Consider the following 72,089-nt stretch of genomic DNA (forward strand, 5'->3'; position numbering starts at 1 on the left):
ATGTTCTTCTGCCAAGCCTAGCGGACCTCACCTCCATTGTGGCCCAGCAGGGTCAACAGCTGGCCCAGTTGACTGCTATGATGCAACAGCTCCTGCCTTCTCAGCAACAGCCAGTCCCTCCGTCTGCACCTGCCGCTACACCTCCGCCTGCAGTTGCCTCCAGTTCCAGAATCCGTTTGTCCCTGCCAAACAAATATGGAGATCCGAAGCAGTGCCATAGGTTCCTGTCACAGTGCTCTCTCCACCTCGAGCTACTGTCGACCAGTTTCCTTCTGAGCGAGCCAAGGTAGCCTTCATCCTCAGTTTAATGTCTGGGAAGGCCCTGGCCTGGGCTACACCTCTATGGGACCGCGCAGATCCAGCCACCTCTTCCATCCAGAATTTCTGCCAAGAGTTCCGGAATGTTTTTGAAGAGCCTGCCCGGGTTACCTCTGCAGAGACTTCTCTACTTAACTTGACCCAAGGAGGTTCTTCCGTGGGTGACTATGCTATCCAGTTCCGCACCCTGGCCTCTGAACTGAACTGGAACAATGAAGCCCTCTGTGCCACTTTCAAGAAGGGTCGAGAAGATAAAGGATGTTCTGGCTGCACGTGAGCTACCTACCACCCTTAGTGACCTCATTTTTTTGGCCACTAGGATTGATAAACGTTTTGCCGAGAGACAAGAGGAACTCCTCCTTGAAAAGGGAAAAGCTCGTCCTAGACGCTACCCTCGTCTGGCTCCCGTTTTTCTGCATCCACCTCAACCCGCTATCGGGCCTCCTGCCATGGAAGCCATGCAGGTGGATCGGTCACGCCTGACTCCGCAAGAACGAAGCCGCCGCAGAGACGAGAACCTGTGTCTGTACTGTGCCAGTACCGAGCACTTCCTTAAGGATTGTCCGCTCCGTCCACTGCGTTCGGGAAACGCTCGCACCTAGTAAACGTGGGAGAGGCGTTGCTAGGTGCGGATTCATCCTCTCCACGTCTCATCATACCCGTGCAGTTGTTCATCTCTTCCAAGTCCTCTTTCTCCGCAACCGCCTTCTTGGATTCCGGTTCAGCTGGCAACTTCATTCACACCTCCTTGGTTGACAAGTACCGTATTCCTGTAACCCGTCTACCTAAGCCGTTTCTCATCTCTACAGTTAACGGTGAGAAACTCTCTACCACTGTGCAGTTCCGTACTCAACCTCTGCAGATGGACATTGGAATATTTCATATCGAAACTTTAGAGTTCTTTGTCCTCCCTTTCTGCTCCTCCGAACTCCTCCTGGGCCTGCCGTGGCTTCAACGTCATCGTCCTGTCCTGAATTGAACCACCAGTGAGATCCTGCGTTGGGGTCCCTCCTGTTCTGACTGCTGTCTCAAGCCTCCTCCTGTCAGACGGGTCCTTCAAGTTACTCCGCCTCCTGGTCTGCCCAAGCCGTACCATTCTTTTTCGGATGTCTTTTGCAAGAAACAGGCTGAGGTCCTTCCTCCTCACAGACCCTATGATTGTCCAATCAACCTGGTGCCCGGTTCGACCCCACCTCAGGGCAGGATTTATCCTCTCTCACCTCCTGAGACTCTGGCCATGTCCTCCTACATACGTGAGAACCTACAGAGAGGATTCATTAGAAAGTCTTCCCCAGCTGGAGCCGGATTTTTCTTTGTGACTAAGAAGGATGGTTCTCTCCGCCCCTGCATTGACTACAGAGGATTTAATAAAATTACCATCAAGAACCGTTACCCTCTGCCCCTAATCTCTGAGCTATTTGATCACCTTCGAGGGGCAAAAATCTTCACCAAATTGGACCTTCGAGGAGCCTATAATTTGATCTGCATCCGAGAGGGAGACGAGTGGAAGACCGCCTTTAACACAAGGGACGAGCACTGTGAATATCTAGTGATGCCCTTCGACCTTTGTAATGCACCTGCCGTCTTCCAGGAATTTCTCAACGACATCTTCAGGGACCTACTTTATACCTGCGTGGTCGTATACTTGGACGACATCCTCATCTTTTCCTCCAATTTAGTTCAACATCGGATCCATTTGTGACAAGTCCTCACTCGTCTTAGGAGTAATCGCTTATACGCTAAACTTGAAAAATTTATTTTTGAACGGTCCTCCCTGCCTTTCCTGGGATACATTATCTCAGCCCAAGGACTTCAAATGGATCCAGCCAAGCTCTCCATGGTACTGGATTGGCCACGCCCCTCTGGTCTCTGAGCCTTACAAAGATTTCTGGGCTTTGCTAATTACTACAGGCAATTTATCCCTCAGTATTCCACTCTGGTAGCTCCTATCGTGGCTTTAACAAGAAAAGGAGCTAACCCCAAATCTTGGCCTTCCCAAGCCGAAGAAGCCTTCCAGTAACTGAAAGCCGCCTTTGCCTCAGCACCTGTTCTCTCTAGACCAGATGCCACCAAGCTCTTCTCTCTCAAAGTGGATGCCTCCTTGGTGGGGGCCGGAGCTGTCCTCACCCAGAAGTCTTCCAGGGGCAAGACTGTCACTTGTGGCTTCTTTTCTAATACATTCTCCCCTGCAGAGAGAAACTATTCCATTGGAGACAGATAACTGTTGGCCATTAAGTTGGCACTGGAGAAATGGAGGCATTTACTCAAGGGCGCCACACATCCTGTGAACATCTTCAGGGACCACAAGAACTTGTCTTATTTCCAGTCTGCCCAGAGACTAAATCCCTGTCAGGCTCGTTGGTCTCTGTTCTTCGCCCGCTTTAATTTTGAAATCCATTTCCGTCCGGCTTGTAAGAACACTAGGACAGACGCTCTGTCTCACTCTTCAGATGTGGTGGGCGATGAGCTAACTCCTCAACATATCATCCCACCAGAACACCTTATTGCCGTCACTCCAGTGGACCTACGCCTTCTTACTCCTGGCAAATCCTACGTACCTCCACGCCAGCGGTTGCAAGTTCTCAAGTGGGGCCATGCTTCCCTTTTTGCCGGACTTCCAGGGGTACAGAAATCTCTTCAACTGGTCTCCCAAAGGTATTGGTGGCCTTCTCTGGAGAAGGATGTTTCGGACTTTGTCCAGGCCTGTATGATTTGCGCCCGGGATAAATCGCCTCGACAGAATCCAGCGGGTCTTCTCTTGCCTCTACCTGTTCCTGTAAGTCCCTGGTCTCACATCGCTATGGACTTTGTTACAGATCTTCCCTTCTCCCATGGCATGTCCATTATCTGGGTCGTGGTAGACCGCGTCTCCAAAATGGCTCACTTTATACCTCTGCCCAGCCTACCCTCTGCACCCATGTTAGCCAAACAATTCTTCCAACACATCTTCCATTTCCGTGGCCTCCCCAAACATATTGTCTCGGATCGTGGGGTACAATTTGTCTCCAAGTTCTGGAGGGCTCTTTGTGGTTAGTTAGGGATCAAATTGGACTTTTCTTCTTCATACGACCCTCAGTCCAACGGCCAGGTAGAACGGGTGAGCCAAATTTTGGGCGACTATCTGCACCACTTTGTATCCTCTCGCCATGACAATTGGGTGGATCTACTCCCCTAGGCGGAGTTCTCCTACAACTACAAACAATCCTCTGCTTCTAACAAGTCTCCTTTCTTTGTAGTTTTTGGCCGTCATCCTCTTCCACCTCTGCCGCAGTCTCCCACTCCCTCTTCTGTACCTGCTGTTGACAATCTTGTACTGGACTTTTTCACCATCTGGCATGATACTGCCCTCCTCAAGGCTTCTGCTCGTATGAAGGTCCAAGCCAACAAAAGACGCAGGCCTCCTCCGGAATTTCGCCCAGGTGACAAGGTTTGGCTCTCCTCTTAATAGATCCGATTCAGGGTCCCAAGTTACAAGTTGGGCCCTCGTTACTTGGAACCCTATAAAATAAAGAGTCGGATCAATCAGGTCTCTTACCAGCTCCATCTTTCTCCCTCCCTCCGAATCCATAACTCTTTCCACGTCCCCCTTCTTAAACCTGCTGTCTTTAACCGTTTTTCTCCCAAGCTTTTTTCTCCCACCCCGGTTGCCGGTACCTCCGATATTTTCTCTGTCAAGGAGATCTTGGCGTCCCGGATCTCTCGGGGGAGAAGATTTTTTCTGGTTGATTGGGAAGGCTGCGGTCCTGAGGAGAGGTCTTGGGAGCCGGAGGAGAACATCTAAGACCGCAGTCTCATCCACACTTTTCTGGACACCAAGAAGAGGGGGAGACCTAAGGGGGGGGGGGGGTACTGTCACAGCGTGCGCTCTCCTTCCCCGGGCAGGAGCGCCCGCTCCTCGGCCTCCCCCCTTGGGATCCCGGCGTCAGACGCGCTGACCGGGAGCACGGGTTCCCTTGTTTCGGGGACGCGGCAGCTGTGACGGCTGGTCCCCGTTCACGCGCCGTGTCCCTATCTCACTCACCTGCTTCCCCGCTCCCTACGTCGTCTGTCTCGGCCTCCCGGCGCTCGCAGCCCCGCTCTCTAGGACGCGCGCGCACCGCCTTCAGTAAATTTAAAGGGCCAGCGCGCCATTGATTGGTGCGCTGGTCCCTGACCTCTGGCCACCTCCATATAAATGTAACCTGCCCCTTCCTGCCCTTGCCGGATCTTTGTGCCCTAGTGCCTTTGAGAAAGTGTTCCCTATTGTGTATATTGCCTTGCCTGTTGCCGAACCCGTTGCTACCGTCTACTCGCCCGTGAAAATTTGCTGCCTGCCCTGACCTCTGCTACGTCCGACTACGCTCCTGCCTGCTCCCTGTGTACCACGCCATATCCGCTGCCAGAGAGGTCGAGTTACTACTGGAGGACACGACCTGGTAGTTACTGCCGCAGCAAGTCCATCCTGCCTTGCGGCAGGCTCTGGTGAAAACCAGTAACTACTTAGAACCAGTCCTCTAGTACAACCTGCGCCATCGCCTCTCTGGTCCAGAGAATCCACTACTAGTCCTGCCGGTTCGTGACAAGCCTGTTGGGATTATCCTTCCTTCATTAATATTGATCTTCACATCTAAAAATTCAAGTGTGTCATGACCAAAATGAGAGGTATATGCCATGTTGACAGTGTTAACCTGATGAAGATATTGCACAAATTGGTTGAATTGGTGTTCAGTGCAACTCCATATAACGAACACATCATCGACAAATCTCCAGATTGTCTTAATGTGCTCGATATATGGATTATGTGGGGTGAATATGTAGTTTCTCTCAAATATTGCTAAAAAAATATTAGTGAAACTGCATGAGATGGGAGTCCCCATTGCATTTCCGCTGATCTGCCTAAACCACTGGTCATTATATTGAAATACATTATTAGATAATATTAATATTATGGCGTCTGCCACAAAATCAATGAATTCAGTGGTTTTGTCTGTGCTGGAGAGAAATTCCCTAATGGCCTGAACCTCCGAATCCAATGGAATTCGGGTGAAGAAACTTTCCACATCTATTGATGCAAGTTTATATTCTGATTGCCACTCAAAATGTTGCAACGCCGTTATGAGATCTCCTGTATCTCGAAGGTAAGTTGGAATAGATTTCAGAAGGGGAGAAATCAACCACTCAATATAACTTGATAAATATTCGGTAGGGGCAGGGGGGCGTGGCTTGCCATGAGCCGTGACTAGACGCAGTTTGTTAGAACTCCGCCCCTTCGGCCCTGTTTGGAGGGGTAAAACTGCATCTTAATGAGACCAAAACGACAGGGAAGGAGCCGCCAGTCGAAAAGATGCCTCAGCCACCGGAGGTCTTAATCTCCAACTATTTCAACCCCCTACAGGACCTGGAAGACCAGGGGGACCAGATGCCTGGCCATTCCAAGATGGGGCCGGAATCCCCGGCCGTGAGAGCTCTCGCCATCTCACCTCCGACTACCAGAAGGAGCACTGCCACCACTGCCCACCAGACAAAACGCCTCCCTGCTCTGCTGGACTTACCGTCCCGGGCCCCGATCCCAGAAGCTGCCTCTCAGAAGCCGAGACTGCAGCGGAGTGCTGGGGAGTGGACCCCGGAGGTCCCGAAGCATCCCCACACTGCCGGGTCCTCTGCTGCTGCCGTGACCTCAATGCTCCGTCCCTGCAATGGTGGAAGGATGGATTGAGCTGGCCGACCACTTCCAGACAGACCACACGGTGGAGGCAGGTGAGCGGGGTAGTCTAGAAATGCCGGCCACCACATGTCCTCCTGCTGCAACCCCACCCTGCTCCCCTCCGGACTCTGGGGATATGGGCCCCTCGCCTTCCCACAGTATGCCCTCTATATTTAGGAGCCCTGCGAGCTCCCCGGGCCCCCCACCCTCTCCCTCTGGTGGTGGCACACAGGAGGGTGCTAGAGGGGAGATTTTGAAGAACAGGCCCCACTCATGCACCAGGGGGCCTGCGGCCTACTGCTGAGAATACCCACATGCCTGCACAGGCGCCCCACCGCAATGGCCACTCCATGCTGGAAGCCGCCCCTGAGGGGGGAGAATTTCTGCCACAGGTTGCTCCACCATCCGTACAGACCGTAGCCTTGGACAGCGGGCATAAGCTTGGAGAGGACCCCTTGACCTCCTCAATCCCTCCTCCGGCCCAGGCAGTGGCACTTCTCAAGGGTCATCCGGAGTTGCAGGGATTGCTGGCCCTTCTCCCTACTATGTCTGATTTGTCTGCCCTGTCTCTTGACCTGAAGCATGCCTGGAGGCAAGGTCTTCAGCCAGTTAAACAAGATGTGTCTGAACTGCAGCACAGGGTGTGCACCCTTGAGAGTTTCCAGACCACAGTATTGGACTCTTCATCAGGAATCATGAGTGAAATCACAGTCCTTAACTGCCCAGGCTATGGCGAATCACCTGGACGACATTGAAAACAGGAGCCACAGAAATAATATTCGCATATGCGGTCTTCCTGAGGCCACTCACACTAATGAATTACTTCCCACTGTGACCGGAGTGTTTAACATGCTACTGGGGCGACTACCAGAGACACATATCGAAATTGACCGTGTGCATAGAGCACTGCGAGCCCCGAGCACTGATCCTGCTAGACCCAGGGATGTTATTTGCAGAGTACACAGCTACACTCTGAAAGAGCAGATAATGTTAAAGGTCCGCCAGAGGGGTGAGGTAGACTTTGATGGTGCCACCCTTCAGCTCTACCCAGACCTTTCCAGACACATCCTGCGCCAGAGGGCACTGTTGAAACCACTACTTCAAAAGCTTCAGGAACACTCCATACCTTATCACTGGGGCTTCCCCTTCGCCCTCCAGGTCACCACTGGTAACTCTGTGGCCGCTCTACGGACCCCGGAGAACTTGCCACTCTTTCTTTCGACACTGGAACTGCCTCCTTTGTCTCTGCCTGACTGGGCTGACTTTCTGGCTAATCCCTATGCTGCCCCCCCCCCTCTCACTGGGAACTCGCAGCGACCTCCAGCTAGACGTCCCAACCCCGGCTGGCCGCAACCTCAACGCCAGCGGAGATCGCGTCACCGCTCCAGGGACTCTCGTCCAGAACTTTGAACTGTGGGAATTGGGGGCTCCGCTGCTACCCCGTATTGTTGATCTCTGCAAACAAAACCGTGACCAAGACGTCTGATTTAACATAGTATCCAGCTTGAATGATTGACTGTCTTCTGATGCACTGATCACTTAGCTAGATACCGGTCTCAGCTAACGGTCATATCTGATCATCTACACTCCCCTCTCCAGCGTGTCTGGCTCCTTAGGAACTAGACTACATATGCATGACAAGGCCATGGGCGGAAGCTAAAGTGCCGCTCTACTGTTTAGATAACATTTCATTAGTAAGAATTTTGCTCTCTATGTTCCTATGTATGTGGTAATTTCACCCCCCAATTAGGTTTGATGTGAGTTAGTTGCACCTTCTAGGCAAAAGTTGATACCTGCCATTAGTTTACCCGCGCAAGTACTCTTGCTTATTGATTTGTTCTGGTTAGCATTTTTTCACCCCCCTTCTTTCTTCCCCCTTCTCCCCTCTATTGTGTCCACGGTGCTCTCACCCCTACCCGTCCCTTCCCTTTTTCTTATTTTTCTCCTTCTGTTTCTATAGGATTTGTGATTCGTCGGCTGCTCCTCGCCTCCCCGTTCCTGCCGAACACTGCTCTGAGATGGCTGAGATAAAGTTTGCCATGCTAAACGTCCAGGGATTCAACGTCCCAGAAAAAAGGTCCCAGGTACTGTACCATTTACACAAACAGAGAGTCAAAATAGTCGGTCTTCAGGAGACCCACTTTAAGGCTGGCCACGTCCCGGACCGCTTGAGTCGCTACTTCACCACCTGGCTACATAGTCCGAATCCGGATGCCCGCACAAAGGGAGTCTCTAAAGGCTTCCATAAAAACTTGCCCTTCACTTTGCAGGCTGTGCGGACTGATCCTGCGGCCTGATACCTCTTTGTACAAGGCACGATCTTAGACCAGGTGGTGATGGTGGCTTCCATCTATGCCCCTAATAGTAATCAGGTCCCCTTTCTTTTGAAGACACTTGAGGCCCTCTCGGACTTCTCGCAGGGTATGCTTTTGTTAGGGGGGGACTTTAATCTCCCTCTCCAGCCCCTGCTGGACGTGTCCACACAGCACTCATCGATCTCATACCGGCAGCTTAGCCGACTTCGGCAGCTCCTTCACTCTCTCCAGCTATGTGATGTGTGGCGCCTCCAGCATCCGGGCGACAGGGACTACACCTACTATTCCAACCCGCATAGGACCTACAGCAGGATTGATTACATTCTTTTGCAACACCACTTCCTACCTAGGCTCTCCCCCTCGCAAATTGGCAACCTTTTCCTTTCTGACCACGCACCCATTTATTGCACAGTACAAGTCTTATCCCTCAGCACCCCCAAATCACATGGCGCCTCAATGAGTCGTTACTACTGGACACACTGTGTTTGTCAGACATACGGACCTCCATTAATAGTTTCCTCTCAACTCATGCCCAAGACCAGACTCCCCTCCCGACCCAATGGGAAGCGCTTAAGTGCGTCCTGAGGGGTACTCTTATTAGCCATGGTTCACGACTGAAAAAGGAAAGAGCGGCCAAGTTAAACTCTCTACTGTCGCAACTTGCAGTTTTGGAAGCTCGACATAAAGCACTCAGCAAGAGGAAATCTTACGGGACCTCCTTAAGCTGAGACATGACATCTGTGGGTTACTTAACTCCTCCTACAAGCAATACAGACAGCGCTGCTGTGCGGCGTTCTATGAGTGGGGCAATAAACCGGGGAGACTATTAGCTAGAGCCCTTAGAGAAAAGAAGGCTGCACTGTATGTCCCCTCTATTGGAAAGCCGCGGGGTGGGAAGTCATTTCTCACAGACGAGATACTGGAGGCATTTAGGGCGTACTACTCGGACCTCTACAACCTTCCCCCACAAGCCCTCACCTCCCTGTCCTCTACTCCTCCCATCTCCTTGTCAGATTACAACCAACACACTGCATTACCTAGACTTCAGACTGATGACATAGCGACCTTGGAGGCCCCATTCTCCAAAGAGGAAATTGCGGCTGCTATATCCAACCTACCATCGGGAAAGAGCCCAGGTCCGGATGGTTACACGGCCAGGTTCTCTAAAACGTTGCGTGATGAACTCACACCCATCCTAGCAAAGACCTTCAATGCTATCAGCCCTGACACCCATTTCCCACCTCAGGCGCTTAGTGCATACATAACAGTCATCTCCAAGGAGGGTAGGGACCCCAACCAATGTGCCAGCTACCGCCCTATATCGCACCTTAATACGGACACCAAGTTGTTCACCAAACTATTGACGGACCGCTTGGCGGCTGTCCTTAGGCCTCTGATCCACCCTGATCAAACTGGATTCATGAGCAATAGGAAAGCTCGGGACAATACCATACGTGCTTTCTCCCTTGTTCATTGTGCTACTAAACACAATAGACTTCTCATGCTGCTATCACTAGACGCTGAGAAAGCGTTTGATCGGGTGGGTTGGGGGTTCATGGAGGCCACATTGACACAAGTAGGGCTGGGCCCAAATATGATGGGCCGTGTGCTGGCCCTTTATACTGACCCCCAAGCTCGTAATCGTGTAAACGGCTCCCTATCTGCACCTGTTAGGATTCGTAATGGAACGCGACAGGGGTGCCCGCTGTCCCCCCTTCTCTGTACGCTATGTATGGAACATCTCTTAAATGCGCTCCGTGCTAATCCTGACATTCAAGGGTTTGCTCACGGGGGGGCGTGCATCTTTGTTCTGCATTTGCAAACGACCTTCTACTGTACATCTCCTCCCCCCACACCTCCCTGCCGGCAATAATGAGGGAATTGAGCCTCTATTCGTTCTTCAGCAATCACAAAGTTAATATGTCGAAAAGTGTAGCCTTAAATGTCTCCCTACCTCTGACTGACGTGAGGCGTTTGCAGGCAGATCATCCGTTTCAATGGGCTACAAGTTCAATTAAGTACCTTAGTGTCCAGGTCCCGGCCGACCCCCACGCTAGCTTTCACCTCAACTTTACTCCATTAATGCGAACCCTCCTACAAGACTTGACAAAATGGTCCAAGGGAACATTCTCTTGGGTGGGTAGGGCCAACATTCTAAAAATGAATGTCCTGCCCCGGTTGCTCCACCTTTTCCAAGCTGTACCCATTGCCCTTCCCCAGCCCTTTTTTAAATCCTTAGCCAATGCAATTAGGAATTTTGTTTGGGTTGGGCGTCCGTCAAGGATCTCCAGGACAGTCCTCACCAGGAGAAAACAAGCCGGAGGCTTGGCCGTTCCTGACTGCAAAGCATACCATCTTGCGGCCGCTCTCACCCGATTGCTGGATTTTGCTCTTCCAAACGTTGGGTGGCGATTGAACTAGGGACTGACCTTTTGAGGTCACTATCCTCCCCTGGTTGTTCCCTGCCTTATCTTTAAACAGACGCATGCCCACCTACCGTTGGTGGTAGGAGAACTCCTGACAACCCTCCGTAGATACCTCTCTAGCTCTAAGGTCCTCTCTCCCAATGGTCCACTGACTCCTTTGGCCTACAATCCCCTGTTCCCCCCGGTCTTCAAGGCCCCCCCCTTTTTGGGCATTGCAGAGCCTCCGTCTCTCCCGGTTAGGGGGTTCCCTCAGGGTACGACTCTGAGCACATACGAGGACCTGGTGCCGGGCCCTCTCCGCACGCCGGCCAGGTATATGCAGTACCTGCAGCTCCGTCATTTTGTTGACACAACGGGCCGCTCCCTACAATTGATCCGTCCTCTCCTACCTTTTGAGGAACTGTGCGTCTCCGCCTCCCCGCCTTCTAGGGTTTACACTATTCTCCTCGATGAGGTTGCTCTCACTCCTCCGCCATTCGTGGGGGCTTGGGAGGCGGAGCTGCATGCTAATTTTGCCTTATCTGATTGGTCCTCGGCCTTTCGCTTGTGTCACAGCATGTCAGTCTCTTGTAGGTCTCAGGAGACAAACTACAAAATTCTCTCTCATTGGTACCGTGTCCCTTTGGTACTCCATAAGATGTATCCTTAAGTCTCAGACCTGTGCTGGCATTGTGGGGATTCCCGGGGCACCATGTCCCACATCTGGTGGGCTTGCACCTTACTAGCCCCCTTCTGGTCTGTAGTGATCTCTCGCATCGCACACATCACTGGCATCACTTTTCCTAATGAGGCTAAAACACTATTGCTGTCCATACAACCGGCAACACGGAAGACATCCTCCAGAACCCTGGCCCACTTCTTACTGATGGCTGCTAGGGCAGTAATTCCCAGGAAATGGAAAGACGTCTCCCCTCCAACTGTTTCTGAATGGTACAAAGAGATCCTCTTTGTCTACCGTATGAAGGAATTGATGGCGGACTCGAACAGTAGAAATGAAAAGTTCATTTCTATATGGCAACCCTGGCTGAGCTTTGTAGATTCCCCTCTGTTTAGGGTGGACTAGCTGTACACTGCCCCCCCCCCCCCCCCGTACTTCCTTTGATAGATTAAGACTGCTCCCCCCACCACCACCACCACCAATTTTACTAACTGACTTATTGGCACAATCTTACAACCCTGGAGTGATGTGGACGTCCTGTGGCAGGCCGACGGGGGGATAGGGGCGGCGGGGAGTTGACTGATGGAGGCAAGGTTGGTACCGAAGGAATGCGTTTATTAACTGCTCCTCTCTTTCTTTCGAATACTTTTTCTTCTCCCTCTTATTCTCTCCACTTCACATGTCCCTCCCCCTTTTCTCTTCTCCCTTTCGGGAGATGCCCGTTACCCTTCCACTACCCCAATTTTCCCTCTTTCTGACCTGTTACTCCCGCCCCCTTGTTTTCCTGTTCTACTTTTCCCCACTTTGATTGACTTTACTACGATGTTTTACCCTTTTACTAGTATGATAAAATATAGTTTGACTGTTTGATCCTGCAGTGGTGTAATTTTCATAGCCAATATTCTGTGCTTGTTTGCAAATATATTGCACTACTTTCTCCACTGCGTTGGAGTTTATTTTCTTTAAGCACTGTATTATCAATTTTCCTAATAAAACTCGTTTGAATAATAAAAAAATATTCGGTAGGGGCACCAATGCCCGCTACTATATGTCGTCCTGGTGGTGGATTTCTCCCCTTGTGAAGCTTCGGCAGAATATACCTATGTGGTTTAACAGGACATTCCAAAAGAAGTTTTTCAGCTGTTTGTGTAGTGAGGATGCCTTTTTCTGTAGATCTGCGCAAAAATGATCTGATTTTGTCTGTAGTCTTAATGAGGGGATCTGAGGCTAATTTTTCATATATCGTAATGTCACTTAATTGAGTGATAGCTTCATGTTCATAGTCCGTCCTATTCCAGACGACTATTGCACCGCCCTTGTCTGCCTTCGAGACTACGATGTCTTTGTGTTCTCCGAGCCAGACAAGGGCTGTCTTTTCCTCATTAGTTAAATTCTGATGGGCTTTCGGGTATATTAAGGCTTTGATATCCCCACAAACCGCATGCTGGAATAAATCTAGACTGCTACCTGGAGCTATTTGATCGGTTGAATTTTGATGGGGTGCCCCCCTTAAATTTAGTGTTTCCGTTCTTAGCATCAGATATCAAGCTCTAATCTCCTGCCAATGACATTAAAGTCCTTATGTTTTCATAATCCGTGTCAGTGCAATCTTTGATGGGTCTAAAACCTAATGGATTTATGTTACACTGACGCTCCCCTTCTCTTACAACAGGTGAATTATTTTTATTTGATATTTTCATGACCGTGAAAAATGTTTTTACATTTATTTTGAGCAAGTCCTCTAAGAAATTCTTCTTTAAAAATGTGATATTGGAAATCCTCATTTAAGCCGTAATTCAGTCCTTTGTGCAAGGCAGATATACAAGCATCGTTTAAAGTCACTTGAGATAGATTGACAACCAACATGTCCTCTCCTATTTCCTCCATGTTACAGTTTTTCACGGTCATGAAAAAATATAATAAAAATAATTCACCTGTTGTAAGAGAAGGGGAGCGTCAGTGTAACATAAGTCCATTAGGTTTTAGACCCATCAAAGATTGCACTGACACGGATTATGAAAACATAAGGACTTTAATGTCATTGGCAGGAGATTAGAGCTTGATATCTGATGCTGAGAACGGAAACACTAAATTTAAGGGCGACACCCCATCAAAATTCAACCCACAAATAGCTCCAGGTAGCAGTCTAGATTTATTCCAGCATGCGGTTTGTGGGGATATCAAAGCCCTAATATACCCGAAAGCCCATCAGAATTGAACTAATGAGGAAAAGAAAGCCCTTGTCTGGCTCGGAGAACACAAAGACATCATGGTCTCGAAGGCAGACAAGGGCGGTGCAATAGTCGTCTGGAATAGGACGGACTATGAACATGAAGCTATCACTCAATTAAGTGACATTACGATATATGAAAAATTAGCCTCAGATCCCCTCATTAAGACTACAGACAAAATCAGATCTTTTTTGCGCAGATCTACAGTAAAAGGCATCCTCACTACACAAACAGCTGAAAAACTTCTTTTGGAATGTCCTGTTAAACCACATTAGTATATTCTGCCGAAGCTTCACAAGGGGAGAAATCCACCACCAGGACGACCTATAGTATCGGGCATTGGTGCTCCCTACCGAATATTTATCAAGTTATATTGAGTGGTTGATTTCTCCCCTTCTGAAATCTATTCCAACTTACCTTTGAGATACAGGAGATCTCATAACGGCGTTGCAGCATTTTGAGTGGCAATCAGAATATAAACTTGCATCAATAGATGTGGAAAGTCTCTTCACCCGAATTCCATGGGATGCGGGGTTCAGGCCATTTGGGAATTTCTCTCCAGCACAGACAAAACCACTGAATTCATTGATTTTGTCACCATAATGTTAATATTATCTAATAATGTATTTCAATATAATGACCAGTGGTTTAGGCAGATCAGCGGAACTGCAATGGGGACTCCCATCTCATGCAGTTTCGCTAATATTTTTTTAGCAATATTTGAGAGAAACTACATATTTACCCCACATAATCCATTTATCGAGCACATTGAGACAATCTGGAGATTTGTCGATGATGTGTTCGTTATATGGAGTGGCACTGAACACCAATTCAACCAATTTGTGCAATATCTTAATCAGGTTAACACTGTCAACATGGCATATACCTCTCATTTTGGTCATGACACACTTGAATTTTTAGATGTGAAGATCAATATTAATGAAGGAAGGATAATCACAACAAGCTATAGAAAACCCATCTCAAGAAACGCATTCCTTTATTATGAATCTTCACACCCTGTTCAGACCAGGAATAGCATACCATATAGCCAAATGATCAGATTAAAACGCATCAACAATGACCCTACAATTTACCAGCAACAAGTAGATGATTTGTGTCACAGATTCGAAAGACGAGTATACCCAAAAGAAATTCTGAAGAAAGTAAGAGGGTAGAATTAGTTCCTCGTTCAGAAATACTGAAACCGAAAAAAAGAAAACCGCAAACGGATGAAGCAAACAATCGCTTCATCTTTGCATTTAAAAACACACCAACGAATAATGCTGTTAGGAAAGCGATATACCAGAATTGGTACATGCTACAACAAGATACCGATTTAGAGGAACACACTAAACAAAAACCCATTGTGACATATAAAAGAACTATACATGATTTTCTGAGGTCAAAAGAGAATAATAAAAATGAACAAAAAAAGGATTGGTTATCCATTTCGAAACCAAATGGCAATTTCCCCTGTGGGAATTGTCCTTTATGTCCTCAAAATTCTAGATCAAAAGAAATGGTTTTAGGAGGAGAAAAAATTATGATTAATGATTTCCTGACGTGCAGATCTAAATTTGTAGAATATACCCTGTTTTGTGATTGCGGTGTTTTCTATACAGGGAAAACTATATCGCCCTATATCACCGCATTAGGGAAAATTTGAAATCAATAACGAGTGGCACAGGTGCAACGAAAATGATCTCACATGTCAGAGAAAAGCATCAGCATAACCCTAAAGCATTGAAATTTGCAGCCATAGAATGGGTTAATGTCTCCAGAAGGGGAGGAGACAGCCATCGGCAATTGCTGGTCAAAGAAGCTAGGTGGATATTTAAGTTGAATGCCACCGGGCCGATGGGGCTCAACGCTCGGGTAGAAGTAGTACTTTAAATTATGTAAAACATAAAACCCGATGATTGTCATTAATATTAACAACAGCATGTTATGCAACAAAGTTTGTTTTTATCTACCTTTCCCTGTTTTTGTATTTTGTTTACATTCACCATGGTGACGGGTCTTGAGTGATATAACCACGTTGCACATGGAAGTACGCTAGGGGCCTGATGAAGCGCATCATGTGCGATACAGTCCGTGGCCCAGTACTCCCCCCACGCCAGCACACCTCTCTCCCATCTAGCTCCTGTACCCCAGCAGATCTTTTATGAATAAAGACTGAACAGATTCTGCAAGATATTTGTGAGTGCTCCGTTTTTCTACATGATTTATGCAAAATTGAACACTTCCTATATCTGCAAGTGAAGCACCCCATACCTACCGACTTGGGGATACACATATGCCGCTTACTGATAGTGGTCTTGAATAGTAGTGGCTTCAGCAGTGCCGAAGTTGCTTTCCTCTTCAACATTATATGTTACTATGTTTAACCTAACCTGTATTCTGACCTTCCACTCCATGACCGGACCTTGCTTCTGTGCCGCCTGCCTGTTGACCTCCTGTTATGTTTCCTGACCACGCATCTGTGCCGCCTGCCCTGACCTTTTGCTAGTCCTGACTACGAGTTTGCCTCATCCTTCCAGTGATACGTTTGATCTCAGCAGCCTGTGTGGAGGAGTCGTACCAGGGGTAGCGACCTGGGTGCCGCCTGCTGCAGCAAGTCCATCCCGCTTTGTTGACGGCTCTGGTGAAAAACCAGCAGCGCCTTATAATGTGCCCCCTGGTACTTCCCACATCATCTTCCACACAGGTAAAGCGGATCCACTTCCTTCGTGAGTGTTACAAGTACCCTGCTGAAAGGAATGGGAAATCTAGGCAAGGCCGTCAAAAAGGGTGTAGGTCAAAAAGTATGGTTAAAGGATTGTGGAACTTAATTAAAGACGAAAATGGTCCTAAAGATGAGATCAAGAGGTCAGAAAGACAAATGTCCTGTGTCTTAAGACTATTTTACATGGGCTGATTTTTGGGAAATAAATATTCAAAGGACCACTCATTCCCAATAATTGTCTTGTGTAAAGGGACCAGTGATCAACAGACAAATGAGAAAAGGCTGAGCAATTGATCTTCTATGTGGCCAATAAAGTCATAGTTAGTTAGAGTTAGTGGCCACACATTTCCCTGTGGAAACATGGAATATGTAGCTTACAATTATGAAGTTAAAGGCATATCATTTAATTTCATTTCATTTAAAAGAAAGCATTTGAAATATCAGTGTGACATAAAAAGTTTTTGTTTTAGTTTTTTATAATCCCTGTAAAGCTTTAAGGGTGGCACAATTATTTAAATATGTGGAGGCTTAGTAACTATAATAAATGCTTGTTATTAGGCCCCCATAGTCTTTTCTAAAAGGGCTTTAAAGGTGTTAGCCACAATAAAGTGATTTTAGTACATACCTGCCAGACAGAAATTGACACGCTTAGGAAGGATATGTGCTTGTCTTGGGGCTAAATGGCTATGTTGTGAGATTACCATAATGCTGTGGCTATCTTTTTGTGAACTGGCTATTTCCTGTTGGAGTTCATTTTCTCCAAATACAAATCCCACAGTTCCTTGTTTGCAAGTTTGAGGTAATTATTCTTCCTCCCATACATCAGCCACCCACCCATTGAAACAAACTTGTGCTGCTGCATTGCAATATATGAGTGTTTTATGACCAGGGTGCCTCCAGCTGTTGCAAATTTTTGCAGAATGATATCCCACCCAGTGGTCTTTCCAATCACTAAAGCAAGGACAGGCTTCCTCTGAACACCTGACTAGTGATATAATATCTTGTCCCGCAGTGCAATCTAGGAAAACCTGAGACCACAGACATTTTGTTTGCTAATAAAAATAAATGTAGGGTCAAAAATCGCAGAAAAATTTCGAGACCACCATTGCCGTGCTTATTGTACACCCCAAAAATGGATCACTATGATGACAAGGCTATGACGTCGGACATCTTGTATGTGTCCGCCATTTTGTATATTCTGAGTATGCCTAAGTGGGTTTATGGAAAGACCACGGTTTATTCTAAGGTCTAACCTCTACAAATGTGCCAGTCTGAGAGAGGAATATACTAGTTGTCTCCTTAGTTCTGAGATATTTATGGCTGTTGAGATTAGACAGGAGAGAGGGCTAGTTACTAGGAACAATGGAGTTGTGTCTCCATATAGACAGGAGAAAAATATGTGTATGGCAGTCTAGATCTATATCTCTTTCCAATAAATTATAGTTGGGAATATGTTCAACTAGGCCCCAAGATGTCTGAGGGTCCACCATGGTTAATTACTAAAGTGTCAGAGTTAATCCCTATACTTCTAATTTAGTAGCCATACATCTGTGTGGAATGGGGGTTTGAAATTTGCTTTGGACAATTAATCCTTACTGGTAATGATGCTAATTGCCAATGCAATAGCACCCCCTAGCGTATGGGTAGTTGACATTACACCAACAGAATGTGATGTGCAGAAACGCATTCTGGGTATTATAGTGATGTCACAGTCATTACCGTATGTACACGCCCCACCTACATTCATTGGGGTATTCCAATTTTGGAGGGTGTGTCTAACTGATTAGAACATGATAATAAACCACATGTTTAAGAGACGAGAAAAGACTTAGAAAGACAAAGTCCTGCTCTGAAAGAGGTCCATCAAGATAGAAGCCATAAAAGCCATTTAAAGATCAGTGTAGGTTCCAGCAAGCCGCACTGATCACACGGTACAGACCTATGGCTGTCCATGATGATGCAATGATGAACCATCCAGCTTTCCTAGGAGCAGAAGCGAGATTCTTACATAGACTTGGTAAGAGACACAAAAATGACATTCCATTTAATTAAGACTAATTTGGATAATGTGGATGGAATAATACCATTTAGATTGGCGAATAAATAAATAAATAAATTAATTAATTAATTAATTAACTTTATATTATGGTCCACAAAGTGTTAGGAACCCTGATCCCTCTCAAGCCGATAACATACATCCTAAATGTTCCACCTCCAAAATTGCAGAAACATAAACTCAGACTATTCCACTGTATTTTGACTGCAGCAAAATGCCTGATTGCGCAAAACTGGAACCAGCTTCCCCTTCCATTCAATCATTGATTAACAGAATAATGACAGTCAGGAGATTGGAATATTTATCGGCGGTTTCTGATAATCGCCTTCCACATTTTCAAAAGGTTTGGTCAGACTGGGACAAATTTATAGAAAGAGAAGTCTCCTCATAAGGAGGTGGTTGTAGCCCATGAGCATGTTTACTTTCAACTCTACTAACACCTTTCATTTAACCCTGGCGTTATTACCCCTCATTCTTTATCTTTTCTATTTTAACTTTGTATTTCACTTCTTGTTTCTCATTCTTTTATTCTCTTTTGACAAATCTTTTTCTATGGTACAGATTTTATTTTTCTCCACATTAAGCCTCCTTCCTTTCTACGATTGTAGAATATTAGACATTTACTTGTTTTAATAGGTTTATTTTATGAAAACTATAAATAATCCATTTCATAGTTACATACTTGACACACAGAGTGTTTGGAATCCGGCTAAATAATATTTCTTTATTTCATTTCCTACTATTGCCATTTTTTATTAACCATATGATTACAACAGAAATCAACAAGAATAGTTAATTTTGATAAGAGATAGACGTATAATTGGTCACGACTGCATTTTTAACATTTTATATGCTTCATTACACATTACAATAGATATGCTTCCTATCCGACTAAGATACAACCATATTCATTTAGCTGGCTTTATATAACAGGTGATGTGACAATCATAATGTATAATGTGGACTTCATGCTCTCTCTTTTTCCTGTAATGTTATTTTCTCTTTGTTGGGAATTTTTTTTAAATGTTTATAAATAAACAGTTATATATATATATATATATATATATATATATATATATATATATATATATATATATATATATATAACAAACAACAAAAACGTGGTTTCAAATGGCTGGAAGTGCTCAACCCCAAATGCGGTTGTGCATTTATACTGGGGGAGCAGATCCTGCCCTTGTAGTCCGTTGCTAGGGGCGATCCCCAGCATAAAAATGCATACAATGGAGGATGCCTGCAGCGGACTACAAGTGCCACAATAGAATCCTACACCAGATAAACGGTGTGGATATGTAACAATTAGAATACAATACAAGAATATGGATAAACTACTGTGGTAGATGTAAACAATACATTGGCTATCCCTCAACACTGATGTTAAAATTGAGACATTCGCCAGTGTATCCTTATATGAAGGACACACCAGAGCCCGCACACCAACGCCAAGGTTTCTCATTTTGGTGCGAGACCTAACGCTAGTCCTACCTGTGCTTGATAAACAGAACAGGGGCCAGTGGGCAATTACGGCAGCATTCGGCTGGCTCACAACTTCCTTCCAGATACCCTCCAGTGTTACTACGCACACATGCAATGGGAGGAGGGAGGCAAGCTGCAAGCCCCACCTGAGTTGGCTATTATGGGTGCCTGGCCTCACAGGTGCTTCCTTAATGCTGCCTGGTAGATATTCAAGGCGCATTAATGTTGGAGTTTACACACCTCCAAATTTAAAATTTAAACAAACAACAAAAACGTGGTTTCAAATGGCTGGAAGTGCTCAACCCCAAATGCGGTTGTGCATTTATACTGGGGGAGCAGATCCTGCCCTTGTAGTCCATTGCTAGGGGCGATCCCCAGCATAAAAATGCATACAATGGAGGATGCCTGCAGCGGACTACAAGTGCCACAATAGAATCCTACACCAGATAAACGGTGTGGATATGTAACAATTAGAATACAATACAAGAATATGGATGCACTACTGTGGTAGATGTAAACAATACATTGGCTATCCCTCAACACTGATGTTAAAATTGAGACATTCGCCAGTGTATCCTTATATGAAGGACACACCAGAGCCCGCACACCAACGCCAAGGTTTCTCATTTTGGTGCGAGACCTAACGCTAGTCCTACCTGTGCTTGATAAACAGAACAGGGGCCAGTGGGCAATTACGGCAGCATTCGGCTGGCTCACAACTTCCTTCCAGATACCCTCCAGTGTTACTACGCACACATGCAATGGGAGGAGGGAGGCAAGCTGCAAGCCCCACCTGAGTTGGCTATTATGGGTGCCTGGCCTCACAGGTGCTTCCTTAATGCTGCCTGGTAGATATTCAAGGCGCATTAATGTTGGAGTTTACACACCTCCAAATTTAAAATTTAAACAAACAACAAAAACGTGGTTTCAAATGGCTGGAAGTGCTCAACCCCAAATGCGGTTGTGCATTTATACTGGGGGAGCAGATCCTGCCCTTGTAGTCCGTTGCTAGGGGCGATCCCCAGCATAAAAATGCATACAATGGAGGATGCCTGCAGCGGACTACAAGTGCCACAATAGAATCCTACACCAGATAAACGGTGTGGATATGTAACAATTAGAATGCAATACAAGAATATGGATGCACTACTGTGGTAGATGTAAACAATACATTGGCTATCCCTCAACACTGATGTTAAAATTGAGACATTCGCCAGTGTATCCTTATATGAAGGACACACCAGAGCCCGCACACCAACGCCAAGGTTTCTCATTTTGGTGCGAGACCTAACGCTAGTCCTACCTGTGCTTGATAAACAGAACAGGGGCCAGTGGGCAATTACGGCAGCATTCGGCTGGCTCACAACTTCCTTCCAGATACCCTCCAGTGTTACTACGCACACATGCAATGGGAGGAGGGAGGCAAGCTGCAAGCCCCACCTGAGTTGGCTATTATGGGTGCCTGGCCTCACAGGTGCTTCCTTAATGCTGCCTGGTAGATATTCAAGGCGCATTAATGTTGGAGTTTACACACCTCCAAATTTAAAATTTAAACAAACAACAAAAACGTGGTTTCAAATGGCTGGAAGTGCTCAACCCCAAATGCGGTTGTGCATTTATACTGGGGGAGCAGATCCTGCCCTTGTAGTCCGTTGCTAGGGGCGATCCCCAGCATAAAAATGCATACAATGGAGGATGCCTGCAGCGGACTACAAGTGCCACAATAGAATCCTACACCAGATAAACGGTGTGGATATGTAACAATTAGAATACAATACAAGAATATGGATGCACTACTGTGGTAGATGTAAACAATACATTGGCTATCCCTCAACACTGATGTTAAAATTGAGACATTCGCCAGTGTATCCTTATATGAAGGACACACCAGAGCCCGCACACCAACGCCAAGGTTTCTCATTTTGGTGCGAGACCTAACGCTAGTCCTACCTGTGCTTGATAAACAGAACAGGGGCCAGTGGGCAATTACGGCAGCATTCGGCTGGCTCACAACTTCCTTCCAGATACCCTCCAGTGTTACTACGCACACATGCAATAGGAGGAGGGAGGCAAGCTGCAAGCCCCACCTGAGTTGGCTATTATGGGTGCCTGGCCTCACAGGTGCTTCCTTAATGCTGCCTGGTAGATATTCAAGGCGCATTAATGTTGGAGTTTACACACCTCCAAATTTAAAATTTAAACAAACAACAAAAACGTGGTTTCAAATGGCTGGAAGTGCTCAACCCCAAATGCGGTTGTGCATTTATACTGGGGGAGCAGATCCTGCCCTTGTAGTCCGTTGCTAGGGGCGATCCCCAGCATAAAAATGCATACAATGGAGGATGCCTGCAGCGGACTACAAGTGCCACAATAGAATCCTACACCAGATAAACGGTGTGGATATGTAACAATTAGATTACAATACAAGAATATGGATGCACTACTGTGGTAGATGTAAACAATACATTGGCTATCCCTCAACACTGATGTTAAAATTGAGACATTCGCCAGTGTATCCTTATATGAAGGACACACCAGAGCCCGCACACCAACGCCAAGGTTTCTCATTTTGGTGCAAGACCTAACGCTAGTCCTACCTGTGCTTGATAAACAGAACAGGGGCCAGTGGGCAATTACGGCAGCATTCGGCTGGCTCACAACTTCCTTCCAGATACCCTCCAGTGTTACTACGCACACATGCAATGGGAGGAGGGAGGCAAGCTGCAAGCCCCACCTGAGTTGGCTATTATGGGTGCCTGGCCTCACAGGTGCTTCCTTAATGCTGCCTGGTAGATATTCAAGGCGCATTAATGTTGGAGTTTACACACCTCCCTCCTCCCATTGCATGTGTGCGTAGTAACACTGGAGGGTATCTGGAAGGAAGTTGTGAGCCAGCCGAATGCTGCCGTAATTGCCCACTGGCCCCTGTTCTGTTTATGAAGCACAGGTAGGACTAGCGTTAGGTCTCGCACCAAAATGAGAAACCTTGGCGTTGGTGTGCAGGCTCTGGTGTGTCCTTCATATAAGGATACACTGGCGAATGTCTCAATTTTAACATCAGTGTTGAGGGATAGCCAATGTATTGTTTACATCTACCACAGTAGTGCATCCATATTCTTGTATTGTATATATATATATATATATACATATATATATATATATATATATATATATATATATATATATATATATACATTATAGATTCTAATTGCAGAAGGGTCTATTATCAAGATCTATAAGAAAGCATTGAACAATTGCTCCACATTTAGAACTCTCATTTCACCAAGCTAAATGTTATAAGTAAATTTCCCACACAGCAAACTTGCTTCAAGTTCCTCCAAAAAATTAGTCTAGAAAAGGTCATATATCTTTGTGCTATTTGTCTTAAAGGGGTACTTCGGTGAAAACCTTTTTTTCTTTTAAATCAACTGGTGGCAGAAAGTTAAACATATTTGTAAATTACTTCTATTAAAAAATCTTAATCCTTCCTGTACTTATTAGCTGCTGAATACTACAGAGGAAATTCTTTTCTTTTTGGAATGCTCTCTGATGACATCACGAGCACAGTGCTCTCTACTGACGTTATTATAATAAGAATAACACTTTATTTATTGTTGTCCTTAGTGGGATTTGAACCCAAGTCCCCAGCACTGCAAGGCAGCAGTGCTAACCACTGAGCCACCATGCTGCCCTTAGCATACATCTGCTATGCATCTGCTATGCATGGTTGCTAAAATGGACAGAGATGTCAGCAGAGAGCACTGTGCTCGTGATGTCATCAGTGTTCCAAAAAGAAAGGAATTTCCTCTGTAGCATTCAGCAGCTAATAAGTATTGGAAGGATTAAGATTTTTTAATAGAAGTAATATACAAATATGTTTAACTTTCTGCCACCAGTTGATTTAAAAGAAAAAAGGTTTTCACCGGAGTACCCCTTTAATAGTCTTACCAAGATCATGTGTAGAAAATAGTCCAGAATGGGGCGGACGTCTATGAAATTCTTCCATGTTTATATCCTTAGATAAATTTGCTCATTCATGGAGCCATGTGATATGTAGTTGGTTAGAAGAGGGCGGAGTGTATTTAGCATTCCATATTGATATGTCTATGATTTGATATTGCCCATCTTGCTATCATGAGGTTTTCTCTGGACCGAGTGATGTATAACCTTTTTCTTATATGATATATTAACATAGTAGCTTTTGTGGTATCGTAACATAACTGCTCACTACTCACATGTGCTCTAGACCTTTAACCCCTTAAGGACCGGGGTTTTTTCCGTTTTTGCATTTTCGTTTTTTGCTCCTTGCCTTTAAAAAATCATAACTCTTTCAATTTTGCACCTAAAAATCCATATGATGGCTTATTTTTTGCGCCACCAATTCTAATTTGTAATGACGTCAGTCATTTTGCCCAAAAATCTACGGTGAAACGGAAAAAAAAATCATTGTGCGACAAAATTGAAAAAAAAAACGCAGTTTTGTAACTTTTGGGGGCTTCCGTTTCTACGTAGTACATTTTTCGGTAAAAATGACACCTTATCTTTATTCTGTAGGTCCATACGATTAAAATGATACCCTACTTTTATAGATTTGATTTTTTAAGACTTCTGGAAAAAATCATAACTACATGCAGGAAAATTAATACGTTTAAAATTGTCATCTTCTGACCCCTATAACTTTTTTATTTTTCCGTGTATGGGGCGGTATGAGGGCTCATTTTTTGCGCCGTGATCTGAAGTTTTTAACGGTACAATTTTTGCATTGATAGGACTTATTGATCGCTTTTTATTCATTTTTAAATGATATAAAAAGTGACCAAAAAAGCACTATTTTGGACTTTGGAATTTTTTTGCGCGCACGCCATTGACCGAGCGGTTTAATTAATGATATATTTTTATAATTCGGACATTTCCGCACGCGGTGATACCATATATGTTCATTTTTCTTTTTATTTACACTGTGTTTTTTTTTTTATTGGAAAAGGGGGGTGATTCAAACTTTTAATAGGGGAGGAGTTAAATGATATTTATTCACTTTTTTTTTTTACTTTTTTTTTGCAGTGTTATAGGTCCCATAGGGACCTATAACACTGCACACACTGATCTTCTATGCTGATCACTGGTTTCTCATAAGAAACCAGTGATCAACGATTCTGCCGCATGACTGCTCATGCCTGGATCTCAGGCACTGAGCAGTCATTCGGCGATCGGACAGCGAGGAGGCAGGTAGGGGCCCTCCCGCTGTCCTGTCAGCTGTTCGGGATGCCGCGATTAGCCGCGGCTATCCCGAACAGCCCGACTGAGCTAGCCGGCCACTTTCGGTTTCACTTTTAGCCGCGCGGCTCAGCTCTGAGCGCGCGGCTAAAGGGTTAATAGCGCGCGGTGCCGCGATCGGCACTGCGCGCTATTAGAGGCGGGTCCCGGCTTCACTATGACGCCGGGCCCGCCGCGATATGACGCGGGGTTACTGTGTAACCCCGCGTTATATCAGGAGAGCAGGACCAAGGGCGTACCTGTACGCCCTTGGTCCTTAAGGGGTTAAAGAGGCACTGTCATTATGAAAAACGTGTAATACTTTGTAGTACTACTGATAAGATATACATTTGTTTAAAAAAAATATATTTTACTAAAAAATTTAAAATGAAAATAGCCACCACTAGGGGTCATCCATCTTCATGCAGACAGACTACTCTGTATTTTGCAGCACACAGAATACCGGCCGTAAAGTGTGTTGGTATTCAGTTCAGCTGTTCCTATACTAAAACTCCCATTAGAGCTGTGTATTCTCCAGCTGTGTGCCTCAAGCTCACTTAGTGACAGCTATGCTGATTAGCATCCAGCTTTACAAGGGACAGATAGAAAATGTATGCATAAAAACTACTGTGCAGTGATTTGCAGACTGCTAGGCTGCTCCCAGACTCAGAGCAGATGAGTCATGCACAATGAAGGAGAGACGGACACACCCCTTCCATAAGGCAAGAAGACAAAGCAAGTGAACAACATATAAATGCTATTTGTTAGGTAAATATAGGTCCACAACACATAATTATATGTACATGATCAGGATTAGGTACTGAGTAACATATCACTTATTTTTTGGGGCACTATGACAGGTAGGCTTGAAGGTCTAGAGCAATTTTCAAAAGCATTGTTTGGAACTTAACAAAAGACAATAGGAGGAAGAGAGTTCTACTGTTGGATGACAGCACAACAGTAAGGGGCTTAAATCTAGACAGAAGGCTGAAAAGTTGGTGTAGAATATGAGAGAAACTTCTAGGACAGAAGTGTAGAATAATGGTCAAAAGGACTATTCATAACTCATTGAAATATAACAGGATGCAGAGAGGAATAGTGCATAGAATTGTTAATGTTCTTTGTGTTGTGAGATGGGAATTAAGGAGGGAACCAGTGCCTTGCATATAGGCTAGAAAGCTTTACATCTTCTTACCTGCTAAATGGAAAACACAGAATCTTTGAATCATTGTAAGTGCATCAATCTGCATTTTACTTTTTCTAAATGAGGCTCTTAGCGCACATTTTGCCATCCAGTAGCTAAGGGAATGGAAGTAGGTGTAATGCTGGCCGTTGTCTGTGTCGCAGATGTTGATGGCGTCAGGCATACCTCTTAGGTGCCACACACTACTATCTCTTCAAGGGTTCTCTCATACTTCTGATTCTGCTCCCCCTCCATTCTCTGTCAGGCACCACCTATATAAGGGGACTCCTTCCTTTCAGTGGTGTCTGAGCAATATTGTAGTTACTACAAACAAAGATGTTTCTACTGTTATCCTGTTTACCAGTTTCCTGACCTGTTCCTGATTTCACCTCTGCCTGAACTTCTCCTGTTTAGCCTCTCCTATGTTTGAATTGAGCTGTCTAACTATGCCTCTCTCTGCCTGCAAGCTTGTTTTACCCAGCTGCCCCTGATAGTTTCAGCTATGATGTTTTAATGGCACAGACTCAGCTAAGCACCTGACCTGCCCTGCTAGATCTGACTCGGCCTACTGTGATCTTCCACCTCCAGTGTCAGCTCGCTTTCACCTGCCTGTATCCCCAGTACTTGGCTCCAGGGTGTTCTGGCCTGCTCGGTCAGCTGCCACTTACTAAGACCACTCTTACAGAAGACACCTAGTGTCTCCCCTGCAGCTAAGACCAGCTTTCGCATCCTGGAGCGGAATGAAGGGTGAAACCCAAGGGAACACTTAGACTCTGCTCCAAAGTTTGGCCCTATGAGAAACCAGTGTGACACAGAGGGTCCACACCCGTTGGGGCGTTAGAGTCGGCAGAACTGAATCTCCTCTTTTCGAATCCTATGGATTATTTTTCTGCCTCTATGCCACTTGCTACCTTGGATGGTTTAACAGTCTCTTTTGATCTAGAAATGTGCAGTTTATGTGTTTGTTGAAAAGTTTGTTATGTGTTAAAAAATGAACCTTTAACGTGTGTGAGAAAAGATCTGGTGAACGTTCGAGTGTAATAACACATCTAATCAGTTTAAGGGCAAGAATGTCAAAGTAAGAAAGGAATGAAACCTCCAGAACCATTAGTTTATACTGGCAATTTAGATGTTATTTAAGCAATAATCCTTGAGGAATTAGTCCCTACAAGCAGTTAGCAACTAGTAACTTAATGACCGTAGGCAAACTAATTGAATGGTTCTTAAAAGAAATAGTCTCAACAACTGTATGCAAGGGCACGGATCAGTAACACATCAAAATGTAAGTAATTTGCTTGCACTTAACAATTGATTTTAAAGTGTATAACACACTGGGTTGGTCTAATGTAATTTCTAGCACAAGGCTCTAAACACATTCGTACCCTGGGAGGGGAGAGCGAGAAAAAAAAGAACATTATGTCCAGTCTTAATTAAGTTAAATAAAATGATGCTATTCATAATTAGAGGAGCTGTAACACCGTGCTTCATGCTGGGTCCTCTCATTTTAATTTGTTCTTCATACACTGTACCTGATGTGTCTGTTCTGCCTCTCTTGAGTTCAATGTAAAAAACACATCAAACATTATGGAGAATGAGGAGCAGGGGGCTCCCAGGAGTCAGGATGTGATGCCAAAAATGTTCATTCTCCAACAAGGGAAAAATTGAGCATTCGAAACAGACATATTAATCTAAAGTGCATTAAAAAGGGCCATATGTATTTAAAGTAGCTGCAATCAGATAACTATTCCTTGAGGAACAAGGCTTATAATGCAAATCCTTGGCACTATATGAGAAGTGCAGGCCCAACATATATCTTAACAGCAGGTATATTAGCTCATCTAAGGTTTAGTTTGTCCTTCTCAGCATGCTGCTGGATTGGAAGTGTTAAAGCAAAGTATCTTGAGCAGCACTGTTGGTACTGTAGGTGGTAAATACCATTATGTTTTATTACCCGCCACCATTCTGCATTTGTAACCTCCCTTCAGCACCTAGCAGAAGAAACACTGTACAACTAGGTCATTTAAACAGTTCAGCTGTGATAAGACATGGTACTGAATCTTAATGCATCACTATCTGAGACTTGATTATAAGGTGTACTTCCACTTAGCAAGATGATTGTAGAAATGTAATGAGATGAAAGCTCTCAAAGATGTTGGATTCTCAAAATAAAAAAAAAGAATATAGATACAACCATCACACTGTTACATAAAAAAGATAGGTTGACAGTTAGTCAGTATGTGATCAATCACATCTAGCCCTTAGCTATACATTATCCCATTAGAGAAGCCTTAAAGTGTACCTGTACTTTGCAAACAATTTTTATATAATACAGATAATAGAAATATGAGTATATTTCTAATATACATTGTTTATATTTTTGGGTAAAAAAAAAAGGCTACTTTGTCTTTGCAGATTTTGCCTGTGTGTCGATACTGAGACAAAATACAGCAAGTGTGGGTGAGGCAAGAATACACATATGATGTTATTATTTACATTATATAAAAAGTTTTTGCAAATGGCAGACATCAGTTATAGTGCTGTGTACGGACCAGAGCACTGATAGCTGTGTGCATCAACGGACAACAAAAGCGCCAATGAAAGCGCTTTGCTGCCCGTAAGCATACCAAGGCCCGCCCCTTTTGCCCTCCGTGACGGCTATGTCACTCTCTGTGTAAAACATGCCACCACCGCTAATTACAGTGCTGGCAGCAAGTAAAAATAGCCCATTCTAGTGCCCAACATTACAATAAACCTAGATTTTGTGTGAAAGCACTCTACATACGGTATATTCTTTATGCATTCACCGGAAGTGGCTGTTCCGTAAGCGATTCTACCAAAAACATGAGGAAACATGCTCATATAATATAGAATTCTCCTTTTTAATCAATAAAAGTATATTATAATTTTTAATTAACACTATACATAGGGCACAACTACAGCTTTTTAACTGTATATATGATTTTAATACACGTTATAGTAAATTCATGCATTTAAAATTTCAACACTGTTACGTCATTTACCTATTGCTGTTTGTGAATACCTAAATCCTTGATTGGAGAAAAACCCTGTGTAAAAGCCCATCTCTGTGTGTATAAAATGTCAGTGTCTTACAACCTTTGTACCAGCACTTTGTCCTGATGAAGGGCCCACTCTGGGCCAGAAACGCGTAGATGTGCTTCAAATAAATGCTATCTGGTAATATTCTTATGAGCTTGGTCTCTTTAAATTCTACTTGGTCCAGCGCTGCAGAAAAAAACAGTTTTTTTATCCACTTGCATCTGTTACCACGGACGACTCCAGGGAGTGTTCGGAAGGATTGTGAGCTGCAGGACCCACAAAGACTCACTACATGTGATTTGAGGTGTTCTGCTCTTAGCACAACACTATTTGGTGAGTGAGATTCAATCTTCTTTCTGATGTTGTTTAACTGTATTTGCCTAGGGGCGCATTCCCTTCTTTTTTCCCTTTTTTTTATCTCCTACATGATCTCCACTTAGACCACCAGTCCAGTTTATGCTTGCCTTTGTAGAAAGGAATGGAGTTTCTCATGTGAGGTTGACTTCCTGTAAACCATATCAACACCATCCCCACCTCCTGGTAGATCTTACACACCTCTCTCCCCACCACTGCCCTCCTTGTTAATCTGGATGATCTCATCTAATAGGTGAGTCCCTATAATGATTAACTGAAAAGTTTTACACCTTCCCTGACACACAATATATTTCTCTGCTATGTGATGTGTGCAGACTCTCCTGTGTATCCTGTGAAAGGCATTCTGTTGGGCTTTATTAATAGTGGCATGGTGGCTTCTCCCCCCTCCCCTCATCCTCCACCATCATCCCCTCATTGGGTAAAGATTCTAATAAAAAGAAAGAAGGGCAGCTTTACACTTCTCACATCCTGCTTGAAAACCATGTTTTCATGTTGTTTATGCCAAATTCTGATAATACCATCTGAATTTTGCAGCTGGAATTGAGACTCAGCAGACCAGGAAATGTTCTTCAAATCTTCTATTGTCCAATTTTGGTAAGCCTGTTCGAATTGTAGCCTCAGTTTCCTGTTAACCAACAGACGTGGCCACCTGTGTGGTCTTTGCTGTTATAGCCAATCTGCTTCATGGTTCAGCGTGTTATGTATTCAGAGATAATATTCTGCTTACCTTGGTTGTAATGAGTTGGTATTTGAGATACTGTTGCTTTTCTGTCATCTCAAACCAGTCTGCCGATTCTCCTCTGACATCAACAAGGCATTTTTGTACACAAAACTGCTGCTCACTGGATATCTTCTCTTTTTTGGATAATCCTAGTGCCTCAGCAGTTTTTGAAATACTCAGATCAGCCTGTCTTGCACCAACATGCTATGTTAAAAGTAACTGAAATCCCCTTTCTTCCCAATACTGATGCTCAGGTTGAACTTCAACAAATTGTGTCTACATGCCTAAATACATTAAAAGGGTACTCCACTGGAAAACATTTTTTTTTTTATCAACTGGTGCCAGAAAGTTAAACAGATTTGTAAATTACAAATCATCATCCTTCCAGTACTTATCAGCTGCTGTATGATCCACAGGAAGTTCTTTTCTTTTTGAATTTCATTTCTGTCTGACCACAGTGCTCTCTGCAAACACCATTTTAGGAACTGTCCAGAGTAGGATTAAATCCCCATAGAAAACATATCCTGCTCTGGACAGTTCCTGACATGAACAGAGGTGTCTACAGAGAGCACTGTGGTCAGACAGAATAATACAGCAGCTAATAAGTACTGGAAGCATTACGATTTTTGAATAGAAGTAATTTACAAATCTAATATGTAATATATAATCACTGGCGCAGAGATGGTTCCCTTTTAGGCAGCCAAGATACAACAATAAGGGTCCTGGCTGGGGCCCAAATAAAAGGAATAAGCTCAAGAATAAATTGTATTTGTGTATCGGCGCACATAAAAGGAACACACATATGGGAACAAACTTACTAATGCAGTTGGTTTATTAGTATCTGGATGAAATAAGAAGATATTGAGGAGTGAGCTGGTGTTGGTTTCGTTCACTAGGCAGAAAAAATAAATAAAGGAACGGTTTTTAAGTAAATACTCCAGATACTATATCTATGTCATAGGATTGTGTCGATTTGGTAAATACCGTAGCAGGTAGACTTACTTCTATCTTTAGAGTTGAGCTATGATGCAGATAGATGTCGACCCCCGCCTCGATGACCGTAATTGGCGGAAAACTTCTGTCTCACTCACTACATATATTTGTAAGATAATCGTGGTTGAGTGATTCGAGTATAATACAATCTGCTTACATATGCACTGTAATAGTAAAGTATAAATCTATATAAGGTACCATGTAATAGGCACAATGAGTGGTTGAAGGTACCTGTGATCTGAAAGCTGGTTTGCATAGATAGATCCACGGAGCGTTGTTTGTCCTGAGTTGCGGTGAAAGATACCAGTGTGCACGATACAATCCACGGGGCATTATTCGTCCAAAGGTATAGTGTGGGTACTGAAGCACAGTCCTTCCAGGAGCCCCCAGAGGGACAGTATGACAGGCAGTCCAGATAGACAGCGGGTGAAGGCGCCGGGAGATCTGCTCCGGCCGTGAGCGTCTCACCGGTGCGACCACGCTGTGATAGTTTGTAAGGAGATCTGATTACTGAACGTGACGTCACGATTGCAGCTACAGCAAGGCGCAGGAGCCAAAGAATCATCTAACGCGTTTCGGGCAGTATGCTGACCTTCCTCAGAGAGTCACGAAGGTCAGCGTATCTTTCACCGCAACTCAGGACAAACAACGCTCCGTGGATCTATCTATGCAAACCAGCTTTCAGATCACAGCTACCTTCAACCACTCATAGTGCCTATTACATGGTACCATATATAGATTTATACTTTACTATTACAGTGCATATGTAAGCAGATTGTATTATACTCGAATCACCCAACTCTATCTGCATCATAGCTCAACTCTAAAGATAGAAGTAAATCTACCTGCTACAGTATTTACCAAATCGACACAATCCTATGACATAGATCTGGAGTATTTACTTAAAAAACGTTCCTTTATTTTTTCTGCCTAGTGAACGAAACCAACACCAGCTCACTCCTCAATATCTTCTTATTTCATCCAGATACTAATAAACCAACTGCATTAGTAAGTTTGTTCCCATATGTGTGTTCCTTTTATGTGCGCCGATACACAAATACAATTTATTCTTAATTTACAAATCTGTTTAACTTTCTGGCACCAGTTGATTAAAAAAAAAAAAATTCTTTCCAGTGGAGTACCGCTTTAAATTGTTGGCATGAGATTGGCGGATTAGCTATTTGTGTTAACAAGCGATTGTAGAGGTGTACCTAATAAAGTGTTAATTGAACATATAATGATATGCTACTCATAAACATAGAATGTATAGAAAATGTAGAACAATTTAATAAATGGTAAGAACCTAAATTTTTCCACCATTTCATTATTTAGATTTTGAGATTTTACATTTTCTTTTTCCCCAAGGGCCAGGTTACAAAAATGTGTCACTTTTCTCTGCTGCCCATGGTAAGAGGTCTTTGTCATTTTCAATACTTTCTTTTCTTTTTTCTTTTTTTTTTTTAAATAGTAAATGTTTATTCAGTTTTGCAATAGAAAAAACATTAAGTCAAGAAGGCAAGGTAAACAAGCAAATTAATTTGCTGTAAACAAATGGCAGAGAATGGTCAATAGATATAGGTTGCCTGATTACCAAAGTAAAGGGCTATGTGCACCAACCTACAGTGTAGTCATCATATACCAGGGAATAACAGGCAAGTGAATGAGGTCAGGAAGTTATAGCTATAACAAAATATTGTAGGTGATTGTGTGTAAATATACAACCATATATAGAAAACACGTAACAGCCAAAGAGAATCAGAGGGTGCAGATAAGTAATCTATAAAATAATTATATGTCACAAGGCAAGGTGGACAAAGGAATGAGCAGAAGGGGAAAAAGTGAGGAGGAGAAGGGGGAGAGCAGAAAGAGGAGAGAAGGGGAAAAGATGGGAAGGAAAGATAAATCAGGGGGAGTACATACCTCGGGAGACAACAAACCCAGGCAAGGCCCCGAAAAAGCAGGCAGGCTTACAATGCTGAGCGGGGAACACACTCCAGAGAGACACAGCGGGGTAGGGAGGGAGTTATGGCGGTAAGTATGAAGACCTATAGTCATTTAGTCATTGAAATGTGATCCAGACTCCAGATCAAATGGTGTTTTGTCGCTTGACGTCTGGAGTCTGCAATAAGTTCCTCCATCCTATGAACATGTGAAAATTCAGGCAGAGAAGGACAGGGGGGGGGGGGTAGATTTCCAAAGCTGCGGAATCACTGACCTGGCTGCCAAGAGCATGAATCTAATCAGACGGGCACTCGACTTTGGAACAGAGCGGGGCAGAATAGAAAGAAGGAGATTAGCTGGAGCGAGATCAAGTTGTACTGAGGTCAATTTGTAGATGACCTCCCGAATATGTGTCCAGAATGGAAACAGTATGGGACAGTGTAGCCATAAATGGGACATTGTGGCCCCTGCCTCGCCACATCGCCAGCAGACATCCTGTACGCCAGGATAGAAGCAAGCCAATAGGGTCAGGACTCTGTACCATCTTGTCAGAACTTTATAGCTCGTTTCTTGGGCCTTACATGATATGGTCGATTAGTGGCACATGAGGACCGCACTGCCCCATTCCTCGTCTGTGAACTTGCGTTGTAATTCCCTTTCCCAGCCCATTCAGAATGGTAGAGGATCAATACTAAGAGAGTCAACAAAAAGTGTCCAGATAGCACTAATCGAGTGATGTGGCCCTCTCGTGGAGGTGCAGAGTTTCTCAAATGAGGAAAGGGGGTGATGTAAATTGAGGGAAACTCCTTGTGAGGAATGAAAATGTCTAAGCTGAACATACTGGGCTGGGTAGGAGTAGCAGAGGAGTCAAGCACAAGGTCAAACAATGGTTTTCGTCCGGATTGGTCTAAAAAGTCAGAGAAAGAGACTCCCTCAGACCTAGAGCGGCCAAGAAACGACGACAAGGAGAGAGCAGACAGAAAGACAGGGTTACAAAATACTGGAGTCAGAGGCCCATCTGGGGAAAAGAGAGGAGCGTTAGCCAGGTAGGAGCACCGAGCATTTACAATGGAGGAAATGACTGGAGGTAAGTCTGAGTAGAGGTCAGACATCAGGGAGTTTGCAGGAATCCCTAATAGCATCTTAGGATCTAAGCAAGAAGCAGTAGTATTTTCGCTCCCATCTGGTCAAGCCTGTTTTAATGGAGTTTAGCATGGGGGGGAGGAATTAAGGCAAAAAGTGTCTTTAAGGTCACTTGGGACCTGGATACCTAAATATGCAAGGGGTCTAGAGCACCATTTAAAAGGGGAATTTTCCTGCAATTGGCAAACAATCTCAGGGGGAGGGATATGTTGAGCACCTCACTTTCAGAGGAATTTAATTTATAGTTTGAGTAATGTGCAAAGGTACGTCTGGTAGAGAGCAATGAGGGGAGGAAGGTGAGGAGTGAGGAAAGAAAGAGTAAAAGGTCATCCACAAAAGCAGAACATTTGTGATGGTGCGAGGACACCTGGAGTCCCCTAATGTCTGGGTTCTGTCGGATCGCCACAAGGAGGTGTTCCATGCCCAAAACAATCAAGAGAGGGGATAAGGGATACCACTGCCTTGTGCCATTACAAATATTGAAGGGGGAAGATAGTTGACCATTGACTTTAATTTGGGCTTTGGGGTTAGCGTAAAGTACCATTATATGCTCCGTCATCTGTAAACCTAGTCCAATCTGGGATAAGGTGGCTCATAGGAAGCCCCATTCCACGTGATCAAAGGCCTTCTCCGCATCTAATGAAAGAAGGCAAAGAGGTATATGGAATTTGCGAGCATGGTGAATAACAGAGAAGGTCCGGAGGGTATTATCTCTGGCCTCCATACCACGGATGAAGCCCACTTGATCGAAATGAACCAGGGCCGACATGTGAGACGCCAGCCTGTTCGCAAATAATTTTGCAAAGTGTTTAGCATCCGTGTTGAGCTGAGAGATGGGGCGGTAATTTTGGCACAGGGAATGGTCCTTGCCCTCTTTCAGTATCACTATGATGACAGCACGTAGAAAGGACTGCGGGGGAGTGCAGAAGTCGGAGATAGCATTCAAGGCAGAGAGAAGAGGAGAAGACAGTTCTAACCAGAGGAGTTTATGACATTTCGCTGTATTACAATCAAATCCCGGACTCTTACCCGCAGGCAGGAACATTATGGTTGAATATAGTTCATGCACTAAGAATGGTGTCTCCAGCGAGGAGATAGTATCTTCTGAAAGGATGGGGAGGGGAGAAGAGGCAATGTAGGATTGGAGTGAAGTAAGGGAAACGATAGTCGGGGGACTAGTATCAGGGGCTGGCAGATGATAAAGAGCTGCATAGTACGAGCGAAAGGCCTCGAGAATGTGAGGTGTGAGGTGGGAAAATGCTAGCGGGGGCTCTCAGGGAAAATAAATCTTCCCTCTTTGTCCTGGCTGTCCGAGACCCAGCAGGTTGCTGGGTCTCGGACAGCCAGGACAAAGAGGGAAGATTTATTTTCCCTGAGAGCCCTCGCTAGCATTCTACCCGATTTGCTCCACCATTTATAGAAGAGTTTTCCAGTGAGTTGCCTGTAGAATCAATATTGCATATTTAACAAGGCCAAGAGTTCTTGGCAGACGGAGATAATATCATGGAGGACCTGTTCTTGCTGGGATTGCTTGTGCAGGGATTATATAGAGTGCAATTCACGGTAAAGGGAGGAAAGTTTGGCCGTTGCTTCCTTCTTTAGCCTCGCCCCATGCTTCACCAGGACTCCATGAAGCACACACTTCAGCGCTTCCCACTTAATAAGTGGGGAGGAAGTGTCTGAGCTAAGATCAGCTTGGAAGTGTGAAATTGTCTCCTGCAGCTCTTGAAAACATAGAGCATCTAGGAGGGGGGATTCATTTAGTTTCAAAGTGGAGTGGGGCTTGGAGACAGAGGGAAGGGTGAAGGTGAGCAGGACAGGTGTATGATCTGAGAGGGGGATTGAGCCAATGGAGGAGCATGTCACCGAAAGTAAGAGATGGTGTGGGCAAAATATGTAATCTATCCTACTGTAAGAGTTACGGGGGTGTGAATAGAAAGTGTAATCGCTGGTATGGGGATGCAGAATTCGCCATGTGTCACTGAGCTGTAAGGCGTGTAAGCGAATGCGGAGGGCACGCAACTTATGGTAAGAGAGGAGAGAGTGAGCCGAGGAGGTATCTATCAAGTGAGAAATTGGAAAGTTGAAGTCTCCACAAAGCAGTATTTGACCTGTCAGAAAGGAAGACAGGGTCTCTAAGGTTTTGATAAGGAAGGCTATGATGACTTGATTATGGTTAGGGGCGTAAATGGAGGCAATCGTAAGTTGGTGACCGGAGAGTTCACAATTTGTGAAGAGAAAATGGGCGTTTGGGTCAATTGCCGTGTCTAAAACTGAGATAGGGAGGGATTTATGGAAGGCTAGGGACACCACTTTAGTTCTTATTTCAGAATTACTGCTGTGGAGCCAAGTATTTAAAAGAATAAAAACTACCACAAGAGGACATAGTTTTAAATTAGAGGGGCAAAGGTTTAAAAGTAATATCAGGAAGTATTACTTTACTGAGAGAGTAGTGGATGCATTGAATAGCCTTCCTGCAGAAGTGGTCGCTGCAAATACATTGAAGGAGTTTAACCCCTTAAGGACCGGGGGTTTTTCCGTTTTTGCATTTTCGTTTTTTGCTCCTTGCCTTTAAAAAAATCATTACTCTTTCGATTTTGCACCTAAAAATCCATATGATGGCTTATTTTTTGCGCCACCAATTCTACTTTGTAATGACGTCAGTCATTTTGACCAAAAATCTACGGGGAAATGGGAAAAAAATCATTGTGCAACAAAATTGAAAAAAAAAAACGCCGTTTTGTAGCTTTTGGGGGCTTCCGTTTCTACGTAGTACATTTTTCGGTAAAAATGACAACTTATCTTTATTCTGTAGGTCCATACGATTAAAATTATACCCTACTTATATAGGTTTGATTTTGTCGGACTTGCATTGATAGGACTTATTGATCACTTTTTATTCATTTTTAAATGATATAAAAAGTGACCAAAAATTCACTATTTTGGACTTTGGAATTTTTTTGCGCGCACGCCATTGAACGAGCGGTTTAATTAATGATATATTTTTATAATTTGGACATTTACGCACACGGTGATACCATATATGTTTATTTTTATTTTTATTTACACTGTGTTTTTTTTTTTTATTGGAAAAGGGGGGTGATTAAAACTTTTAATAGGGGAGGAGTTAAATGATCTTTATTCACTTTTTTTTTTCACTTTTTTTTTGCAGTGTTATAGGTCCCATAGGGACCTATAACACTGCACACACTGATCTTCATCATTGATCACTGGTTTCTCATAAGAAACCAGTGATCAACGATTCTGCAGCATGACTGCTCATGCCTGGATCTCAGGCACTGAGCAGTCATTCCGCGATCGGACAGCGAGGAGGCAGGTAGGGGCCCTCCCGCTGTCCTGTCAGCTGTTAGGGATGCCGCAATTAGCCGCAGCTATCCCGAACAGCCCGACTGAGCTAGCTGGCAACTTTCCCTTTCGGTTTTAGCCGCGCGGCTCAGCTCTGAGCGCGTGGCTACAGGGTTAATAGCGTGCAGCGCCGCGATCAGTGCTGCGCGCTATTAGAGGCGGGTCCCGGCTTCACTATGACGCTGGGCCCGCCGTGATATGACGCGTGGTTACTGTGTAACCCCGCGTTATATCAGGAGAGCAGGACCAAGGACGTACCGGTACGTCCTTGGTCCTTAAGGGGTTAAACATGCATGGGATAAGCATAAGGCTATCCTTCATATAAGATAGGGCCAGGGATTCATTGTATTCAGATTATTGGGCAGACTAGATGGGCCAAATGGTTCTTATCTGCCGACACATTCTATGTTTCTATAAGTTGAGTAGTATCTGGTGGGGAGAGTAGGTGGGTGGCTCTCTTTGAAATGTGTCTCCTGCAAAGCTAAGATGTGCGTTCTCTTTTGTGGAAAGAGTATAGGATTTGAGCACCTTTCTCAGGAGTGTTAAACCCTTTGACATTCAGGGTAGCTATATTAATGTCAGCTGCCATGGCCACGATAGTAGTAGTGACGATGATAAGACTCACCACCTTTCCATTGCCGTGACCACGCTATCATCCACCGAGGTTGTCTGAGAAGATGAAACCTTCATCTGTAGGGAGGGGAAAGAAAAAAAGAGGGAAAAGGTGAGGAACACAGGTCAGGGTCAGATACAGAAAAAGCAGCCGTAAGAGAACGGGTACACAGGGTCTAAAGAAGTGGGCCATAAGAGCCACAATAAGGCACAATCAGAACCAGCCTGAGTGCCAAGCTAGTAAGGCATTTTCACTACTTTCTAACATAAAAATACATCTCACTTTTGACCTTCGCAGAAGCACAGAATGATGGGTCATGGATAGGAATTAATAATTCAAGCTGTATCAAACAATATTGGCTCTTTTACTCTCATAGAGGTTGAGTCGCCAGCTAGAAGAGTAATTTTCTTGGTCTAAAGGTTTTTTTCTTGCTCAGAAGTCAACGCTATACACCAGAGTGAATAATTCTCTTTGGACTGTTTAGTAGACTTTTGTGATGCACTGTCAATCATATCTCAAAGCAACTGAATCTTTTTACCTCATGCTATGTCAAAAAGCTTTTAGCAGCTGTACCAGAGATGAAGCAGACACAAATAATACAGTGAAAAGCTTAAATATACAGTATTTCTTCTAATCTCCCTATGGTTATTGAGTAACTTATAAAGTATGACCTATAACAGTGTTTCTCAACTCAGCTGTCAAGAAGACCCAACATGTTTGATATCAAGGATTAACGAATGTTGCAGAGGAGATTTATTTGGCTTCACTCCATCAATAATTACTATGTTTTCTTTATAGTTAATTCTCAATATGGTTTTCTTCTGGCTAATATAAAAAATACTGGCCTGTAATATGTCTGTATTCTACAGTTGTACACAGATGCTTTTGAAGGACCTATGGTAACATTACCTGCCTGTAGAGTTCCTCAGGTCAAAGGGGAAGAGAACTGTCTCTGTTGAAGCACGTGTGCAGAGTGGATCCTGGGGAGATTTGTGCTTGTGGAGTGTGGTACAGCAGTCAAGACAGTGACTCACTAGACAAGCTAAGACTCACTACAATAGCTTATTTGTAGAGAAAGGGACAGCCTTCTACAAGAAAAATTTGCAGAGAGGGGGAGAAAGCCTGCTAGAAGAGTAAGTTTCCACCTAAAAAGACATCCAACTGCAAGAGATTGGTTTACACAGAGGGAAACAGCCTGTTACAAGAGCTGCTTTGCATAGACAGAAACAGCCTGCTGCAAGACCTGCTTTTGCAAAGAGGAGACAATGGCACTCATTTACTAAAGTCCAACTGACACTTTTTCTTGGTTCTAGCACCTAAATGTTAGTTGCAACAACTGTGCGACTATTTATATGAACACATTTTACGCCGCACAACCGACACTTTAGAAAACACTTGGAGTGTTTTTTTTTTCCTCTCTGAAATGGGTGTGTTTTATGCAAAAATTTACGTTTTACCGACAAAAACAAAAAAATACTCGGAGTACTTCAAAATCTATGAGTTTGCCTCACACAATAACCGACAGCCAAGAGGCCAAGTGACATTCCATAAATGGAGTGATTTCTAACAAGGGACTGTTTGCCATTGTGTTTTGTGTGAAAGTAACTTGTTTTATAACCTGAAAACATTTTGTACAGTTAAACACTTTTATGAATAAAATTTTTAATGCTTTTGTTATAGTTAATGTTTAATTATTTTTTTTAACACATTTGCAATATTAGGTTTAAATCAATTTAACACCCAAGCTGATAAACAAGGATAATTGTTGTAACGTTTGAAAAATTATAACACATGAATACTTTTTATTCATGAAAACATTTTTAAACAAACAAGTCTAAACCATTTTGACTCACAACTAATTTCTTTAGCTCGGAGTTTGTGCGACACAATTGACTAGTGCAACACAAAAAAAAATGTGCGACACAAAAACAAAAACAAATGTGCAACAGAATAGTAAATAAGCTTGAAAAAATATGAGTGATATTGAAATCACTCCAGAATAAACACTCCACTCTTAGTAAATCAGGGCCAATCTGCTACAAGAGCTGCCTGAAAGTTTGTCAAAAGAGCTGCTTTGCACAGAGAGTGAGACAGTCTGCTACAAGAGCTCATCTGAAGAGAGAAAGAATGCCTGCTACAAAAGCTGCTTTGCTGAAAGAGACGGACAGCTATAAGCCTTGCTTTGTACAGAAGAAGACAACATGCTACTAGAGTTGCTTTGCATAGAGAGCCTGCTCTGAGAGGTGCCTTGCAGAGTGTGAGACAGCCTGCTGCAAAAGCTGTTTTGCAGAGAGGAAGACAGTCTGCTATTAGCAATGTTTTGCAGAGACTGCCAGCCTGCTACAAGGGCTGCTCTGTTAAAAAGGAGCCGACCTCCCACATTTGCTGCTTTAAATAGAAGAAAATAGCTCATTATAATAGATGTGTTGCAGAGTGTGGCAGCATGCTACAAGAGCTGGTGTGCAGAGAAATAGCCAGCCTGCTACGAGAAGTGCCTTGCAGAGAGACAAAGAGAAACAGCCTGCTACAAGAGCCGGTTTGCAGAGAGGGAGAAAGCCTACTAAATGGGGAGCTTTGCAGAGAATGTCTGCTACAAGAGCTGTTTCACATAATGTGAGTCTGTCTGCTACTAGAGCTACTTTGCAGAGACAGGATCACCTCTGAGAATAGCTGTTCTTCAGAGAGGGAGACAGCCTGCTAGAGGTGCTGGTCTGCAAAGGTCTCTGATCAAAGTTGGACCTTTGAGGGGCGTTCTTCACCACAAAGTAATTTTAAGGACAATTTCACTTTTAAACAAATTTGTATGTAAGCTATGAGTTTCAAGCTTGAAGTAAATTCTTCATCAGGTATTTACATAAACTGACACAACTCAGCCAACAGTCAATGAATACAAAGGATATATTTACCAAATAAAAAAAAATGTTAAGAAAGATTATACATGCATTGCATAGCAAATCATTAAAACATGTCCATTATGTGTGTATGGAGTGCGTAAAATGCAAAAAGTAGCATGTTTGAAAAAGGCTCCATGAGGAGCTGAAACATTGCATGAATGTGAGGATATAGACTACATCTACTTTTTGCCATGTTGGAGTACTGCATCAATTTTGCTTTTTGTATTTGGGGTCTGTGATCAGGTCTAAAATGCTGGCATGGTTTTATTAATTTTCCCTAGATAAGTAGTGCTGTAAAATCTTTGTGACTGTATATGTTACACAGAATCTTCCCTTTGGTGGCTTACTACCTGCCATCCAGCAACAGTGAACAAAAAAGTGTAAGTCACATTTTTGAGGCTGCCATACCTAAGGACTCCAACTCTCATAATAATTCCTCAAAGCCTCCGAGTGAAGACTTGGTTACACTTTTTGTAAGTCCAGTATTAATTGGCCTTAGCATCTGTGCTGACTTGGGAGCCAACCTCTTTGGACTTACAGAGAGAGAATGCAAGTGATTGGAAAGATGTAAATGACAGATAAGTAAATAAGTTATAGGACATCATGTGTAGATTTTTCTGAAGCAGAAAGATCACTTTCATATTACTCAATGTAGGAAAATCGGTAATCAGGGCAAATAGTGACTAATCAAAAATATCATATATATATATATATATATATATATATATATATATATATATATATAATAATAATTATTATTATTATTATTATTATTATTATTTTTCTATCTAAATAATAGCCATAATCATACTTTGAATTTGCTCATAATTATACGCTAAAACTTTTTGAATTACTTGCACGTATCGGGGGAGATTCATCAAAACTTGTGCAAGGGAAAAATGGAAAAACATCTATCAGATTGTTTCTTTAATTTTTTAAAAAGCCTCTGAAAAATAAAATAAGCAATCTGATTGCTTGCTATGGGCAACTGGTCAACTTTTCCTGAGCACAGGTTTTGATGAATCTCCCCCATCATGTCTACAAATCTTATTACTCCTAACTACATCGACAAGTTTTAACTTGTTAATAAGCTTTTTTGACACCTCATGTGTGGCACCTCATTTAACAGTTGTACGCAATGACTTTGAAACTCCTGCAACTAATTTCCTACACTTATACATTGTTGCTTGAAAAAGATGCACAGCTATAAGGAGGTGTAGAAGTATCAGTCTTACCTGTATCCCTCATAAAGAGATAATATAAATAGCACAGAATAGTTGGGGTTACTGATTTTACACTGGTGTTTAGGAGCTTCAAGTTACCCCTGGATATCATCTGTGTTTTCCATAAATGCCCCTTCTGGTGTTATTTTTGTTTCTCAGCTCTCCTCACAGGAAATCTCACAGGGAATCCCTTACACTTAGCACCTGAAGCTAAATAGAGCCAATCCAACAGAGGTCTTGTTGGTCCACATCTCTGTATACCGTTAGTTTGTATGAACAATGGAGATAGGCGAATCAAAGCTGTCGAAGTTGAATTTGTTCAGAATTTCATGGTAACAAATCACTTTTTTCACCATTTTGTGCGGGCCAGGGGGCAAAAATGGTGGCTACACGTGTGAGGACATAGGGTAAGGAAGTCTGGGAAGGTGGGTAGGTGGGATTAACCTGAATCACATGGCAGCATGCAGTCTAACAGCAGCCAGCCAGCCCTGTGATGTCACAGCCTTTTATATTCAGCAGCCATTGCCAAAGATGGGCCTTCCCATTTTGCTGAGAGAGCAGAGACTGTGTGTGTGCACTAATCAGCGTTACTGACAATACAGATCTTTACAATGGCGAATCCATTCACCTTAAGCCTGCATTTGTTCTGGCCAGAGAGAGAGCAGGCACTGTGTGGTCACTAATCAGCGTTACTGACAATACAGATCAGCCAATTGAGTTAAGAACTAGGAGCAATCCCCGTTTAAAGACTGCAAGCAACCATAGTCCATAACTAAAAGACTTACACACTAGATTATTACACTTATTTCTGGTGCAATCGTACTGTGGCGTATTACTAAAAAAAAAGTGAAATTTATACGCACTCTGCAGTTCTTTGTTTTTTCTGGTTAAAGGTAATAGGAGCAGTAGGTGTAAAAGCACTAAAAGACATGCACTTAATTGTTACGCTTATTTCTGGTGCAACCATACTGGGGCATATTACTATTTAAAAAAGTAAAATATATACGCACTCCTCTGTTGCATGGGTTTCAAGCGCATAGTGACCTGTTAGTGTAAAAGCAGGAATCTATATACACACATTGAGTGTTCCGCAAGTTTCTGTTGAAGCATCAAGAGGTTTATTGACCTATAAAAAGTGAAATATATGCACATCACTGTTCAACAAGTATGTCAGGCAGAGAAATACTAGGCCGTGCACATAGGGGTGGCAGAGGCCTAAATTTATTAGGCACAGGCAGAGGTCGCAGCAGAGTAGGGGCAAGTGGCAGCATGATTCGCAGCAAGAGGTCTGAGCTCCCAGTGTCAGCTAGCGGTCGTGTCTCAACCAGCAACGCAGCAGTCGTCGATTGGTTAACACGGTCATCCACTTTTCCCAAGTGACATTCAACACCCCCAGTCAACAGTCAGTGGGTTCCTCAGACTCAACCCTCAGTTGGCATTGCCCGGAAGCAGTCCCTGTCCTACAACTGCCTCTGTCCTATGCTGTTCCCTTACAGAGAGATATATTGTATGATGTGGGCTCAGCTCCACTATACAGTGAGTGCAATCAACTAGAGTATAGTCAGCAGCTACTGCCCAGCCAAGATGCGTAGGAGACATCCACCACTTCCTCCGCTAGGCGGGCAAGGAGAGTGACGTGGGAAATGGTGTTGCGAGCGTTCAGGCACCTAAAACAGACACCGTTGATGAATTTAAGGATGACATCAGTGACGTGCAGACACAACTCAATGATGATGAAGCCGATCACATTTTGGAGCCGGGTGCAAAACAGGCTTCATCATCATCAGGAGAAGAGGGTGGCAGGTTGCCCGTAAGGCAGCAGCTAAGCCAGCAAGGTGGTAGCATGCTAGGGAGTCAGTATGGTGGCAGCAGTGGGAAGTCTGGGGCCAAACGTGCCCGGGGTAGACCACCTGCTTCGCGGCAGCCTTTCTGCCCAGGAGGTAGTGGAGCAGGGGTTCCTGGAGTCCGCGGCAGTAGCTGTCAGTGCGGACTGTTGGGTGGAAAATCAGCTACTCGGCGGTGTGGCAGTTTTTTGTCAAGCATCCGGAGGAGGTTAACATGGCCAGATGTAAGATACGTCGGCAGAAGATGAAGTGTGGCCAGGGTCCCAATGTTTGCACCACGGCCCTGCATCAACATATGCAGCGTCACCATAAAGCGGCCTGAGAGAACCGTAGCTCCGATGGGGTGGTCCAGCCTGCCGAAGGGAGCTTTGTGGTATACCCATATTCTGTCGGCCCAGATGCTCCTGCTCTTCCTACTTCTTGTCAATCATTCTGGCAGCAATCCATCACCGAAGAGATTTCCAAAAGACAGCAGTATGCGCCCACTCATCCAACGGCATAGAAGCTGAATGTGATCCTTTACGAGTTGATGGTGCTGCAGTTCCTACCTTTTTAAGTGGTGTACTCTGCAGTTTTCAGAGAACTGATGGCTTGTGCCGAGCCGAAGTGGAGAGTGCCAAGCCGTAATTTATTTTTGAAAAAGGCAGTACCAGTCTTGCACAAATATGTAGAACAGAAGGTGGGCCAGTCCTTGAGACTGTCGATCTGTACCAAAGGGCATGGCGGCGACATGTGGAACTGTAACTAGGGTCAGGGACAATACATGTCCTTTACGACCCACTGGGTGAATGTGGTTCAAGCACAGCCACACCAACAGCTTGGCCAGGTCATTCCGCTACCGCCTCCACACTCTCACGTCATTGGTCCTGCGACAATGTCCGATTCTGCATCCTTATCCTCCACCATGTCCTCAGCCTCCACTGCACGGACAAGTCACAGTGCCCCTCCAGCATACCAAGTGTGCAGGGCACGGCAGTGTCACGCTGTTCTTCACCTGGTTTGCCTTGGCAAACGGAGTCACAAAGGGGAGGAACTGCTCAAAGTGATTCGTCAAGAAATCAAATCATGGCTTTCTCCGCGACAACTGAAAATGGGAACCAGGAAGAACATCTTGGAAGAACATCTTGGAAGAGCATCTTGTCTGTGCTGCGTCAAGGAAGCCTGAGCCATGCATGGCACACGTGTTCAATCTGGTTGTCAAGCAGTTCCTTAAGTCTTCCAACCATCTGAAAGACATCCTAAAAATGGCCAGGAATTTTTGCATGCACTTCAGCCACTCGTACACCTCAAAGCACATCTTTCTTGAGCAGCAGCGTCAGAATGGTATCCCCCAACATAGTCTGATATGCGACACTTCCACATGTTGGAATGCCACCCTCCATATGTTGGACCTATAAGCACAGAGAAAGGCCATCAACAATTACTTGATTATCCAAGCGGATAGGGGTACTCCCCTGTGTAACTTTGATGTCAACCAGTGGCAGCTCATATGTTCATCCTCTCGCAGGTATGACTGGGGGGGCCCTCTACGCTCACGTTCCACTGCTATGACTGCTGGGGAGGGGTGGGGTGGCAGGAGCAGTACCAGCTCCATCAGCAGCAGCTTGAGTCTACAGTTGCTGATGAGTACCTTTCTTCACTCGCATAGTGAAGCAACTAATCAGCAGCAGCAGATAGACTTTGAAAAGGACCTGAACTAGCAGGTGGTGACATACTCGGACATGATCCTGCCACCCACATATAAGATCCGCTGGACTTCTGGGAAGCCAAACTGCATTTGTTGCTGCAAATAGCAGAGTTTGCCATGGAAAAGCTGTCCTGCCCAGCCAGTAGTGTGGCTTCAAAGTGGGTGTTTAGTGCGGTGGGGGGCATAGTAACCCCAAGGAGAACTCGCCTGTCCACCAAAAATGTGGAGAGACTGACCTTTGTCAAGATGAATCAGGCTTGGATCAGCCATAATTTTCAACCACCAATGCCTGATGCATCAGACTAGATTATCCATGGTGCCACACCAACACTTTGACAAAAGAGACTGATTTCTTCTGCCTACCTGTTCTGCCACCTGCCTGATGCCACACATCTGATTATAAGTGATCCTTTTTTTCACCCACCTTCATCAGCAGGTACTGGTATTGCCACCCACCGCCCCACTCGGTCACCGGGTCATTTTCAGGACTCCTGATGCTACTGCTGCCACCTCCAGGCTCTGTCATTGTGCCGCCCTATGGTCTTGTCATGCTGCTGCCACTTCCAGGCTCTGTCATTGTGCCGCCCTATGTCTCATCATGCTGCTGCCACCTCCAGGCTCTGTCATTGTGCCGCCCTTTGGTCATGTCATGCTTCTGCCACCTTCAGGCTCTGTCATTGTGCCACTCTATAGCCTAGATAGGCTGCCACCACCTCCAGGCTCTGTCATAATGCCGCCATATGGTCTTGTCATGCTGATGCCACCTCTATGATTTGTCATTGTGCCGCTCTGTGGCCTACATAGGCTGCCATCACCTCAAGGCTGTCATTGTGCCACCCTATGGTCTCCTCATGCTGTTGCCTCCTCCAGGCTCTGTCATTGTGCCGTCCTATGGTCTTGTCATGCTGCTGCCACCTTCAGGCTTTGTTATTTTTCCTCTCTGCGGCCTACATAGGCTGCCACCACCTCCAGGCTGTCATTGTGCCGTCATATGGTCTCATCATGCTGCTGCCACCTCCAGGCTCTGGCATTGTGCTGCTCTGCAGCCTACATAGACTGCCACCACCTCCAGGCTCTGTCATTCTGGCGCCATATGGTCTCTTCATGCTGCTGTCACCTCCAGGCTCTGTCATTGTGCCGCTCTACGGCATACATAAGCTGCCGCCACCTCCAGGCTCTGGCATTGTGCTGCCATATGGTCTCCTCATGCTGCTGCCACCTCCAGGCTCTGTCATTGTGCTGCCCTATGGTCTTGTCATATTGCTTCTACCTCCAGGATCTGTCATTGTGCCACTCTGCGGCATACATAGGCTGCCACCACCTCCAGGCTTTGTCTTTGTGCTGCCATATTTCTCCCCATGTGGCTGCCACCTCCAGGCTCTGTCTTTGCGCCGCTCTGCAGCCTACATAGGCTGCCGCCACCTTCAGGCTCTGTCATTGTGATGCCATATGGTTTCCTCATGCTGTTGCCACCTCTGGGCTCTGTCATTGTGCCACCCCATGGTCTCATTATGCTGCTGCCAGTTCCAGGCTCTGTCATTGTGCCACCCTATGGTCTCGTCATACTGCTTCCACCTCCAGGCTCTGTCATTGTGCCGCAATATGGTCTTGTCATGCTGCTGCCACCTACAGGCTCTGTCATTGTGCTGCCCTATGGTCTTGTCATGCTGCTGCCACCTCCAGGCTCAGTCATTGTGCTGCCCTATGGTCTTGTCATGCTGCTGCCACATCCAGTCATTGTGCCGCTCTGCAGCAATGTTTCTAATAGCAACGCCTGTAATCTGCATGACATACTAAATAACAGTATTATTTCGCAAAGTGTTCTACACCCCTATTGATGCTCTCTGTAGCCTGGAATTTTCTGTTTTTTATAGAAAATTGCTGCAAATAAATTCATATCAAGCAAAAAATGTTAAGGAAAATTTGACAAATTGTCCGAATCAATTTTAAAAAAAATTGCTAATCTCTAATGAACACCAATACAGATCTAAAGAAGTCTATCAAAATAATAGCTTCTTATCAAGATAACTTTCCACTAACTGAGTTTAAGTGGCTCCTGGCACATGAAACCTATTTATTGATTTGGATTCAGTTAGGTCCCAGTTCTCTCATTGTTTGCTCCATATTTGTCTACTGTTTACAGTATTCTCTCTTTTGAATGTAATACATAAATGTGCAGGGTAGTTAGAACTAGCATTGTACAACCGATCATTCAAAAATTAGTCTACCCCCCTAAACTTAAAAAAGAAAATTAGCGTAGTAATTTTGTCAAGGCACAGCATTGACAAAATTACTACGGTATTATTTACTGAATACAATGTTCCCCACTACAACCACTATATTCAACATATATCAAATTATTTCTCTTATTCTTTATTTATTATTCAACCAACAGTTCCCAAAGTGCTGAAACAGAGTGAAAAATGCATAAAAGATTTGTGGCCAGAAATATTTATATGCACTGAGCTGAGTTTTTCACGCTCGAGAACTTAAATTTATTTTTTTTATTATACATACAGTATCCATAAAACACAAGTTTTCAAAAGCCATTAAGTAAGTGCGCAAGTTGGAAAGTTCATGAAATCAACGAGTATATTTCGTTTGATCGTCCCCCCAGAATAGTGTGTACTAAGCACTGAGCAGAAATATGATCTCTTTATATAGGGAGTATTTTAGATTTACTGCAGATAATGTCAGCTTTGAAAATGCTTATTAGAAGCTAGGTTTGAGTAAGCCAAATAATATATTAATATTGTTCCAGCCAAACAACTGTCTGATCAACTTAATTTCAATGGGGGGATGTTTAACTCTGCTCAGTCCCAAATCTAAAATAAATAATAAAATAAATAAATAAAGCTCTGGTAAAATGGTGTCCTAAATTGTAACAGACGTGTAAGTAATTGCTACTTCAATGAGTATTACAAAGCGCATGGTTACTTTATTTTAAAACAAAAGTAGTTGTATGTAAAAGGAAAGAAGGGTCTGTATTTTGTCATGCTGGGTAAAAGACTCAATGTACTATACACCTTTGCAGATGATGATTTGGTTATGATGTCTAACCCTGAAGTAGCGCACCTTCTTTCTTGGTTCAAAATCTTATTAACGCCTTAAGGACTCAGCCCATTTGGACCTTAAGGACTCAGACAATTTTATTTTTACGCTTTCGTTTTTTCCTCCTCCCCTTCAAAAAATCATAACTCTTTTATATTTTCATCCACAGACTAGTATGAGGGCTTTTTTTGTCCGTTGTAATGCCATCACTCACTATACCATAAAATGTATGGCACAACCAAAAAATACTATTTGTTTGGGGAAATTTAAAAGAAAACCGCAATTTTGCAAATTTTGGAAGGTTTTGTTTTCACGCCATACAGTTTATGGTAAAAATGACATGTGTTTTTTATTCTCTGGGTGAATACGATTAAAATGATACCCATGATTATACACTTTTATATTACTGTTGCGCTTAAAAACAAATCACAAACTTTTTAACCAAATTAGTACGTTTAAAATCCCCCTATTTTGAAGACCTATAACTTTTTCATTTTTCCGTATAAGCGGTGGTATGAGGGCTCATTTTTTGCATCGTGATCTGTACTTTTATTAGTACCATATTTGCTCATACAAAACTTTTATTACATTTTTTATAAAAAATTTTTTTAAATAAAATGTTATAAAAAAAAACAGCTATTTTGGACGTTTTTTTTTTTACGTTCACACCGTTCACTGTATGGGATCATTTACATTTTATTTTAATAGTACGGATATTTACACACGTGGCGATACCAAATATGTATATAAAATAATTTTTTTACACTTTTTGGGGGTAAAATAGGGAAAATGGGACAATTTACGTTTTTATTGGGGGAAGGGGTTTTTCAATTTTTTTTTACTTTATTTTTTTTACTTTTTTTACTTTTACTTTTACACTCTTATAGTCCCCATAGGGAGTTTTTTTTATAGTCCCCATTGGGACTTTTTATAGCAACCATTCGATTGCTAATCCTGTTCAGTGCTATGTATAGGACACAGCACTGATCAGGGTTATCGGTCATCTTCTGCTCTGGTCTGCGGGAAGGCAGATCAGAGCAGAAGACTCCCGGAAGACAGTGGAGGCAGGTGAGGGGACCTCCGTCTGCCGTGCAGGATGATCGGATCGCCGCGGCAGCGCTGCGGGCGATCCGATCATTCTGTTAAGTGATCGCGATGCTGCAGATGCCGTGATCTGTATTGATCACGGCATCTGAGGGGTCAATGGCGGACATCTGCGGGATCGCAGGTGTCCGCCATTACCGGCAGGTCCCTGGCTGCGATCCACAGCCGGGACCTGCTGCGCATGATGCTGGCATCGCTCCGATGCCCGCGGTTATGCTCAGGATGTAAATGTACGTCCTGGTGTGTTAAGTACCACATCACCAGGACGTACATTTATGTCCTGCGTCGTTAAGGGGTTAAAAGGGTACTCCACTGGAAAACATTTTTTTTTAAAATCAACTGATAACAGAAAGTTAAACAGGTTTGTAAATTACCAATAAATGAATAAAATAATACTAGCACTGGAGTGGTTCCCTTAACGACGCAGGACTTATATTTACGTCCTGCACCGGCTCCCGCGATATGAAGCGGGATCGCGGAGCGATCCCGCTTCATATCGCGGGAGCCGGCGCAGGACGTAATATCACGTCGGTCCCGGCGCTCATCAACGTCCGGGACCCGCGGCGATGTGTGGTATTAACCCTTTAGAAGCGGCGGTCAAAGCTGACCGCCGCTTCTAAAGTGAAAGTGAAAGTGACCCGGCTTCAGTCGGGCTGTTCGGACCGCCGCGGTGAAATTGCGGCGCCCCGAACAGCTTACAGGACAGCGGGAGGGCCCTTACCTGCCTCCTCGGTGTCCAATCAGCGAATGACTGCTCCGTGCCTGAGATCCAGGCAGGAGCAGTCAAGCGCCGATAACACTGACCACAGGCGTGTTATTACACACCTGTGATCTGTGTAAAAGTTAAAAAAAAGTGTTAATAAAGGTCATTTAACCCCTTCCCCAATAAAAGTTTGAATCACCCCCCTTTTCCCATAAAAAAAATAAAACAGTGTAAAAAAAATTAAAATAAACATGTGGTATCGCCGTGTGCATAAATGTCCAAACTATAAAAATATATCATTAATTAAACCGCACTGTCACGATGCCGGCTGGCAGGTAGTGGATCCTCTGTGCCAGAGAGGGATTGGCGTGGACCGTGCTAGTGGACCGGTTCTAAGCCACTACTGGTTTTCACCAGAGCCCGCCGCAAAGCGGGATGGTCTTGCTGCGGCGGTAGTGACCAGGTCGTATCCACTAGCAACGGCTCACCTCTCTGGCTGCTGAAGATAGGCGCGGTACAAGGGAGTAGGCAAAAGCAAGGTCGGACGTAGCAGAAGGTCGGGGCAGGCAGCAAGGATCGTAGTCAGGGGCAACGGCAGAAGGTCTGGAAACACAGGCAAGGAACACACAAGGAACGCTTTCACTGGCACTAAGGCAACAAGATCCGGCAAGGGAGTGCAGGGGAAGTGAGGTGATATAGGGAAGTGCACAGGTGAACACACTGATTGGAACCACTGCGCCAATCAGCGGCGCAGTGGCCCTTTAAATCGCAGAGACCCGGCGCGCGCGCGCCCTAGGGAGCGGGGCCGCGCGCGCCGGAACAGAACAGACGGAGAGCGAGTCAGGTAGGGGAGCCGGGGTGCGCATCGCGAGCGGGCGCTACCCGCATCGCGAATCGCATCCCGGCTGGCAGCGGAATCGCAGCGCCCCGGGTCAGAGGACGTGACCGGAGCGCTGCCGCGGGGAGAGTGAAGCGAGCGCTCCGGGGAGGAGCGGGGACCCGGAGCGCTCGGCGTAACAGTACCCCCCCCTTGGGTCTCCCCCTCTTCTTAGAGCCTGAGAACCTGAGGAGCAGACTTTTGTCTAGGATGTTGTCCTCAGGTTCCCAGGATCTCTCTTCAGGACCACAACCCTCCCAGTCCACTAAAAAAAAATTTTTCCCTCTGACCTTTTTGGCAGCTAAAATTTCTTTGACCGAGAAGATGTCCGAGGAGCCGGAAACAGGAGTGGGAGGAACAGATTTGGGAGAAAAACGGTTGAGGATGAGTGGTTTGAGAAGAGAGACGTGAAAGGCATTAGGGATACGAAGAGAGGGAGGAAGAAGAAGTTTATAAGAGACAGGATTAATTTGACACAAAATTTTGAAAGGACCAAGATAGCGTGGTCCCAACTTGTAGCTAGGGACACGGAAGCGGACATATTTAGCGGAGAGCCATACCTTGTCTCCAGGGGAAAAAACGGGGGGAGCTCTTCTTTTCTTATCCGCAAACTTCTTCATGCGTGATGAAGCCTGTAAGAGAGAATTTTGGGTCTCTCTCCATATGATGGAAAGGTCACGAGAAATTTCATCCACAGCGGGCAGACCAGAGGGCAAGGGAGTAGGGAGGGGGGGAAGAGGGTGACGGCCGTACACCACGAAAAATGGGGATTTGGAGGAAGACTCAGAGACCCTGAAGTTATACGAGAATTCGGCCCATGGGAGGAGATCTACCCAGTCATCCTGGCGGGAGGAAACAAAATGTCGCAAATAATCACCCAAGATCTGGTTAATCCTTTCTACTTGTCCATTGGACTGGGGATGATATGCAGAAGAAAAATTTAATTTAATCTTGAGTTGTTTACAGAGAGCCCTCCAGAATTTAGACACAAATTGGACGCCTCTATCCGAGACAATCTGCGTAGGCAACCCGTGAAGACGAAAAATGTGTACAAAAAATTGTTTAGCCAACTGAGGCGCAGAAGGAAGACCAGGAAGAGGGATGAAATGTGCCATTTTGGAGAATCGATCAACGACCACCCAAATAACAGTGTTGCCATGGGATGGGGGTAAGTCAGTAATAAAATCCATACCAATCAGAGACCAAGGCTGTTCGGGGACAGGCAGAGGATGAAGAAAACCAGCGGGCTTCTGGCGAGGAGTCTTATCCCGGGCACAGATAGTGCAGGCTCGCACAAAGTCCACAACATCCGTCTCCAGAGTCGGCCACCAATAGAAGCGGGAGATGAGTTGCACAGATTTCTTGATACCCGCATGACCTGCGAGATGGGAGGAGTGACCCCATTTGAGGATTCCGAGGCGTTGGCGAGGAGAAACAAAGGTCTTTCCTGGAGGAGTCTGCCTGATGGAGGCAGGAGAAGTGGAGATCAGGCAGTCAGGTGGAATGATGTGTTGCGGAGAGAGTTCAACTTCTGAGGCATCCGAGGAACGAGAGAGAGCATCGGCCCTAATGTTCTTATCGGCAGGACGAAAGTGAATCTCAAAATTAAATCGGGCAAAGAACAGAGACCACCGGGCCTGGCGAGGATTCAGCCGTTGGGCAGACTGGAGGTAGGAGAGGTTCTTGTGGTCGGTGTAGATAATAACAGGAGAACTTGATCCCTCCAGCAGATGCCTCCATTCCTCAAGTGCTAATTTAATGGCTAGAAGCTCTCGATCCCCGATGGAGTAGTTCCTCTCCGCTGGAGAGAAGGTCCTAGAGAAAAAACCACAAGTGACAGCATGCCCGGAAGAATTTTTTTGTAGAAGAACAGCTCCAGCTCCCACTGAGGAGGCATCAACCTCCAATAGGAAGGGTTTGGAAGGGTCAGGTCTGGAGAGGACGGGAGCCGAAGAAAAGGCAGACTTGAGTCGTTTAAAGGCGTCTTCTGCTTGAGGGGGCCAGGACTTGGGATCAGCATTTTTTTTGGTTAAAGCCACGATAGGAGCCACAATGGTAGAAAAATGTGGAATAAATTGCCTGTAATAATTGGCGAACCCCAAAAAGCGTTGGATAGCACGGAGTCCGGAGGGGCGTGGCCAATCTAAGACGGCAGAGAGTTTGTCTGGATCCATCTGTAGTCCCTGGCCAGAGACCAAATATCCTAGAAAAGGAAGAGATTGGCATTCAAACAGACATTTCTCAATTTTGGCATAGAGTTGGTTGTCACGAAGTCTCTGAAGAACCATACGGACATGCTGGCGGTGTTCTTCTAGATTGGCAGAAAAAATTAGGATATCGTCCAGATATACAACAACACAGGAGTATAACAGATCACGAAAAATTTCATTGACAAAGTCTTGGAAGACGGCAGGGGCGTTGCACAGTCCAAAGGGCATGACCAGATACTCAAAGTGTCCATCTCTGGTGTTAAATGCCGTTTTCCACTCGTCCCCCTCTCTGATGCGGATGAGGTTATAGGCGCCTCTTAAGTCCAATTTAGTGAAGATGTGGGCACCTTGGAGGCGATCAAAGAGTTCAGAGATGAGGGGTAAGGGGTAGCGGTTCTTAACCGTGATTTTATTAAGACCGCGGTAGTCAATGCATGGACGTAGGGAGCCATCTTTTTTGGACACAAAGAAAAATCCGGCTCCGGCAGGAGAGGAGGATTTACGGATAAAGCCCTTTTTTAGATTCTCCTGGACATATTCGGACATGGCAAGAGTCTCTGGGGCAGAGAGAGGATAAATTCTGCCCCGGGGTGGAGTAGTGCCCGGGAGGAGGTCGATAGGGCAATCATAAGGCCTGTGAGGAGGTAGAGTCTCAGCTTGTTTTTTGCAGAAAACATCCGCGAAGTCCATATAGGCCTTAGGGAGACCGGTTACTGGAGGAACCACAGAGTTACGGCAAGGGTTACTGGGAACCGGTTTTAGACAGTTCTTGGAACAAGAGGACCCCCAACTCTTGATCTCCCCAGTGGACCAATCCAGGGTAGGGGAATGAAGTTGAAGCCAGGGAAGTCCAAGGAGAATTTCCGAGGTGCAATTGGGGAGGACCAAAAGTTCAATCCTCTCATGATGAGATCCGATGCTCATAAGAAGGGGCTCCGTGCGGAAACGTATGGTACAGTCCAATCTTTCATTATTTACACAATTGATGTAGAGGGGTCTGGCGAGACTGGTCACCGGGATGTTGAACCTGTTGACGAGAGAGGCCAAAATAAAATTTCCTGCAGATCCAGAGTCCAAGAAGGCCACTGTAGAGAAGGAGAAGGCAGAGGCAGACATCCGCACAGGCACAGTAAGACGTGGAGAAGCAGAGTAGACATCAAGGACTGTCTCATCTTTGTGCGGAGTCAGCGTACGTCTTTCCAGGCGGGGAGGACGGATAGGACAATCTCTCAGGAAGTGTTCGGTACTAGCACAGTACAGGCAGAGGTTCTCCATACAGCGTCGTGTCCTCTCTTGAGGTGTCAGGCGAGACCGGTCGACCTGCATAGCCTCCACGGCGGGAGGCACAGGAACAGATTGCAGGGGATCAGAGGAGAGAGGAGCCGAGGAGAAGAAACGCCTCGTGCGAACAGAGTCCATATCTTGGCGGAGTTCCTGACGCCTTTCGGAAAAACGCATGTCAATGCGAGTGGCTAGGTGAATAAGTTCATGTAGATTAGCAGGAATTTCTCGTGCGGCCAGAACATCTTTAATGTTGCTGGATAGGCCTTTTTTGAAGGTCGCGCAGAGGGCCTCATTATTCCAGGACAATTCTGAAGCAAGAGTACGGAATTGTACGGCATACTCGCCAACGGAAGAATTACCCTGGACCAGGTTCAACAGGGCAGTCTCAGCAGAAGAGGCTCGGGCAGGTTCCTCAAAGACACTTCGGATTTCCGAGAAGAAGGAGTGTACAGAGGCAGTGACGGGGTCATTGCGGTCCCAGAGCGGTGTGGCCCATGACAGGGCTTTTCCGGACAGAAGGCTGACTACGAAAGCCACCTTAGACCTTTCGGTGGGAAACAGGTCCGACATCATCTCCAGATGCAGGGAACATTGGGAAAGAAAGCCACGGCAAAACTTAGAGTCCCCATCAAATTTATCCGGCAAGGATAAGCGTATCCCAGGAGCGGCCACTCGCTGCGGAGGAGGTGCAGGAGCTGGCGGAGGAGATGACTGCTGAAGCTGTGGTAGTAACTGTTGTAGCATAACGGTCAGTTGAGACAGCTGTTGGCCTTGTTGCGCTATCTGTTGTGACTGCTGGGCGACCACCGTGGTGAGGTCAGCGACAACTGGCAGAGGAACTTCAGCGGGATCCATGGCCGGATCTACTGTCACGATGCCGGCTGGCAGGTAGTGGATCCTCTGTGCCAGAGAGGGATTGGCGTGGACCGTGCTAGTGGACCGGTTCTAAGCCACTACTGGTTTTCACCAGAGCCCGCCGCAAAGCGGGATGGTCTTGCTGCGGCGGTAGTGACCAGGTCGTATCCACTAGCAACGGCTCACCTCTCTGGCTGCTGAAGATAGGCGCGGTACAAGGGAGTAGGCAAAAGCAAGGTCGGACGTAGCAGAAGGTCGGGGCAGGCAGCAAGGATCGTAGTCAGGGGCAACGGCAGAAGGTCTGGAAACACAGGCAAGGAACACACAAGGAACGCTTTCACTGGCACTAAGGCAACAAGATCCGGCAAGGGAGTGCAGGGGAAGTGAGGTGATATAGGGAAGTGCACAGGTGAACACACTGATTGGAACCACTGCGCCAATCAGCGGCGCAGTGGCCCTTTAAATCGCAGAGACCCGGCGCGCGCGCGCCCTAGGGAGCGGGGCCGCGCGCGCCGGGACAGAACAGACGGAGAGCGAGTCAGGTAGGGGAGCCGGGGTGCGCATCGCGAGCGGGCGCTACCCGCATCGCGAATCGCATCCCGGCTGGCAGCGGAATCGCAGCGCCCCGGGTCAGAGGACGTGACCGGAGCGCTGCCGCGGGGAGAGTGAAGCGAGCGCTCCGGGGAGGAGCGGGGACCCGGAGCGCTCGGCGTAACACGCACGGTCAATGGCGTACGCGCAAAAAAATTCCAAAGTCCAAAACAGCGCATTTTTGGTCACTTTTTATACCATTAAAAAATGAATAAAAAGTTATGAAAAAGTCCGATCAAAACAAAAATCATATTGATAAAAACATCAGATCACGGCGCAAAAAATGAGTCCTCATACCGCCCTGTACGTGGAAAAATAAAAAAGTTATAGGGGTCAGAAGATGACATTTTTAAACGTATACATTTTCCTGCATGTAGTTATGATTTTTTCCATAAGTGCGACAAAATCAAACCTATATAGGGTATCATTTTAACCGTATGGACCTACAGAATAATGATAAGGTGTAATTTTTACCGAAATATGCACTGCGTAGAAACAGAAGCCCCCAAAAGTTACAAAATGGTATTTTTTTTCCCATTTCGCCGTGCATTTTTGGGTAAAATGACTAATGTCACTGCAAATTAGAATTGGCGGTGCAAAAAATAAGCCATAATATGGATTTTTAGGTGGAAAATTGAAAGGGTTATGATTTTTAAAAGGTAAGGAGGAAAAAACGAAAGAGCAAAAACTGAAAAACCCTGAGTCCTTAAGGGGTTAAAGGCTGCCTAGATACACAGGTGGATCCTGACTATTCTCCACCCAAAATATATAGAACTAATCTCGGTGTCTGGTACCTCGCTCCGCTTAGCGGTCCCTCCTGCTCTGCGATCCCACGGGGTGAAAACCGGGGAGGGACCGCTAAGCGGAGTGAGGTACCAGACACCGAGACAGCTTGTCCAGTGACGACTGCCCTGAAGGTTTCTTCACTCACCACAAACACATTGTGAAAACACCGACAACGCTTTGAAGCCTGCACTACAACACTGATAAGGTAAAAAGAAAACTACAGCATTCTACTTTTATATGAGCTGTGCACCTATTAATTATACAGAGTGTTATGTGCACTGTAGGATCGCTTCAAGCTCAGCATCATCATTATCAGCATTGTCTAATTTTTAAAGGAGACCTCTACCTTGATTCATCTGCATTTCTGCATATTGCAGCCATATATTCTTTTACTACTGGTAGTCTATCTGCTTGAATATCTATATTTGTAAGCATATCAACCTACTCTGTATTTCCATTACTGTGCGCCGATACACACACCCCTTTTCTGTATAGGTTTGTAAATTACTTCTATTAAAAAATTATAATCCTTCCAGTACTTATCAGCTGCTGTATGTTCTACAGGAAGTTGTTTTCTTTTTGAATTTTTTTTCTGTCCGACCACAGTGCTCTCTGCTGACACCTCTGTCCATGTCAGGAACTGTCCAGAGCAGGACAGGTTTGCTATGGGGATTTTCTCCTACTCTGAACAGTTCCTAAAGTGGACAGAGGTGTAGAGAGTACTGTGGTCAGACACAAAGGAAATTCAAAAAGCAAAGAACTTCTTGTGGAGCATACAGACACTTCAAATTACTAGAAGGATTAAGATGTTTTAATATAAGTAATTTACAAATCTGTTTAACTTTCTGGCACCAGTTGATTTAAAAAACAACATGTTTTCCAGTGGGACCCAGGGTTTTTCCGTTTTTGCACTTTCGTTTTTTCCTCCTTACCTTTAAAAAATCATAACTCTTTCAATTCTGCTCCTAAAAATCCATATGATGTTTTTTTTTGTTTGCGTCACCAATTCTACTTTGTAAAGATATCAGTCATTTTACCCAAAAATCTATGGCGAAATGGAAAAAAATCTATTTGTGTGACAAAATTGAAGAAAAAACGCCATTTTGTAAATTTTGGGGGCTTTCGTTTCTACACAGTAATGTTTTTTGTAAAAATGACACCTTATCTTTATTCTGTAGGTCCATACGATTAAAATGATACCCTACTTATATAGGTTTGATTTTGTCGTACTTCTGAAAAAAATCAGAACTACATCCAGGAAAATTTATACGTTTAAAATTGTCATCTTCTGACCCCTAAAACTTATTTATTTTTGTATTGATCGGACTTATTGATCGCTTTTTATTCATTTTTTCATTATATAAAAAGTGACCAAAAATACACTATTTTGGACTTTGGAATTTTTTTGCGCGTACGCCATTGACCATGCAGTTAAATTAATTATATATTTTTATAATTCGGACATTTCCACATGCAGCAATACCACATATGCTTAATTTTATTTTTATTTACACAGGTTTTTTTTTATGTGAAAGGGGGGTGATTCAAACTTTTATGAGGGAAGGGGATAAATTATCTTTATTAAAAGGGTACTCCGTCCCTAGCATCGCTGGACTCCCGGAATCTCCGCTGCAACGCCCCGTTATCATTACTGCACAGAGCAAACTTGCTCTGTGCGTAATGACCAGCGATACAGGGGCCGGAGCATCGTGACATCATGACCCTGCACCCTGGTGACGTCACGGCCCGCCCCCTTAATGCAAGTCTATGGGAGGGGGCGTTATGGCCGCCACGCCCCCTCCAATAGACTTGTATTGAGGGGGCGGACCGTGATGTCACGAGGGGGCGAAGCCGTGACATCACGATGCACTGGCCCCTGTATTGCCCGTCATTACGCACAGAGCGAGTTTGCTCTGTGGAGTAATGATAGCGGGGTGCTGCAGCTGAGATCCCGGGGGTCCCCAGCGGTGGGACACCCGCAATCTGACATCTTATCCCCTATCCTCTGGATAGGGGATAAGATGCAAGGGGCGGTGTACCCCTTTAACTTTTTTTTTCCACTGCACACACTGATCTTTTACATTGATCAATGGTTTCTCATAGGAAACCATTGATCGATGGTTCTGCCGCTTTAATGCTCATGCCTGGATCTCAGGTAATGAGCAGTCATTCGGCGATCAGACACCAGGAGGCAGGTAAGGGGACCCTACTCATGGCCTACAGCTGTTCGGGAAGCCGCAATTTCACCGCAATTTCACAACAACCTGAGATAACCGGTATTAGTTTAGTTTAAATTTAGACGCAGCGATCAACTTTGAACGCCACGTCTAAAGGGTTAATAGTGCCACGTGCTATTAGCCATGGGTTCCAGGCCCGATGTGCTATGACCCCCCATTACAGAACTAGTGCCAGAAATTTCAACAGGTTTATAAATGACTTCTATTTAAAAATCGTAATCCTTCCAGTACTTATCAGCTGTTGTATACTACAGAGGAAGTTGTATTCTTTCTGGAGTTCTTTTCTGTCTGACCCGAGTGCTCTCTGCTGACACCTCTGTCCATGTCAGGAACTGTCCAGAGTACAAGCAAATCCCCATAGTAAACCTCTCTTGCTCCAGACAGTTCCTGATATGGACAGAGGTGTCAGTAGAGAGAACTGTGGTCAGACTGAAAAGAAATCCAGAAAGAAATACAATTTCCTCTGTAGTATACAGCAGCTGATAAGTACGGGAATGATTAAGATTTTTAAATTGAAAAAAATTACAAATCTGTTTAACTTTCTAGCACCAGTTGATAAAAAATACAGTGGAGTACCCCTTTCATCACAGATTCTGAAGGAAGGGCTCATCTTTTGCAACTACAAATCCAAAGCCTTTTTCATACCTGCATATACCTGAATTCAATAGTGTTCCTGAACCATCTCCAGTGAGGTGCATCGATCTGTGCCACCCACTCAAAAAGCGTATTCAAGTGACAACTATATACCTATTGGGCCTATCAACAAAGTAGTGAATATAATAGATTTCTGCAAAACACCCTCAGTACACATTGTGCTGTCATCCCTGCCAACCAAAAAGCATGTTTAATCCCTTAAGTACACAGCCATTTTGGCCTTAAGGACCAGGCCAATTTTATTTTTGTGTTTTCGTTTTTTACACCCCTCTTTCTAAAATCCATAATTATTTTTTATTTTCATCCACAGACTCATATGAGGGCTTGTTTTTTGTGCAACCAATTGTACTTTCTAATGGCACCTCTCATTCTACCATAAAATGTATGGCAAATCCCAAAAAAATATTATTTGTGTTGGGAAATTTAAATAAAAACCACAATTTTGAAAATGTTGGAGGGTTACCTTTTAATGCTACACACTTTTGTAAAACTTTTCTCTATTTTGTGGGTCAATACTAGGGATGATCAAATCGAATATGACAAATCCAAATCCGAATATCGCTGCGATTCGATCGTACGAATTGCTTCATTAAACTCCATTTAGTGCGGTCCAGGAAGCTCCAGGAGGCTCTAAAATGGTGGATCCATATGTAAGGACATGGGGCACGGAACTCTGGGACAGCGGCAAGGCAGGTAGGCGGGATGACCCTGAATCACATGCAGCATGTAGCCTATAAGCAGCCAGCCACCCCTGTGATGTCACATCCCTGTACAATCGGCAGCCATCTTGCAGCCGGTCACTCACTTTTATTTTAGAGAGAGCATTTCATTGCAGGGAGAGATAGAGCATTGACAGCAGTGATTCACCACAAGCCCAAATCACTGCATAAAAGCACTGACAGTAGATAAATTATACTTTTGGGTGTAATACACAATGACTCCACTGCTGCAGTGGTGTACAGCAACTCTAAAGCTCATAGGGGACAGTTAGTCAGAGCACTAAAAGCCATTGTAACCTGTTATTAGTACCTAATAATACTGTACTACACAACAATTCTGTACTGCTGCAGTTGGTTGTGCAACAACTGTAAAGCTAACAGGGGCCAGTTAGGGTGAGCACAGAAAGCCATAGCCACTGGATTACAGGTGTAACCTGTGCGTACATAGGTGGTGTACATATTTTTTCTTCCTGAAAAAATAATTTTGGCCTAGTTACTGTGAAAGGCCAGCCAAAGCTACATTCTTGTTTCTGCAGCCTTATACAGTTTTAAGCTGAGTATATTGTCCGGCTCTCATAAGTGTAAATTGTAGGCGCATTGTCCTCCTCTCATAAGTTTAAAATGTACGTACACCTACGTGGTGTAGGTTTTTTCCTGAAAAACTAATTTGGGCTGTGAAAGTATCCACTTGATTCCACAAAGCTACCCACTTGTTTCTGTAGCCTTATACAGTTTGTAGTGGAGCGCATAGTCCTCCTCTCATAAGTGTAAACTGTACATACACCTACGTGGTGTCTTTTATATATTTTCCTGTTAAACTAATTTGGGCCTAGTTACTGTGAAAGGCCAGCCAAAGCTACACACTTGTTTTTATAGCCTTATACAGTTTGTAGCAGAGTGTATAGTCCTCCTTTCATAAGTGTAAACTGTACATACACCTACGTGGTGTCCTTTATATATTTTCCTGTTAAACCAATTTGGGCCTAGTTACTGTGAAAGGCCAGACAAAGCTACACACTTGTTTTTGTAGTCTAATACAGTTTAAAGCGTAGTGGAGTGCATTGTGCTCCTCTCATAAGTGTAACATACACGCAGCTGGTGTATAAGTATGTCAGGCAGAGAAGTGACAGGACGTGCACAGAGGAGTGGCAGAGGCCTAAATTCATCAGGTGCAGGAAGATGTTGCAGCAGAGTAGGGACATGTGGCAGCAGGAGTCGCAGCGAGAGGTCTGAGCTCCCGGTGCCAGCTAGCAGTTGTGTCTCGACCAGCAACCCAGCAGCCGTGATTGATTGTTCACTCGGTCATCCACTTCATACCAGCGCATAATGACGTACATTTATGCCCATTGTAGTTAAGGGGTTCAGTTACACATATCTAGTCTGTAGTGTTATACATTCTGGTGCATTCAATATTGTTCCACAAACACCTTCACTACTCCTTGTGCTGCCATCCCTGCAACACAAAAAGCATGCTAAAGTTACATGTATCTAGCCAGTAGTATTATACAGTTATTGTACATTTAATATTGTTCTGTAAACTCCTTCAGTACTCATTGTGCTCTCTTCTCTGACACCCAAAAGCGTGTTTAAGTTACACATATCTAGCCTGTAGTGTTATACTGTTCTGCTGCATTTAATATTGTTCCGCGCTGTCTTCTCTGCCACACAAAAAGCATGTTTAAGTTACATGTATCTAGACTGTCGTGTCACATGGTTCTGGGGCATGTAATATTATTCCTCAAGCAAGTTCAGTATTCATTGTGACATCTTTTCTGCCACACAGAAATCATGTTTAAGTTACATGTATATAGCCTGTAGTGTTAGACAGTTCTGTTGTATTTAACCTCCCTGGCGATATGATTATGTGTGGAAAAATGTACCAAAAGCGGTACAATTTTTTGCATTGAAATTTCACATCTCCCGCTCCCCATTTCACATCTCCCTACCCTTATCACATTCTCCTCCTTTCTTGTCACATCCCCCCTTGTCACATTCCCCCCCATTGTCACATTCCCCACATGTCACATTCTCCCCCCTCCTTGTCACATTCCCCTCCCCCTTGTCACATCCCCCCTTGTCACATCCCCCCCTCCATGTCACATTCCCCTCCCCTCTGTCACATCCCCCCTTGTCACATTCCCCCCTTGTCACATTCCCCCCCTCCTTGTCACATTTCCATCCCCCTATCACATCCCCCCCTTGTCACATCCCCCCATGTCACATTCCCCTCTCCCTGTCACATCCCCCCTTGTCACATCCCCCCCTTGTCACATTCTTCCCCTTGTTACATTCCCCCCTCTGTCACATTCCCCCCTTTGTCACATTCTTCCTCCCCCCCCCTTGTCACCTTGTTCTGCAGCAACACACACTAGGTTTGCCGGACAGATTTCACACCTAGTGTATTTGCTGCAGAACAAGTCCTTTCCCCTTCAGCCAATCACTGGCTTGACACCACTGCGGCCGGTGATTGGCTGAAAAGGGAAAGGTCCTGCAAGATGAATAAAGAAGAGAGAAGGGACCGGAACACACGGAGGGGAACGGTATCTCCAGGGACCAGGAGTAGGTGAGCAGAAGGTTTTTTTATTTTCCTCCCGGTGGCCTTTTACACTTAGCTCAGTGTTTTTCTACCAGGGTGCCTCCAGCTGATGTGAAACTATTACACCCAGCATGCCCGGACAGCCTTTGGCTGCTCGGGCATGCTGAGAGTGGTAGTTTTGCAACATCTGGAGGCCCCCTGGTTGAGAAACACTGACATTTAGTATTTGTCTTTACCTGCTCTGGCCGGCCCCCTCCACGGGAGCCGACCCGAGCAGATAATCGCATGTTTTGCTGGGGGCCGTATCGCTAAATCACAAAAAGCGCGATGCAATTGCTTTTGCGATATATCGTGCATCCTGGCCGGCAACTCTGCAATTCTACCCCGATCGTGACTCGGGGTTACCGCTGCTGGCAGGGAAAATTAACCCCGAGTCAGGCTCGGGATAATCCCCTAAGGAGGTTAATATTGCTCCGCAAACACCTTCAGTACTCATTGTGCTGTCAGCTCTGCCACGCAAAAATCGTTTAAAACTTAGATTTGACAAGTAGGTTGGTTAAAACTCACTCAATAAGGATTGAAAACTAGTTGGTGGACAGGGTAGAGGGCAGAAGACCCTGGCCATATTCTCTGCCAGTAAGAATGTTGTGGCAGTACTAGTACAGGTTGCAGCAATAGCATTCAGGTGTTATTTGGTACTAGTGGAAGCTGCATCAGCCATCCCAAGTTCTCACTGACTGAGAGAGAGGTTATGTGGTTTCACAGGATCATCTGGCTTTACTGGAATATTTCTCTAATACGACTGTGGAGGAGGAAGATTCTAACAATATGATGGTAAGCCACTGGTCAATGTATTCCTTCACATCTACACACACATCTTCACACAGGGAAGTGAAAAGGTCCATCCTAGATGATGTGCTTCCTCATCTCTGGTCTTACCTCCCCCTTCTGCTACACAGCACTAGCCACGAGGAGGAGTTGTGTGGGGACAGTCAAGCTTTGGAGTTGGTAGAATCAGTGGTCGAGCACAGCACAAGCGGGACTGGTGGTGGTAAGCATGGTGGGGATACCATAAGGCGCCGAGGTGACTTTGATGAAGGGGGGAGGAAGGAACCCGATAAGTCATGCAGAGAGGAATGGCATGGACCTTGAGGAGTTTGATGTTGACGATGATGTGGTGTTGGACAGGACAAGGGAACCACCTGGGCATGAGCTGACGTATTTAGAGAAGGAGGGTTGTGTCAGCTAAGAAGCTAACCGAGGTAGGGGAAAAAAACTGTGAAATGTAACAGGTGTAGGGCTGGTGGTCTGAAGAGCTCAGGTGACGGCGAAGGTGCTGCCTGTTCAGGTTCTGTTAAAAAAACATCCAGAGGGTGGGCACATTCAAGTGGTGCAGTCCAAGTCCGATATTCTCATGTATGAAACTTCTTTTCCACATTACCTGATCGAGAGAACATGGCAATATATAATCTCTGCCAAGTAAGCTGTGGCCAGGGTCGGGTGTAAGAACTACATCTCTATGTAGGCAAATGGAGCATTACCACAAGGCTGAGTGAGACAGTCAAGACGCCCCACAAAATGAGGAAAATGCAGCTGCTGCTACTATGATCCTCCAAATCTAAAGCTCTGTGACATGCCTCTGGCTTACAGAGCAGGTTGACTGACAAGCTGGAAGCATGCACAGAGCACTTTTTGTCCTGTTTACACTACGGCCATAACACATAGGCAATAGCTGCAGTGACAAGACAGTGTTCTGGACAGTGGAGGGACCTCTAGTGGTAAGATGTATAGAGGATATTTTCACCCAAAAATATATACATTTTTTAGTCAATATATATTTCATATATGCATAGTGTCATAAACATTGCATTACGCGTACGGTAGGGAAGAGTGAGCCCTAAACTGACTCTGAACCTCTTTCCCTGCCTACTTGCTCAACCGGCCTATTGCCGGAAAACAACTGCGCACTGGTCCCTTCCTACCTATAGTGCAGGGGTGTCATAGTCAAAACAATAAACAAAAACTGTACCAGTCAAGGGCACAATCAATAAACCAGAATGCAGCAAGAATACAAAGTAGCACAAAACACACATTAGGGAAACAAGGTAACAGGAATATAGCGTGCAGACTACAGCTTGAGAAAAAACACTAAATAAGCAGCAGATATGATAATGTGAACAAGACAGATAAACTAGGGAATATATATGGCAAGAGATATCAAAGGATGCAGAGGATAAACAAGGTTAGACTGAAGACAGGCACTATATAACTCAAGATATGCAAATACTAGATAACAAGAACAAGCATAAAAATGCTCAAAGACCACAGCAGGTCTGAACACAGACCAAGAACTGGAAACACAGAACTAATTCAAAACTATATGCAAAACAAATTGATTCCTATGTTAGGGACAGGGCGAAGCTCAGAAAACAGAACAAACACTAGGAGGAATAGGATAAAACTACAAACCCAAATGCCAATCGTGTAGAAACGCAAAATTGCACTAAGCACTAAACATATCTGAACAGGGGTCAAGATACAAGACTCACAAACACGAGTGTAAACACAAACCAACAGAGAATACTAAACTAGAAACTAACAGGACAGGCTTACACCGACCAAGTAAAACTAAAATCACAAAATTCCAACTAACATGCATTTAAATACTGAACAGGATGAAAGAAGGAAAGGGGAAAAGGGGAGGGGGGGGATTTAAATAAAATAAAAGTATTTCATTTCATTTTATCTTTTTACTTTTATTTTATTTTAATTTCCCCCCCTCCCCTTTTCCCCTTTCCTTCTTTCATCCTGTTCAGTATTTAAATGCATGTTAGTTGGAATTTTGTGATTTTAGATTACTTGGATAGGGGATAAGTTGCCTGGATAGAGGATAAGTCCCGCCGCTGGGGACCCCCGCAATTTCGCACGCAGCACCCCGCTCTCATCAGGCCCTGGAGCGAACATCCGCTCCGGGTCTGATGACAGAGCCGGTGACCGTGATGTCACAGCTCTGCCCCCCTGTGACATCACGCTCCGCCCTCTCAATGCAAGTCTATGGCAGGGGCGAGACTTACATTGAGGGGGCGGAGCGTGACATCACACGGGTGCGGAGCCGTGATGTCACGATACTCCGGCCCCGTGATCGGCAGTCATCAGACCGGGAGCGATGTTCACTCCTGGGCCTGATGAGAGCGGGGTGCTGCCTGCGAGATCGCGGGGGTCCCCAGCGGCGGGACCCCGCGCGATCAGGCAACTTATCCCCTATCCTTTAGATAGGGGATAAGTTGTCAGCACGGTAGTACCCCTTTAAAGGGGTTATCCACCATAAGGTGATTTTAGTACGTACCTGGCAGACAGTAATGGACATGCTTAGGAAGGATCTGCGCTTGTCTTGGGGCTAAATGGCTATGTTGCGAGATTACCATAACACTGTGGCTTGCTTTTTGTGAACTTGTATTTCCTGTTTGACTTATGTTTTTTTGACTACAAATCCCACAATGCCATTTTCCTCGATCTCACACATCAGCCACCCCACCCATTGAAACAAAAGACCTGTGGTTTTCAATCAGGGTGCCTACAGCTGTTGCATTAGTTGCAGATTGATCCCTCCACCCATTGAAGCAGACAGGCTCCCTGTCATCAGCTGACTAGTGAGTCAGGTCTCGGCCGCATTGCAAGCTGGGAAAAATCTGAGACAACAGTCATTTTGTATGCTGGTAAAAATAAATAGTGGCGTGAAAATAACAGAAGAATTTTGAGAAAACTGTCACACACAGGTACAGACACTATATTATGAACTACACTAACTTTACAGCCCCTGTAGCATAGTCAAATAAAAAAAATTCCTGGAATACCCCTTTAAATGCATGTTCGTTGGAATTTTTCTTTTTTTTAAATTATATTTTAGAATCACATTTTGTCACGGGAATCACTTATTACTGTAAAGAATCTATATTACAGCCGAAATCGAAGCCATTGTAGCCCCTCTATCATGCTTTAGTTTTTCTTTTTCTATTAATGCTCCAATTTTCTTGTCACGTTAATAAAAATTGGTTATTTCATCATAATTTTATGTTATTGGTTGATGTGATGTGGTCCAACCCTGTTAGGATACATTTTTATGTGTCAGTAGTAGTGCGCATGCGCGGTTGGTCAACTTGATTGTGATAGGTCCAATGAGACAACGAGATCGCCTTGCTCGCGCAGAACTCACATAGTGGGCAAAATGGATAAGGCCATGATGCATGCCTGATCGTCACTCATTATTGTGTACGATGAGGGGCGGAAGTGAGGCACAGATATGCCAGAACTCTTCCAGCGTGTGCGCAGATGCCGTCTTTACAAACAAGCATGTACATAGGGATGGCTACAATCGGCACAACTTAGAGATGATGTCATGTGATATACGGCTAGTACTGAAGGTATCTATGTAACACTATGATGCACTGTATGTTATAAGGCACGAGACACTTTATAAATGCGTCTACTGCAATGTATATATTTGGTTGCTATTTCAACCTGATATCACTATTATTGACAGATCATTGCACAAATGCGATTTGAATAAGGGTGTTTTCTTATATAATTTCACATTTGTATCACATGTGTTGTATCCAATGAAATGTACGTATGGTATATATATATATATATATATATATATATATATATATATATATGTGCACTCTTTATATATGTGTATTTTTGTTATGCTTGATAAAGGATATTACTGCCGAAACGTTGCTATTGTTGTGGGGAAAATAAAACAATCACATTTTTCAAGATCCATGACCTGGCTGGCGCTGGGATTTGGGAACTTTTGTGTGTATATATATTGCCAGGCTTGCTACCTAGAATCAGTGACACACAGTAAGGGAGGAAGTTTAGTCATGGGTTCTCAACCAGGTGTACGTGTACCCCTAGGGGTACGCCAAGGGTTATGCGGGGATACGGCAATTTGCTGACAAATACCAGCCATGTATTGGCCAGTATTTGTCAGCTCAGAGTGGGGATTGCGTCCGGAGCTGTGGTCACGGCCACTTTTTTAGTGAGCTGCAGTGGCTGACAAGCCTGACATGTGTTGTCTCTGATGTTGCGTGGAGTCGCCGACACAGCACAGAAGGACGTCACGTCAGTGCGGCCCTCTGACTCCCGCCGAACGGGATAGACACAAGCCTGGTAAGCATGTTAAACTAAGTGTAACACTGCAGTATGGAAGGGTGTTATTGCATGTATCTCATATATTGGCCCAGGGGGATCGGAGGGGGGAATAATGGCACAAGGGGATCAAGATGGAGGGAGGGATAATGACAAAAAGGGATCAGAGGGAGGGGGGAATGATGGCACAAGGGGATTAATATAGAGTAGGGGTAATCATTCCCCCCCCATCTTAATCCCGTTGTGCCATTATTCTCCCCTCCCTCTAATTCCCTTTTGCCATTATCCGATATTAGCAAAAGGGGATCAGAGGGAGGGGGGAATAATGGCACAAGGGTTATTGCACTAGAAAGGTAAGCACACGCCATTATGAAATGTAGTACTTTTATGACTTTTTTTCTCGTGCGAGGGGTACCCACAGACTGACTTTCACCCTTTGGGGTATAAAAAGGTTTAGAATCACTGATGTAGAGTGAGGTCAGGAGAGGGACACGCCCCCTGTCTTTGAGCAGATGAGAATCCGGACTGCAACTGATGTAAGCTGTTTTTTTTAGAGATGAGCGAAGTTACAGTGATTCGATTTGTCACAAACTTCTCGGCTCGGCAGTTGCTGACTTTAACCTGCATAAATTAGTTCAGCTTTCAGGTGCTCTGGTGGGCTGGAAAAGGTGTATACAGTCCTAGAAGACTCTCTGCTAGGACTGTATCCACCTTTTCCAGCCCACGGGAGCACCTGAAAGCTGAACTAATTTATGCAGGCTAAAGTCAGCAACCGCCAAGCCAAGAAGTTTGTGACGAATCGAATCACTGTAACTTTGCTCATCTCTACTGTTTTTAATAGAAATATAGGTGCTATACGCATAAAACTTAGATGTACATGATCAGGGTGAGGTACTGAGTAACACATAACAGTTTTTTGGGGGGATATGATATGTACGCGATAAATTCAAAGTAACAGCAACATGCATGGCTATAGAAAAACAGATGGCAACTAGCAGGTTGTTTAAAAACCCAGTGCACTATTTTTTTCAGAAGAAACAGGTTTTGTGCCCGAAAGTGAAGAAGCAGTGGTTTTTTTTTTGTTTGTTTTTTTTACAAACCATAAAAAATTTAGGGTGAAGCAACAAGATTGGCATCCTAAAAAGTGCACAAAAGTGACACAAAACCCTCCATGCAGGACTCCATGAACCCCTTCTGCAGTGCTGCTTCACTACAATTATCCTATATGTGGTCCTACTTCTAGCTGTTCATTGTTTATTGCTTAGTGTCCCTCAAAGAGATCTTTACCTAACATATTGGGGGAGATTCATCAAAACCTGTGCAGAGGAAAAGTTGACCAGTTGCCCAAAGCAACCAATCAGATTGCTTCTTTTATTTTCCTGAGGCCTTTTTAAAAATTAAAGAAGTGATTTGATTGGTTGCCATAGGCAGCTGGTCAGCTATTCCTCTGCACAAGTTTTGATGAATCTCCCCCAGTGTTCTAAAATAGCTGCTGAAGCTATATGCATAGGCTTTTATTGTGGCTCTGACTTAACTCCTATACTGCATCCTGACTGGCTGGGAGAGCTATTTAAAAACATAATGGAATTCCCCTATGTCATGTGATCCTTCCTCCTTCTCCTTTCTGCTATGTGGTTGATGTTATTTGTTCAGGTTATGCCGAACCACCCTAAGTTCGAATTCTAGCAGAACCAAACTTTTAGCAAAGTTCTGACCGAACTCAGGTTCTATATGTCCGATTTGCTTATCTCTACATAAAAAGTTATTATCTGCATGTAGGCATTCCCTGGTAGTTCATATTCCCATGTGCAGAATGCCTGGCCAAGCGAATATGTTAAACCATTAGAGGGTGAATAATGATGCTGTATGCATCACTGCTTACTCACATTTACTAGGCACTCTGTGCTTGACAGGAGTCTTTGCCCCTATACACTGAGCGCTCTGCACCTGGTACAGCAAAAGTGATTGTCACATACTGTATGGGCAGGGAACAGTGAAGCCCTAACTCACCCACAGTCCCTACCTATTTCTTACAGTGGCGGATCGACAACCACAATGACAAACCCTCCCTGCTAAGAGCTAGGGCAGTGTTGTCAAAATAATAAAATGCAAAAACAGTAGGAGTTGGGAAACAGCTGGAGTCAAACAATCTAACAGAGACACACTGGAAGCACACAAACTAACAGATATACATTGGAGGCACACAAACTAACAGAGATAAACTAAGACACACACGGTCAAATCATTGTCAGAAACAGAGTACAGGAACGCAGAGCAAAAGCCAAATATCAATAAACAAGCAGGTATCCAGTAAGCAGGAGGTGTCAGCTAAGGTATAACCTTTCACAGACAATGAACTGATCACTGCTCCTAGCTTATATAGGCAGGTGATCAGAGATTCTCCTCCCTGATAGGTAGCAGAGCTGAGAACCACACCCAGATGACACAGGTAAGCTCCAAGCAGCTCCAGCCCAACTAGAGTCATTTAACTGTTCATGTCTGACCAGAGCCAGACGTTACAGTGATTTTCAACCAATAAAGTGTATGTTATGCTTTTCACAGTACAGTAGCAGTGTCACGATTCGGCTTACAGGTTGTGGATCCACTGTGTCAGCGAGGGATTGGCGTGGACCGTGCCGGTGGACCGGTTCTAAGTGGCTACTGGTGTTCACCAGAGCCCGCCGCAAAGCGGGATAGTCTTGCTGCGGCGGTAGCAACCAGGTCGTATCCACTAGCAACGGCTCAACCTCGCTGACTGCTGAGAAGGCGTGGGACAGACGGACTAGGCAGAGGCAAGGTCAGACGTAGCAGAAGGTCGGGGCAGGCGGCAAGGTTCGTAGTCAATATGGATAGCAGGAGATCAGGTAACACAGGCTTGGACAACACTAAACGCTTTCACTGGCACAAGGCAACAAGATCCGGCAAGGGAGTGCAGGGGAAGTGAGTAGATATAGCCAGGGAACGGGTGGAAGCTAATTAAGCTAATTGGGCCAGGCACCATTCATCGGTGCACTGGCCCTTTAAGTCTCAGAGAGCTGGCGCTCGCGCGCCCTAGAGAGCGGAGCCGCGCGCGCCAGCACATGACAGCCGGGGACCGGGACGGGTAAGTGACTTGGGATGCGATTCGCG

The sequence above is a fragment of the Hyla sarda genome, chromosome 6 (assembly GCF_029499605.1).
Source record: "Hyla sarda isolate aHylSar1 chromosome 6, aHylSar1.hap1, whole genome shotgun sequence".
Taxonomy (NCBI): Eukaryota; Metazoa; Chordata; class Amphibia; order Anura; family Hylidae; genus Hyla; species Hyla sarda.